The 72,089-nt window shown below is 41.7% G+C and overlaps 1 protein-coding gene across 2 annotated transcripts; it reads right to left on the bottom strand.

Annotated features, from left to right (window-relative positions):
* Positions 1-42,947: 42,947 nt before the first annotated feature.
* BPNT2 (3'(2'), 5'-bisphosphate nucleotidase 2) lies at positions 42,948-65,158 on the bottom strand. Of its 2 annotated transcripts, XM_038391462.2 has the most exons (5): positions 64,510-65,158; positions 51,650-51,809; positions 51,287-51,382; positions 48,082-48,243; positions 42,948-46,469 (listed from the first exon to the last, which is right to left on the bottom strand). In XM_038391462.2, the coding sequence occupies exons 1-5, from the start codon at positions 64,903-64,905 to the stop codon at positions 46,192-46,194; spliced, it is 1,092 nt and encodes a 363-aa protein (XP_038247390.1). In that variant the 5' UTR covers positions 64,906-65,158; the 3' UTR covers positions 42,948-46,191. The 2 variants fall into 2 exon arrangements, with proteins under 2 accessions (XP_038247390.1, XP_043363766.1); XM_043507831.1 differs by lacking the exon at positions 48,082-48,243 and having other exon boundaries at positions 64,510-65,103.
* Between the last annotated feature and the right edge of the window lie 6,931 nt (positions 65,159-72,089).

Here is a 72,089-nt window from a genome sequence, read left to right as displayed (position 1 = left end):
AACCCATTGTTTCATGTTCTCTGTGTGTGTATATAAATCTCCCCTCTGTTTTTTCCACCAAATGCATCCGATGAAGTGAGCTGTAGCTCACGAAAGCTTATGCTCTAATAAATTTGTTAGTCTCTAAGGTGCCACAAGTACTCCTTTTCTTTTTAATAAAAGAAAGGGCTGCGGGGGCTGATGGTAAAAAGGTGCCTTAAGAAGCCTCCAGTACTACCACAGATTTGTTATATGCCTCCGTGGCATTCCAGCTGGAGCATTCTGCCTACCTATCATTACACCATTAAAATGGGACCCACCTTGCAGGGTCCTAGAGCCTGGGCTCCAGCCCAAGCCCAGAAGTTTACACTGCAATTAAACAGCCCTGCAGCCCGAGACCCACAACCTCGAGTCAGCTGGCATGGGCCAGCCACAGGCATCTAATTTCAGTCAGACATACCCTGAGAGACCTTACATCAGTGGCATAATTTAAAACTGCTCCCCGTAGCTTTAACTTGCACTGGGGCTGGGTGTCTGAGAATTAGGGAGCCACAACTGACTCCCCCTCCATCAAGCCCTGAAACTTTTTGGTTGAAGTTGGACATTGTGTGAAGTTGTTAATGAGGTAAGGAGGTCAGGAACTTCTCCAGCTATGCTAGCTACTAAAATGAAATGCCAGCATCAAACTAGTGAAACACAAAACGGTTGTAGGCTATTTGTATGTGTACTTGACCACCAAAATAGGTCCAGTGTTGGATCATATTAAAGAAGTTCTATATTAAGATCACAAATGAGTTTGATTCCCCATAGTTTAAATTCCAGGGTATTACTAATTAAAAGGTCTCTTGGTTTTTGGTACTGTTTCTCTCCCTCTATTTGTGAAACTTGCAAGCTGCTAATTGTGTTAGTACATACTAAGACAGAGTCTGTTCTCAAAGCAATTCTTTGTAACAACAACTACTCACACGGAGAGAGACTCAAAGCAATACTCTGTAACAACAGAAGCAGCACCAAGAGACTCCCCACCCTTTTGTTGTATTCATCTCCCTTTGTTAACAATTGTGATTAAAATAGAGATAGAGGATGTATGTGGATGGATGCTTGGTGTGGATAATAACTGAATGATCAGGGAGGTGCCAGCCTAAGAATTCAGTATCCATTGGGTAAAGAAGGTGTCAAGTGGAAATAACCGGAGGGCCTCCAGAGGGCAGACTGGAATCCACCCAACAGCCTCAAGAATGGGAGAACCAAAGAACAAGATAATATCTGGCAGCACGGAGCCTTCAGGAATGTGCCATCTGCTGATTGATTCAGCAACAGCATGATGAAGCAATTCCCATAGACTGGCATAGGAAGAAATTCCTATAAAAATGGACTCTAGAAAGTGAGAACTTTGGGGTCTGATTCTGCAAACCAACTTCCAGGAGTATCAGATGAGCATCTGACAAGGCCCTGCTCCCTCCTCATGTCCAGGCCACCTGGCCAGTGGCTTGGCATGAGCAACTCTGAGGCTGGTAACTATGATAACAACCTTGCAGAATCTCTGTGTGTGTGTGTGTGTGTGTGTGAATAAATATGAAATTGAATGGGATGTTATAGCTGTAACTAACTGCTTACTATGATTCTTTTTATATTCACAATAAATGTGGCATTTTGCCTTTTCCTCTTTAATAAGATCCTGCTGGTTTTTATTTTATTGGTATAACACCAGTACCTGTACTATATAACAACCGCCCACCAAACAGCCCCCAGCAGACCAGTAAGAACATTTCAACTTTGGGTCCATGTTCTGCTCTTGGATTGCACATGCAGTGAGCACAGCCAAGAGAAATAATTGGGCTCACTATGTTTGACAGAATTGTATATTACAGTGTATACATCGCTCACCTCTGATTTTTCAAGAGTGGTTAGATACAAGAACGGGAGAAATAAAGACCTATTAATAAAACTTGAAAAGGTCTCATATGTGGCAAGCATATCCTTTATTATTTATTTGTATTACTGTAGCACCCAGGAGCCCTAGCCTTGGGGACCCCATTGTGCTAGGTTCTGTACAAACACAGAACAAAAAGACAGACTGTAAGCTCCTTGGGGCAGCGTATAAGTATAAGACAAAAAGCGGATTCAGACAGATAAACAGTACAGCACAAGGAAACAATGAGACAATATTGCTCTGCCTGAGAGGCTGTGTTCTCAGCACACCAGCAGCCTGAGCTTTGTCAAGTTTTTTATAGGCATCATGGAAAAGGAGAGCTTTCAGGAGAGTTTTGAAGGAGGATAATAAAGTAGCTTTGAGAAGGTTTATGGGGAGCTTCTGCCAAGTGTGAGGGGTAGCATGGGAAAAACCCCACAACGGTTCTTATTTGAAAATTTAATAAGTGGGCAATGGAGGCTGGCATCATGGGCCAATCACAGGTGGACTTTGCCATCTCAATAATGAATGAGAGATGATAAAGAGAATGGGAATAGACTGTGAAGAGCCTTGAAAATGAAGACAAGCAGCTTATATCTGATGCAAAGGGAAGGAGAGCAAGTGAAGGAATGCAGAGACATGGACAGAGAAAAGGATTTGTAGTGATTGAGACACAAGATGATGAGCCTCGACGAGCATTTTAGCTGTGTGGATGGAAAAGAAAGGCCATATTTTAGAGATGTTATACAGAAACAATTACAAGATTTAGAAATAGCCTAGGGATCTAGAGAGAGGTCTGAGTTGAAGATGATGCCCAGGTTATGGACTTAAGTGACGAGCAGGATGCTGGTGTTGTCTGCAGTGCTCAAGAAAGGAGGTAGCAGGGAAGGAAAGGAGAAGATTAAGAGTTCTGTTTTAGCCATGTGTAGCTTGAATTGACAGATAGACAGTCATGAGTAGATGTCAGAGAGACAAGCTGAGATTTTAGTTTGGACAGAAAAAGACAGGTCTGGAGTAGAGAAGTAGATCTGTGATGGTAGTTGATTTTGTGTTTCTGGATGAGATTACCCAGAATTAAGATATAGACCAGACATCACCAAACTTTTTTGTCCACATCCCCGCTTACCTGGTCCGCCTACCTCCCACCCCTCCAGGAACCAGGGCTTGGACCAGGGCCAGGGTTGCAGTCGGGAGCCCAGGTCAAGAGTGGGGCCGGTGCTACAGCTGGGGCCTTGGCCAGGAGCGGGCCCGCAGTCAGGGCCGGGAGCTGATAGTTGGATCATAGAATCATAGAAGATATGTGTTGGAAGAGACCTTCTGAGGTCATCTACTCCAACCCCCTGCTCAAAGCAGGACTAACACTAACTAAATCATCCCAGCCAGGGCTTTGTCAAGCTGGGCCTTAAAAACCTCTAAGGATGGAGATTCCACCACCTCCCTAGGGAACCCATACCAGTGCTTCACCAGCCTCCTAGTGAAATAGTGTTTCCTAATATCCAACCTAGACCTCCTCTGTTGCAACTTGAGACCATTGCTCCTTGTTCTGTCATCTGCCACCACTGAGAACTGCGGAGCTCCATCCTCTTTGGAACCCCCATTCAGGTAGTTGAAGGCTGCTATCAAATCCCCCCACCCCTCAATCTTCTCTTCTGCAGACTAAATCAGCCCAGTTCCCTCAGCCTCTCCTCATTAATCATATGCCCCAACCCCCTAATCATTTTCATTGCCCTCCGCTGGACTCTCTCCAATTCGTCCACATCCTTTCTGTAGTGGAGGGCCCAAAACTGGACGCAATACTCCAGATGTGGCCTCACCAGTGTTGAATATGCTGTTAGCCTTCTTGGCAACAGGGGCACACTGTTGACTCATATCCAGCTTCTTATCCACTGTAACCCCTAGATCCTTTTCTGCAGAACTACTGCTTAGCCAGTCGGTCCCCAGCCTGTAGCAGTGCATGGGATTCTTCTGTCCTAAGTGCAGAACTCTGGACTTGTCCTTGTTGAACTTCATCAGATTTCTTTTGACCCAATCCTCCAATTTGTCTAGGTCACTCTGGACCCTATTCCTACCCTCCAGCATATCAACTTCTTCCCCCTATTTATGCAATCCATCCCATCATCTAGATCATTAATGAAGATGTTAAACACAACCGGCCCCAGGACTGTTCCCTGGGGCACTCCACTTGATACCAGCTGCCACCTATATATTACGCCACTGATCACTACCCGTTTAGCCCGACGATCTAGCCAGCTTTCTATCCACCTTAAAGTCCATTCATCCAGCCCACACTTTTTTAACTTGCTGGCAAGAATACCGTGGGAGACTGTAGCAAAAGCTTTGCTAAAGTCAAGGTATATCACATCCACCACTTTCCCCGTATCCACTGAGCCAGTTTTCTCATCATAGAAAGCAATCACGCTGGTCAGGCATGACTTGCCCTTGGTGAATCCATGTTGACTGTTCTTGATCACTTTCCTCTCCTCCCAAATGCTATCTGAGATACACTGCCAAATCCTGCATGTCTTACTTACAGAGAAGTCCTATTGACTTCAGTGAGACTTTTATGTATTGTGACGGGGCAAAGCCAGATGGCTATGGAAGAGTAGTGGGAGATAGATATATTAGCTCCAGATTAAACAAATCCCTGGTACCAGGATAAGTAAAATGGCAGCTGCTACAGGTCAATTAAGACACCTGGGGCCAATTAAGAACTTTCCAGAAGGCAGGGAGAAGGCTATGTTGATTGGGACACCAGAAGTCAATCAGGGGCTGGCTGAAACTAGTTAAAAGTCTCCCAGTTAGTCAGGTGGGTGTGTATGTCAGGAGCTATGGGAGGAAGTTGTGCTGTTGGAGAGGCTGAGTAGTACACACCATATCAGGCACAAGGAAGGAGGCCCTGAGGTAAGGGTGAAGTGGAGCTTGAGGAAGTGAGGGCTGCTGTTGGGGAAGTAGCCCAGGGAATTGTACATGTCATGTTTCTAAAAGGTCAGCTTCCATAGCTGATACTATTAGGGTCCCTGAGCTGGAGCCCAGAGTAGAGGGTGGGCCTGGGCTCCCCGCCCCACCTTTGCCCCCTGTTTAATCACTGAGACTGGGAGACAACAGAGACTGTGCAAGGAAGGATAACTTCTCCTCATCTCCCTCACTGGCTTATGATGAAAATGGCTCAGTAGACTGTGACCCTTGTCTCTAGAGAAAGAAGGGTTACGTGGAGGGTCACAGTGAGCCTCTGAGGCTAGCGAAATCTGCCAGGAAACATGGGACCAATGGAGGCAAGGACAGAGCTTTGTCACAATATGTAAAACAAGCAGGATTAGGCCCAGAGTATGTTTTATGAGGTATGCTGAATCCAGGCACTGTTTTTTCAAATATATATATTAACACTGAGGAAGACCAAAGGACAATTGAGAAATGAAATAATATTATGCTGCCTCACATATGGCATTTGTTGAAAATGGAAGTGTCCTGCTTTATTTCTCGTCATTTATTTTTACAATACATGTCATACATTTTTCAGGAGAAGTGAGTGGGTATGCGGATAAATGCCTGCTCAGAGTGCATCTGAGACATAAGGATTGATTTTGAACTGCAATTCAAGTACCCTTTGAAGCTACTGACTATAGAACACAATATAAGTAGTAATATAATGGAATTGTTGCTTCTGAGTTCTCTAAATATATGGCATCTCCCCTTCTCAAATCAAAAGGAAGAGCAAAACTCAATGCACTTTTCTTATTTGTTCACTGGTACTTTCAAAATTACAGCAAACTTCATGTCATTCTAGTACTGTCTTGAATTAAACTTGTATCTCACATTTCTGTAACAGAGAAATAAAGAAGGGTAAAGTCCACAAAGAGTTTTGAATCTGGAGGCTGAGCTGAAAAGCCTCTATTCATCAACAGTCACCAGCTCTATGTCAACCTCTTGCCCATTTCTTTGAAAAAGTGCCCCATATGTTCTCTCAGAAATGAATAATCATTAAGGCTAAAATTTTGTCATGGATATTTTTCGTAAAAGTCATGGACAGGTCATGGGCAAAAAAGAAAAATTCACGGAAGCCATGACCTGTCATAACTTTTATTAAAAATATCCAGGACAAAATGTGGATTTGTGGGTCCCCACACCACCCGAAGTGGGGCAGCTGCACAGGGGCTAGGAGCAGCCTGCAGCAGCTGAGTTCTGTTGGGTACCCCTGCTGCCTGCAGCTCAGGGGGTACCCACACTGCCCATGGGGGCTGGGAGCTATGGGATACCCCTGCTGCCGGCATTCCAGAGGCCACAGTGGCTGAGAGCTAGGGATTCTGAGCCTGGACTTACATTGCCGTATAGACATAGCCTCTGACACATTTCCTGGGCACCTGCTCTAGCCCCCCCAGGATCAGTCTGATATTCAAGATACCAGTTATTTAAACAGACCCCTTTTCCCAGAACTCTACCCCAGAATTCCACCTACCTCATGATGCCAAAGTTTTTCATAATATGATTTAACAGTATCAGCCAGATTTCATAAACTGTACAGACATAGCCCCAGTTCATCACAATGGTCTTCTCCATTGGAGATTTGCACACCCAACTTTTCCTTCGACACTCCAAAAACATTGTGTTTTGATTTTACACATAGTGAATATACTCTATTTGAAAATTCAATAAAAGGAAGCCAGATAGCTAGATATGTTCATTTTGTTTTCCTTGTTGAGTATTCATTTCTCCTTTAATATGGTAGTAACAAGTAGTAGCAGAGAGCCGTGCTTTATTTTCTAATTCCCAACTAATAAGAGCTTTGCTGCTATTAATAAATGTGTTAGTAAAGATCTATGTTCTCCAAAGTCCATACAAAAATATTCTTAAAACCTCTTGGAAATAACTGTACTAATAATCTAAATAGAAAAGTAATTACTTTGTTTTTACTAAGACTATGTCTACACTTAAAATGCTACAGCAGCAGCACTTAAACGTAGACACTCATGCATCTCCCATTGCTGAAGTAAATCTACCTTCATGAGAGGTAGTAATTAGGTCAGCAGCAGGATTTTTCCATTGACCTAGGGCTGTCTATACAGGGACTTAAGTCAGCTTAAGTATGTCACTCAGGAGGATGGTTTTTCACACTCCTGAGTAATGTAGCTGGGTCAACCTAATTTTCCAATGTAGACCCAGCCCTAAGTAAAATCCCATGTCATTACCAGTAATGAAATTGTGCTAGGGTTTTAAGAAGCATGTCAAGCTATCTTTGCAAACATAGGCAAGACTCTTGCTGGCCTCTGTCTGAAGGAGCCTGGGAGAGAGAAAATGCAAAGGCTGTATCTATTTATCTCTGGGCTTTCTAAGGCTTGCTCTATGTTTAAAGTTTTACCATCTCAACAACTTTGGTAAGGGGTGTGTGGTTTTTTGTTTTACATAATTATGCTTGTGAAAGCCCTAGTGTATACTCAGTATAAGGGGTTTTATGCTCGCATAACTTATTTCACTACCTGAACCAGGATAAGCTATGCTGGTATAAGCACTCATATGGTTTAACTGTTTCTACAGTAGCAGAGTTTTGCTGGCATAGTTTGAATAACAAAACTTTTAAGTGAGGACTAGGTCTAAGGCACCTCTAAAGATAGGATCCTATCTAAGCACCGTCCCTTCTACTAATCTTCTGGCCATAATAAATCCTTGCACTCATGCCACAGATATTATCCAACACAAAAGGGGTAGAGAGAATGCAGGGCCATCCCTACCTTCTTCCTCTCCAACATACCGGCTGGAAGAGAAGAGGAGCATTTTCTGTAGTTGCAGTGGGAAGATGAGGTATGTCTCCTCTGCATAACTGGGATCCCTATGATCCATTGTGCCTCCTGGAGCCTCCCACTGGGTCAGTGCAGCTCTCCAACAGGGGCCTGTGCCTAACAAACGCAAGCGAGCCCTTCATGGACGATATCGATTACTTCAGTCAAAATGGAAGAATACCGAGGAAAGATTTGATCCAGTCTACTTCAAAAATCTAGCCTCTTTACTCTCTCCCTCATTTGCACTGTTGTTGGTGCTAAAACCACCATTTGCAACATCCTTTATCTCTCTGCCTTATCAACTATTTCCCAGTCTTATCTAAATACATTTCCTCCCACATGCCAGTCTGAATTTCTTTCCCTTTGCTATTATTTGGATTAGCTTTGTAACCGTATCTAACTAGCTTTCATGAAAGATATTATAGAATATAAAGTGGATTAATACAAAAAATGTGTATGCAAAAGAAATGAGTGAACAGGAAGGATGAATGTTCAAGGTAATATCTGAATGTGTGAGTACACAGAGACCTAATGCAGGGGTAGACAAAACACAATTTCAAGCAAACATTAAGGTTCATCATGAAATTCTCAAATTTTCCATCTTTCTGTAGATTCACATCTCCCTCCTTCCTAAGATGTTCTCTCATCCACAGCCCATTGCATATAGCCCTCATGGCAACAGGGCGAGAATCTGAATGGTATGTAAATGTCCCAGATTACTAGTAAAACATCTAAGAAATGTAAGGATCAAGAAAAGAAAGCAGATGAAGGACTGAAAATGCTATTGATACTGAAATTTAGTGAGGCTTTTGGATGCTTATTGTTACAGTTTACATATCAGTATTTTTTAAATTGCAGTACTTACTGAAGGTTTTTTTAATGCAGTCTCATGGTCTGTTATTTCATGAAATTGTCATGGCTTTGCATATATCTTTTGTTTTGCTTCCATAAAGGCACTTTTTTCAGAATATTTAAATTAAACAGCATGTATAAAAGACCCCTACATCCAGTTATATCAAAACCAATGAAAACTCCATCCTTGCTCCTTAATCACATTATTTTGGTGAGGTACTGTAGTACAAGTAGTGAAAGATCACTGCAGTGTTTGTGATTCAATGGTGCATTATGGATGGAGGAGCCATTTTTATAGAGAGAAATATTACGAAATCTTCACTTTTTTTGTACAACAATATGTGGGTATGGAATTTCAGCTTAAAACTCTAGATTTTCCCACTTGGTAGATTAGTAGGTCCTTATCACATTTATGTTAAACAGTGGAATTGTGCCAATGACACTTCTGATATATGACAAGTTTCAGAGTAGCAGCTGTGTTAGTCTGTATTCGCAAAAAGAAAAGGAGTACTTGTGGCACCTTAAAGACTAACAAATTTATTAGTACATAAGCTTTCGTGAGCTACAGCTCACTTCACTTTCATAAAAGTTTTTCCACCAAATGCATCCAATGAAGTGAGCTGTAGCTCATGAAAGCTTATGCACTAATAAATTTGTTAGTCTCTAAGGTGCCACAAGTACTCCTTTTCTTTTTACTTCTGATATAGTGTCTATTACAGATGTTCAAAGCAGCTTCCTTGGCACAGACTGTATTTAAGGACAAGGTCAAAAGGAAAGAGAATCAATCAGGAGAAGCAGAAAAAGGTTTTATAAACCAGACTGAGGGAGCAAGTGAGGGAAGTTAGGCAAGGAATGGTTGATGACTCGTGTCCAAACCCTTACTCAGACCAAACTTTCATATATTTCAATGGGAGTTTGGCCCAAGGAGAATCACAGGATCAGACCTTTACATTGGTTTGAGGAAGAAGAAGTCTGAATGGGGAGGTAGTTCACAATCTTAAAAGAAACAAAATGTTATAGTAACTAATTGTTTTTTATAACTAGAGAATGCTGCTCTTAATGATATTTGAAAGTAGTTTTCTGTGGCTTAATTACATTTTTTTCCAAGGTAAAATATTTATTGTGGACCGAAAGCCATTAGTGGTAGCATCATTTTCTAGAGAGGGCAGGACTCTAGTTCCATCTTTGGGTCCTGTAATTACAGAGGTTAAAGGCAGACGGAACAGCATATTGTTCCCATGGTAACTTTTTTGGCATTGAAGCTTCCAAGCAAAGACAACACTGGCAAATGGCAAATGGCAAAAGAGCAAGATTTCAAATGTCTCTTGGAAACATTTTGCAAACCCTGTTATTGCCCAAAGGAGAATGGAAATAGAAGAGTTCTGACTCATTTTAGCTCCATTTTAAGTCAATATTTTAAAGGGCATAACAGTGGTGTAACTGTATGTCAGATTTCTATAGGTTTGGTAATGTGATTGTGTCTTGCTTACTAAGAGTGATATAGGTTAGTTGTATTTATAAATCATTTGTTTGGGGGTAATTTTATATTTTTAATTTATTTTCAGATTATTTATTTGAAGCTTTATTTCTGGGGACTGAAATTTGCTCTGGGGAATTTTTGTTGGTCATCTATCAGCTTTCATCAGGCAGAGAGAAGACTTTTGAGTTTTTTCCGTATTTTTTTAACCATTCTTTTTTGAGTGTCTTTAATTCCAAAGTTCATAAAAGAGTATGGCTGGATGCCCAAGGATTGGTCATCATCATCTCTCCCCACCGCACTCCCAGACCCGCTTGGGTGACAGCCTCGGTGACCCCATCCCAAGCCCTTCCTTATGTACCCAATGCAGTGGCGCCCTCACCATACAACTCAATGGTCTGTTCAGGGCCAGGAGAATGGATTGAGTGAGCTGGCTGGGAGTGGGGATACATAAGTCTCTCTCCTACTGCATGGACCTTATCCAAAAGAAATAATACAACTCTAAGCATAGTAACTTTTTCCCACATAACTCTCCCTCATGTTCCTGAGGCTCATCATAACCAGAGGGGAGTTCTTTCTAATGGGTCTCCAATGAAGCTGCTCTGCTCTGCTCTACAAGGGATTTGGAGTGCGGAGTCATAGGCTGCATCCCCTTTTGCAAAATAAGATTTTTTAAAAAAGAATTTGAATTATATCTATTGCACCTCTACATAGGCGGCTGCAAGCAGGCTCTGTCCATCTGTTTTCAGGTGAAGTGGACCATTATAAAAAGATGTCACATTCCCACTGTCATGTCATGAACTGAACTGCCCACACTTGTGAAGACCAATAGTTCACAGCTGGTAATTTATTGGGGGGGGCGGGGCACAAAGTCTGTGATGGAAACCCAACCAGCGGGATTCCCGATCTTCTTGTTCTATCAGCGTGTGGTAATGTCTGTGCTTAGGAGGTGGACTGCTCCTCTCTGAGGCACATACACACATTAGACTCTTGTCACTTCACAAAGCTGAACTAGCTAAGCAGATGAATCCAGCTCTTGTCAATTTCATCTGCTCATGTAGCAGGTGGTGCTGTGAGGCAGCAAGAATCTGACAAGCAGATCTCTCAAAAGCCAGGCTTATCTCAGGGAAAACATCCAACTTTTTTTACAAAGCAAATGGAAGGTGTGACAGGGTACTACCCTTGAGCACGCCCTCTTGTAGCACAGCATTGCTCTGCAAGCCCCCTCCCTCCAGCCCCCAGACTCTCTCTGTCTCTCGTGCAGTCCCACTAGGATTTACTCCCAGATCAGAGCACTCAAAATCAAGATACCCCCTATGTGAGGTTTATTTTTTAACTCTTTTTCAGGATACAAACTCTTTAGCTCCTCAAGTCCACCCTTCTACTGGGTGCCCAGGTGCTAATCCAGGCAGACCTCCTCTCCTAAATTCAGGCCTCCCACAGATTCCCCCTGGACAGTAGCTTGGGAGGCTTGCCCTCCTTGTATTCAGGAGCACCACAGCCCTACTTGGAGGTTGTAAATAGTCACTCTGTCCTTGGATCGGGGTCCCCAACTCTCCTCCTGGAGCTGGGCTCTAACTCAGGTCAGCGCAGGTCTCAACCAACCCTTATCCTATTCAGTCTTTTCCCCCTAGACAGGAAGAGGCCTGCAGGTGGCATCCCTCTACTCTGTTCTCTGGGAGTTCTTCTCCCTAGAAGCTCCTTCTTCATCTGAGCTCTGGTAGCCTTTTATCAAACCCAGGTGCTCAGTCTATTAGTTATCAACAATCACCTAGGCAGTTAATTACTATAGGTGGTCCAAGATAGGCTTGTTTTCCCTGAAGAAGCCCATCACAGGTAGGTTGGGCCCTGACTTTACTTAAGGGGCCAGCCACCCTGTGACAGAAGGCCAAAATAGGCACCAGAAGTCACCGCTGGTATTTGCCCAACTGGTTTTGCCCATCATTGAACCAAACTTTGATGCCAGAGTAAGAGGACTTACTATTAACCTCAGATTGTTAAACAACAGTTTCAGAAATAAGCGTCAGACTGAGGAGCTACGGGAATACCACATGAGCAGGTTGAGCATTTCATCGTTTCTGGACACACTAGCACATTTCCAAATGCCTTCTTGACATCTTTGACCAAGCACAAGAAAAGGCATCTATGCAGAATGACTGCATCAACATTGCCTAGCAGAAGCAGTGATGAACAATGCTGAGTCAGAACAGTTACACTATTGCAAATATATATAGTATTAACTAAATTTCGTATGTGCACAACATCATTTTTTTCTAACCCCAAGAGCCATTCTTCTGGCCACTACCAACAACAGAAGCCACCTTTGTGATGTGAGTAATTTGAGAAATAGAGTCAGTATGACAAACACATTAGATCTCAATTACTTTCTTTCCCCCAAATGAGATCCCATAACAAAGTCTTGCACTGGATTTTTACATTCATCTGCCTTAAGCCATAGTTTTCAGTCTCTGATTAGGAACAGATTTCTGATAATACAAAGGAGGCTATTTGCCTCTTTGTAGATAAGGATAATCAAAACAGAAGTAAAAGTATATTGTTTCTTTGACACACAAGTAGAAAGATTTTCCTTCTCTAAATTAGATTTGTTTGTTACAAAGAATTAATTTTTTAAATGCTAAATGCAAACAAGATTAAAAAAACAAATAAGTGAACTCTCTAACTTATGCAGAAATATACTTCTTATTGAACTTGTAGTTATTTAAGGCTACTGCTTCTTTACCTGTTTTAATTTAGGAAATTATTTACAGGACTTCCTATACTGTACTAAGGGTTGATCCTTCTTTGTTATATTTTTATACAAATACTCTATTCAGTCTTCTTTGGAACTGGCTTCTCAGCCATATTTCTCTATGTACCTTAGCCAGATTCTTTTCCTAGGTCTTCCACAACTCTTCCTGGTCTCCTTCAGGATGATGACATTTTTGATCTGCCTGTTTGCTTGGGTGTGTGATAGCATACCTGAGCTGTGTCCTCAAAACACAGGATGAAGGCAGAGGCTGAGCTTTGAGCTTTGTAATCATTATTTACAGACATTTCATTGTGCAATCCTTTCTCAGTGAGCTCAGGGCCTGGCTACACTAGAGAGTTTACCAGAACTCAGCTGCACCAATTGAGCTGTGCCATTGTAAGCTCTCTCATGTAGCTGCTCTAAGCCAACAGGAAAGAGTTCTTCCATCAGCTTAACTTCTCCAGCCCCTGCGAGTGGCAGTAGCTATGTTGGTTGGAGAAGCTCTCCCACTGACATAGTGCTGTCCACACTGACACTGATTTTGGTGTAACTTATGTTGCTCATGGGAATGATTTATTCACCACCACCCTGAGCATTATTAATTATGCTGACATAAGCTGTAGGGTAGACATAGCCTCAGTCTTGCAAGACACTATGTGCCCGCAGTTCCCACTGATGCCACACTTTCAGCGAGATGTTCAGCACTTCACAGGACTGGAGCGTAAGTCACTGAATTACTAGCTATATGCAAAGATGCATTATGTTTTCCAGAAATAAGATTTTTCAATGTGTGCATTTCAGTGAGGAAGCCTTAATTAATTTAGTTATATCAGAGCAATAACTCGCAAGCCAATGGCCTTGAAGTCTTACCCATCAATACTGAAATTAGTTTTGTATTTCCTTTTCCCATGATATTAAACTAATTACTATAAGAAGGGTATACTTATCAGAAACATTTCCACTGACTCAGGAATTACCTGAATGGCTAAACCTACCTTAAGGGGATTTAGCCATAGTTCAATTTCCTCTCTTGCACAACGTTTGAGTTCATAGGAAGGGACAGAGGATTTTTTTGTGATTCATAACGTATGCTTCAGACAAAAATATTTCATGTATTAACCTGCAGCTATACAACAAGATCCTCATTCCCTTTCTATTTCATTCTTACACACTATGACTCACTTGGTAGAATTTACTCTTAAACAAGTTGACTAGTAAGTGGATCTTATGCTGATAATGGAGGGATTTCTTTTACCTTCCCTCCTAACCAACAAGCTAGCCCTCAGGAGAAATTTTGAAAAGCACTAAGACATCTAAGTCACTAAGTCCCATTTTCAAAAGTTAGGTTCCTGTGAAAGAGTGTGACTCATCCTGCTGGTCATCTTGCAGATCAGCTCCACAAGTCGGGACGCTGACTCCCGGTGGTGTCTTGCCCACCAACATTTCTGTTCCTGAACCCATTGTGATGGGTTCCCCCTGGGGTGTCACTTGGAACTGAGGTACCACTGAGCCCTCTGTCCCACCAGCCTGGGCTCCCTCTCACACTGCTGCTGCTATGACAAGTTGCAGACCCGCTCCTGGTCTTACAGTTCCACCAGCATATACACAGGTAGGGATACATGTAGCTGCAGTTACATGCATGCTCTCTGACTAGCCACTGCATGTGAACCAACAGTAGAAAGGCTAAAGCCAAGGTAACTTTCAGCTCCCCTGGCATGCATACCCTCTGGAGCATAAACCCAAAATTATACCATCTTGTGCTGCACTCCTCAATGTGAATATGCAACAGCCCCTCTGAGCTAAGATTCCCACACACTTCACTCCAAAATCACAGGTTTAGATTAAAACATAAAATAAATGTATTAACTACACAAGATAGATTTTAAGTGATTAGAAGTGATAGCAGACAGATCAAAGCAGATTACCTAGCAAATAAACAAAAACACAAACTAAGCTTAATATACTAGATAGACTGGATATGAATTAGCAGATTATCACCCTAATTGATGGAATAAGTGGGCTGCAGATTCTCAAGGCACAAGCTACACTTGCTTTGCAGTTTGGAATCCCCAGGTCTTTCATACGCAGGCTAGAAATCCTGTTAGCCTGGGTCCAGCACTTCCCCCAGTTCAGTCTTTGTTCCTCAGGTGTTTTCAAGAGTCTTCTTGTGTGGGGAGTGAAGAACAACAAATGATGTCCCTGCCTTATACAGCTTTAGCATACGGCGGGAACCCTTTCTTTCAAAACTTGGTTCCCAGACTGTTTGTGGAAAAATACTGACATCCCAAGATGGAGTCCAGCGTCATGTGGCCTGGTCACATGTCCTTGTAGAGTCATAGCAGCCATTACTTACAGGCTGTCTGGAGTGTTCTTAGGAAGGCTCACCAGGTGGAAGATAAGCTTCTCCTAAAATCTATTGTTTTCCCTAATGGCTCATTGCCCTAAATACACCTTCCCAACCAGCTATCTACACTGAAAGAATCTTGTCTAGTGGGTGTTACCCAGATGTAACTACATTTGAAGTACAGATACATCGTCAATATTTATAACTTCAGATAAAAAAAGATACATGGATACAAATAGAATAATCATATTCAGCAAATCATAACTTTTCCAATGACACCTTACATGACGCATCTTGCATAAAATACATCATAATTATGCTATAACCATATCATAATATCACTATGAAGAATATGGGGTACAGTGTCACACTGATGTCATTCCAAGGATCATGGTGTTCTCTTTGGGACACAGCCCTCCAGCAGTGCTATACTCTGTGATCCCCCCTTCCGGGGGACAGTACCACAGTCCAACAGTCTAGCCACTTCCTCAGTGGCTTGGCAGTCTGCCAGGAGCTAATTCTCACTCTCCTGATCCTGCCCAGCAATGCTCTGACCAAGGTGCTAGCTTTCTTCCTCCTGCAAGGCAGCCAGTTCTCCCTCCTCAAGCTCCAGGGAGCAACTGAACCTGCTCTTCCCTGCAGCTCCTCTTATATGGGCCTGCCCAGCCCCAACTGACTGCTCCTCGCATCCCATCTCCTATTGGCTGCTCTCTGTGCAGCTCCCTAGGGATCCATTAACTCCTTACAGGCCAGTGTGGGGCAGATGCCCCATCACAATGCCTAAGTCTCATTAAGAGTCAAAGATTTTAGTCTATTTAGTAGGTAGGTAAGGAGGCAGGTAGTGATTGCATGTGGGCACGAGAAGCAAGGCAAGGTTTAAAACATTACCACCATCTAGATAAATGGTCCCGAACCATCGTGGTCTCTGAGGCAGCAGTATTGTGCTTGGGAAGGTCAATTAGGAGCCCAACATGGAAAGCACAACCATCCAGCATATGTGCAGCATCCTCTACAGCACCACAGCTGCACAGTGGGCTGTCCTAGGTGCCCCAGGCATGGCTGGTCTTGACACAGTGAACCATGCCAAACCTGAAACTATTCAGATGGCTCCAGAAGTGGCATGGGAACAGAAAGCCATGTAGGCTGTTCATCCACCTGATGTTGATGTGGGAGTTCCTGGTAGTAACAGAAGCTATCTTCCATTCTGTCTGACACAATATGCTTATGAAGTTATTAGCTGGATGGTGTATATCTGGTGGGTTGTGTGCTACACTTAACTTCCTGAAGAGTGTCCATGCTTTCCTGCTAGATCTTGGCTCTCTAAGAGGTGCTTGGTTCTTTCTGAATCATCAGAGTTTTTGTAAAGAGGTCTGCACAGTCTTCATCTAGAGATGGTATATAGGTTTTTTGGCAACCACATCAGATGGACTTGGAGGTGGCCTTAAAAATTGGTTTGGTAAACCTTGAATATGCTTGATCTAGTGAGATGTTATGAAGGCTACAGACGGTATATTGGTCAATGAGCTTAATGTAATTGCCTCAGTCTGCCTTTCTATAGTTCCAGTGTAGCCTGTAGCTAGTGGTCACAACAGGTATGGTAATCCCTATTTGCATGTGGATAGTGTGATGCTTGCTATGGGGGAAATTTTCAAGGACCCTGCAGATGGCTGATAGAGGGTGGTCTCCAGCAGAAGTGACCCAACTGGGGTCAGGGGAGTACCCCTGGTTCCAACAGGCATAGTGAGAATTTTCTGGTTGCTTAGGTTCATGAATAAGGTATGCTTTTATAAAGAGGGAAGCAAAGTCTGCAAGGTTAATCCCACTTTGATCAGATTCTCTATAGCCCCAGGAAGTATGATAGGTATTTAAGTCTCTGGTATAGATGGCAAGATGCTGGAGTGATGGTAGAGCAGGAGCAGGCCATATTTGATTAAGAGTCTTGAAGACATTAGCCATTCTAAGCTGGCTGATCCCTCTGATATTACAGTAGCCACATGTAGATGGTAGAATCTCCACATCAGCTAAGTTAGATCTTACATAAGTGGCTCAGCCACATTTTTCAGTCAGGCTGTACTTTGAGGTAGAAACCACAGATTTTGAACCAACAGGCAATAAGGGCACTAACATTGTTTTTTCTGAAGGCAATTGACATCCACATGTCAGGAGGCAATGTTTCAAGAACAGAGGGCTATAGCAACTTGAGGGAAGGACCAACGTTTTTAAAATTTCCTTTTCCTTTTCTAGGTCCACAGTAATTGGGATTCAATAGATTTGGTTTGCAGGTTGCATCTTTGATTTCCCCCAATGGCTAATCACAGGGTACACAATGAGAACATAGCTTCATTATACCCCATTTAGGCCTATAATTGAAATTTATATAAGAAAAGTTACTGTGATTTGAAATTTCATATACTGACTGTACAGAAATAGCATTTTAAGAAGGTTTGAATGGGTTACCTGGTGTACTGGGCTACATTCTACAGTCCTTAAACTGAGCAAAAAATGTTACCTCAGGGCTGCAGGATTTGGCCCATTGTTATTAAAATAGTTTTTATAACCATTTTTAATGCAAAAATCAAACCCAAGATCCTTGATGATGTTATGTGGGCTTTTCAACAGTTGTTCAGATGACTTTCAGTGACAATTCAAATTCTTCCTTATCATCTTAGTGTGTCAGATTTTAGAAAGGATGTAATCAAGGACTGTATGAATGATGAGAGATCAATCACTCTCCAGCTGAGCAGACAACTGCATCAGTAAAGAAATGTTTCCCATCTGAAGGAGAAAACTGAAATTGTACAGATGGGAAGGGAGAAAAAGATTAATCCTAATGCAACCCATCTGTCCCAGAATATATCCCTGGACATATGGAAAGGGAGATGGGAGGCAGGGATAATCAATCACTTATGTAGTACCCTCCATGTGCCTATCAAGGATGCTCAGTGGGTCTGACTATTTACTCATTGGGAGTGGATAGAAGGGCTGAATGTTTTTCCTCCTCAAACCCTGGTAAATATGCAGACAAGGTAACAGAGCCCCAAGCAGAATCACATATGGCATGGAACCCCCCGTAGAGATGGGTTCTGGAGGCAGCTGCTTGTGTAAGAACTGAACGAAGCCACACTGTCAAGGAACTGGAGGGGGCAACAGGAAGTCAGAGAGGCAGTGTAGAGGGACAGGATATCCATACATATGAGACTGGCCTGTGGTCCTGAAATTCAAGAGACCTGCAGGATACCTACTAGTTATGGGAGCCCTATAGGCATATTCAAGAACTGAATGGAGAAAGTCACAAAGTTTTTCCTACCTCGTGAATCTTGTGCTGAAACATCTGGTACAGGCAACTGTCAGAGACAGGATTCTAGATGGACCACTGTTCTGATCCACTTTGACAATTCTATGTTCTTCTCTGTGTGGAGGGTAGGGAGGAGAGTGGGGCAAAGTGGCCTTGGACACTAGGCTTACAAGCTTGGAGTTGTGAAGGTGTGCTTCTGTGGCCACCATTAAAATGTAAATAGTCACCATTTGAAAGTAATTAGTATCCTCCACTATTAAAATGTGGGATAAGATTCCCTGAGTGTCCCATACCTGTAGCATGGTGGTATGTGTCTAGAAAATCTCTCCTTTTTTTGTTCAGTATTTAACCTTGCTAAAATAAGATCTGGATTACACAAACACATTGTTTTCTGTTTTTGAAGTTTACCACCACAGCCTCATAAGGCTGCGAAGATCCACAACACAGAGGCCCCCCTTTGTCACAGCCAAGGAGAGCTTGAAACCAAGAACTGAGATTCCAAAACAAAACACAGGCATGTTATAATGCGAGGAGATTCCAGTGCCTAAATACATGTAGTCCCTTTTGCTAATTACTAAACACTCAAATTAATGATGTTCATTTTTATTCTGATTTTTCAATCTGAAAAAAATCACAATCAAGGCACAGTTCTTATTTCTTGGGCTGCCTGAATTCTGTTCAATTTGCCATGGATTAGGAAAAGGCAACACGATAACTTGTGCCTTGTCCCAGAGCAGCAACACTTTTCTGTAAGAGCCATGATAGATGGCAAATTACAAAGCCAATTTATTAAAAGTCTTTTGCTGCCTCTTGCTGATCCCATAAGTAGAGAGCTCCACCTCCTAATGGGGAGATATCAGATCAGCGGGTAATATTACTCACCATGGCACAAGGTTAAAGAATGATGCTCTACTTCCCCTCTGTGGTGAAGTTTGATAATTCACCATGTATGAAGCAATATAGCAAGGAATAGAGAACAAGAGGAGAGATTTTTAAAAATGATCACTAATGTCAGCTTTTCTAAGGGGAAAAAAGGTGAAATTAACCAAAGGAATCAGGAACAATATTTCATGTTATCATTTACTTCTGCATGTTCTCCTGTCTTCTAGTGTGTAAGCTGTTTCTTTCAATCAATCAGTCACTCTGTATTAACACATTAAGGCAGCAAAATCCTAGTGTTGAACTTCTCTTTAAAACTTTTGTTAACTCTAATACTACTGACACAGAAAAGCTATTCAGTATTAAGATTGCCTGACTCTGGTTTAGTTCTGTATCTAAATATGAAAATAAACTAAAAAAAAAAGGGCAGATCCATGGAAATATTCTCTAATTACTTTGTGGTAATAGACATTAGTGATCCTACACATTTATGCATATTTTCCTATAAAATTGATAGATCCTAAGGGTCACAAATCCAAATATATTAAGGGATAGAAATACACAGTTAATGCACCCAAACAAGCTTAACTCCTCCCAGTAGTAAAGCCATGAGGAAGAGAAAAGAACACCTAGTGTGTCTTTAGTTTGGGATTACAGATTTATGCACTAACCAGAACTGTTGGGTTATTTGATTATATCACTACAGGTTGGAGTCAAGATTATTACGGGATTTAGTGATGCCATGCCTTAACATGTTTTGGATTTAATGTTAAGATTAATTCTGAATTTCCTGGGTTGGTAATTTTTTTAATATAATTTCCCTGTAATGTATTTCACCCTAAATCACTGATATGTATTTTCAACCTCTAGTTTTTGTGGGGGAAAATATACTTGCTCAGAACTTGAATGCTAATTGCTATAGTTTACAATATACTATCTCAATAGTATTAACAATTTTCAAATAATCAAGAAAAAGCATTGTTTTAAAAGGAGCTGCAGTAATTACTGAAATGAAAGCAACAGGACCGCCCAATTCACACCTTTACTGTAGTGATTTAGGGAAAGGATTTGTCACTCTAAAAACCAGTTTTTAGTATTTTACTCCAGTACATATGGATCTTCCCATCTGATATTTTTCCATTTATCACTAGCTCTAGGTACATTACATACAATAAAAAAAATTGTATCAACCCACAACGTTCCTTTTTAGATTAGTCCCAAATGTTCCATTTTTAACTTTTAATCTATATAAGTTAGAGACAGTTGCAAGCATGAAAGAACTGTTTGACTTACTGAGCAGTTTTTCTTCGCATCTCTAAGGAATAAGAATCCAAGCAACAGTGGAAAATGATCCATCCAACAGCTGCTTTTGGAACATTTCTACATAATGTTTTAAACACTTGTCATGACAATGTTCCATTTGATCAAGCAAATACAGGTGTCAGGCAGCTGTGGAATCAGTCGATGTAACCATAGGCCTTGACAGGCATAACAAAATGTAAATACCCTCAGAACACCAGACTTGGTCAACCTACTATTTGCATTTTAAATTTGTGATATAAGAACCAGCCTAATAGTTAGCTAATAAAGAATTGCTCCTGGAATTGTGAAATAAATAAAATAAAAATCAGGTTTTACAATGCATGGTGGGACATGAAGTTCTGAAATTATGATAATATAGCAAAGTCTTTGGGGATACTTTGATGAGATTAATCAGCATAGAGTGATTTCTAAAAATACCATTCTTTCACTGACTTTTAGACTAAATGTTAGTTGTTTTAGAAGTTTTGTGACCTGTGTGGACTTCTGCAAGTTCCTTTGTGAACTGACCATCTATACAGATCATGGAAGGCACTTCAGGTACTGGTAGGATGTGGTAGAATTAAAAAGAAGCACTTGAAATTATCTGGGATGGGGGGGGGAGTCTGAGGACTTGACCACATCAGGAATATTAAAAAGTTAAAAGTGTAAAATATTCAGAGATAGCTGTCACTATATTGCTCACTGAAATGAATGTAGGTACTTTTATGGTCCCCTGTCACCAGAGTATCTGAACACTTCATAAACACTGGATTTAGCCTCACAATACACTAGGGAAGTACTATTATTTTGAATCTTACAGTTTGAAAATTATGGCACTGAGAGATTAAGTGACTTGCAAAGTCACACAAGTAATATGTCGTGGCACTCCGTACCTCAAAGTAGCACCCTTGAACTCCCACATTCACCATTGTCATATAATTATGCTATGTTTTGTACAAAGTATGCCTTATGAGGCATCATTTTAAAAGTCTTGATCTGTTGAACGTTGATATCCTGTTGGATTGTATATGCTCTCATTATATGTGAAGTTATAAAGTATTGAAATACATTGTGTGCTTGAGAACACCCACAACTACTGGTGACTAAGACTTAACTCAACAAGCTACAGCCTTGGTTCAAGGTTGAATTCTTACCAATCGCTTTCTTCTTTCCAGCTGGGGTTGACTTTCAGTCAGGACCTTCCACAGAAGTACAAGGTGCTGATTTCCCTTGTCTTCCTAGGTGAAAGATCTTTGCCAAAGCAGGTTTTTCCAATTATATTCAGCTCCCAGAGACTTCAACCCCCTTGGTTGTAGTCTCATCCTTCTCAGCTTCCAAGAGCTCTGGTCCCTTGTGCCTGTCTAGTGATGGATGCCATGATGGCTTCTTCTTTCTCCGTATATCTTCCCAAACTCATTGTTTTGTCCCCAGATGCAGGATGACCTCATATTCTTCCCTTCCTATGGGCTTCACATTCCCCTTCTGATTCATATGTAAATAGGCCTTACATTGTTTTTGATCACACTTGCTTAATTTTATTGTAGATAGCTACTTTTCCTCCTGTCTGAGAGAACCTGCTACTCCCTTTGTTTGCTCACAGATTTGAAAGCATAATACCAATGAATATTCATAATTCCTCATATAGTGTTAATACATACATTTTACAATTGTTAATAACCAGTGTGCCATTCAATTTCATAACAGACCTTACTGATACTTTTATAATGCAGTAATATTGTATACAATCAGTTGATTCAATTACTTATCAGTTGAGGTTCAGACACCCCTTTTTTGGCTTTGTTTAGCTTTTATGTAAATATACCTTTATTGTCTCTGCCTGACAACCAGACTGGACAGTTAAGCAAATACACATTCCATGGTATAGGACAGACAGGGCTTATGCATTGCTTGCCAAACACATTCTAAGAACATAATTTTAGCACATATTATAACTCTCTGTACACACCTCATACATACATCATGCAAGAATATTAACGACCAGTGAGTTTTAAAGTTTTCCAATAATATCTTACATGCTGCCTTTTGGGCATGTATCATGACAACAGTGTGTTAAGTGTAATGATTGTCAGTCCTGACAAGATCTGCTGACACACAGTAGTGAATCACCAATGAGCCACTGTGTCACAGCCATACAACGTTTAATTCAGTGACACTGTTCTCCTGTTTTTAGACTTGGGCCTGAATAGTTATGCGCATATCACTGATATCATATAGTCTCACTTCTACAGCCATGCCTTTCAAACAGGAACACTGCTATCTCCAGGGAGGAACAGATCTATTTTGAAATAGCCCCAATTTGCCTCGCCATTTTCCTTTCACGTTCTGTAGGGAGGGTGGCTATGTGTTTACCCTGTTAGCCTTTGCTTAGCTGTAACTCATGAAAGTACATCAAGGTTAACTAGAGATTGTAAATTCTGCCCTCTTCAGCTCTATATGAAGTGAGTGACCCACTGTAAGGCCTGATTTTAGATGTGCTGCTCCTATTAACTTCATAGGGCCTATTAGGCCCTATCTAAATAATTACACACAGACACAAAACATTAAAAAATTTTTATCAAGATTGTGAGATCAAGTACTCAAAAGTTAGGAAATTATATGCATTATGATATAGTCTCTAATTAAATAATCACATACTGTTTTGTGCAGAGGACCCCAGTCTCTTTCAGCACAGAGAATGGATACTGCTCACTTAATGAACAGCTATTCAATATTTTGGGTTTCTCCTTGTTGTTCTATGTTTGGCCCCATGCCTTATTTACTGCATGCCATGAAAAACCTGCTCTGAAGATAGAATTATTAGATTTCCTCATGGGCTTTTCTGAGGCATTCATCACTACAGTATCTGAATACTTCACTGATGTTTTAAATGATTTGTCCAGCATCACACAGGAGCTCTGTAGTGGAAGCAGTGATAGAATCCAGCTCTCTCGGCTGTATTCAATTGCCTGAACCACAAGACCACCCTGTATCTTCCTACAATCCCCTGCCTTATACACTACAGACCTTCCAACAGCTGAAATAAATAAGGCCAGGGTCCTATAGACAGCAGTCTCTATCACTGTGCAACCCTGATTCACCCCCCAAAGCAGGTCCATCCTGTAGTACACTGAATGAGGCAGGGGGCCTGTGGAAAAAATATTATGTGATCACATAATTAGAGATTGCATCATAATGCATATGCCCAATGGAGTAAGTTAAGGTTGCACAGATAATCTTAATTCTGGCATTTTCCTAAATTTGAGTGCTTGACTTTGCAACATAGGAAATTACGCACACAAAAACTAGGTTGTTGGGTTTTTTAAAAAATTCTATCATGTGGCATCATGTTGATCCCCACATGGGTCATCAGCAGGACTGGAACATTTACATCCACTTCACAGACCTCTGCCACTTGAGCTAACAGACTGCCACTCTGGACTATATTACTCCATGAGGATTAGCCCTAGAAAGGGATGACACTTTAACAGTGGGTTTCATGGATATTTTCTGATGAAGACGAGACTAAGGAATCTTGGGATCCATTCCAAGCTCTGGAGGGGCTCTAATGGGCATAGTCTTCTGCCCACATTTCCCCCCACCCCTTGCCCAAAGATTAATCTCTCTGCCCCATTTTTGTCCCAGTCCTGTTTCATCCCCACCCTGGCTCCTTGTCCGCATCCCATTCTCCACACATACCCAGTCACATTCTCCATTCGTGAGGCTTCTTGTCCCAGACCTTTTTGCCCAACCAGTTCCAGCTCCCCCCTCTGGATCCTTATCTAATCCTTCTCTCTCCCTCCCTGACCAATGCCTTCACCTATGTTCCCCGTCCCAGTCTCTGCCCCCTTGGCTCCTTTGTCCAATTTCTTGTGCTTCTCCTCTCCCCCACACAGTGGACTCTTGCCCCAGTTTTTGTCCAGCCAGTCCCAGTTCTCCTCCCACGCCCTGGTTGATTGTCAGATCTGTCTCCTCTCCCCCAAAACTCTTTCTCAGCCTCCACCCTGGCTTCAAGTCCCAGTCTCATTACCCATAGTCCCAGTTTCTCCACCCATCCCAACTCCCAATCAGTTTCCATCTTCCTCTGCCACCAGCCTCTAGTCCCAGTCACCTCCCATCCACAGATCCTTTTCCCAGTCCTCCCCACAGGTTTGGCTCTTGTCCCTCCACATTCAGTTCAGGTATCTTTCCCATCCGGGCTGCCTGTGCTCAGCAGCATAGTCATTGAGAGCTCAGAAAAGAATCTCCCTGCTCTCAGTTCAGGTATCTAGACCTATGCCTGTCATGGCCCACAGCAATCCAGAGCTACAATTGCAAGGAAAATCCTGCTCAGCCCCAGGCTGGAGTAAGCCTAATGTGAATAGAATCTTGGGGAATTTATCTCCCAAAATCTAAGACTCTACTGAACATGTGTGAACTGCATTTTTTTTCAAAACTAGAAACTTGACCAAACTTGGTTGGATTTTCATGGGGATGACACAAAGGCCACCCCCTGCCAAATTTCAAGTCCCTGTTCCTAAGCATGGGGACACTAAAGTTTTTAAATGAAAAGGTCTACATAATTTTAACATGGGCACAACAATGTATTTTCCCATTATCTTCATTCTCAGAAACAGCTGAACCATTTTGGATGAAAGATTCAAAAGAAAAAAAAAACATCCTGAGGCAGACAGATAACGTGGAAAGTTTCATCCCGAACAATGAAAGTTTGGCTAAGTTCTAAATAATTGAAAACAGGGTCTTATAATGGGAAGCGTTGGGCAAATTTAATCATAGATGGTGCTACCAGCTCTGCCCTTGATAATCCAGTCTGAATTATGAAGATGTAGCTCCCTGTGTGTGTGTGTGTTTGTTTTTGTTTTTAAATTGCTATATAGTTGTGCTTTACAATCTATGCCCTTATGGTGACAAAGGTAATCTTTCAAATATGAACCAAAGGTCAATCAATGCAGTGCAGTCTGCGTCTGCAGACATCCCAAACAATCACTCTGAGCGTCAGCTGCCCCATCCATCTCAGTGAAGCAATTATCAGAATTTAAATGTCAACATTAACTATTTCACTGTGGGAAGAAGCACAAGCCAAAAATGCTGAGGTAGGCCATACCCTCAGCACAGGAAGGAGAGGACAGTCTACTTTCTAATACCACCAAGGAAACCCTGTATTCCAGAAGTACTTCTACAGAGTGTGCAGAGCTGATTTCCCATTGCTACCTGCCTAGAAGAGCATACTCTCTGCAAGTCAATCCCTAATGTGCAGGCTGGGAGGAGCGGTCCAGTGGCAGGAAGAAGCAGTTGGCCACAAAACAAAACATAAAAACCCGAACTCCCTTCCCCAACCCCCTGTTATCCTTAGACTCCCACATCTCTACAGTACAGGTAGATGGGAACAACTGATTTAGGCCACACAAGTTCACCCAGACTACTCACAGTAGAAACCAAACCCAATCTTTTTCCAGTTTGTCCTCACCTGATACTATTTTCTGCCTAGCTGGACACATTAAACATTATCACCAACAGATCTGAAATGCAAGTAAGTGGCCCTTGAAAGATAGATCACCTAACAAATCAAAAGTAAAACCCATTTTATGCCACACAACAAGGTAGAGCTCAAGCACAGGTTTTGTCTCAAATTCTACTTGAATTACTATATAGAAAGATGGATTCAGGAGTCTGGTCTATGTCCTTGCTTCTGTGTACAATGTTTAGAGTGCTGAAGACTCACTATCCTGAAATAACCATTAACATGTAGAGTTTTAAATGTCTAATCATCTATTGAATGTTTATCGAAAATTAAAATTCTGCATGTTGATAAATAATATATCAAAGTTTTCTAATGTTACAAATTACTGTTGCAAAGAACACAAAACCACACCCCTTGAGGAACAAGGAAAGAACAGAGAGGAGGCCATGATATCATTTTTCGTAGAATTCTCAGCTTAAGTTTTCAAAAGCATATTGTTGGGTGCCCAACTTGAAGAACTGAAGATTTTCAGAGGTGCTGAGCACCTGCAGCTCTCCTTGCAGTCAAATTGAGTAGAGAAGATTTTAACCCTTATGAACAGCCCTCCATTCTAACAATTACGTAGCTATTACTATTTAGAATTAAATTTGCACTATTTGCTAGCAGCCTCAGGAGAGCATTCAAGAAATGAATGAACATACTTTGAAACTAAACACTACTCTTTCCTAGAGGTGACTCCTACATGCCAGGTTTGAGCTGCATAGGAATTTAAGGGGCTGATCTTTGAAACCCTTATTCACATTAGATGTCCCGTTTATTCCAATAGGGCCATTCATGAATAAGGACAGTTCAGACACAGAGGAGTTGGCATGTCCTCTAACTTTGTAAATGTCTTTGAAACATTAAAAGTGCTCAATATTTCTCAAGTAAGCCCTTTGTGCTTCTTTAATGATATATTTATAATAGGATAAAATATTTGAGCCCCAAAGAATTAAAAATTAGATTCTCTTTACTGCAGAAGCTAATATCTAAATAATTCAAAGCACTTTCAAACACAGTTACAGATCTTTCATTTACAATATGGTAATGAGATTTTTTTTGGGGGGGAGGGGGGTTTAATTCAGCCAAGTGGCTAGGCTGATCTACGTTCATTTTAAAATAGAACTATTTATAAGATCTCAGTAACAGTAATTTCCTCTCAAGACTCAATATGTCATATTCTTACAAATCCTCTGTGCCTCACAACTAATTGAGGATAACAGTAATTTTAGTAGACTCTAGCTTTTCTATTTCAGCAAATATTGATAAAATGATTTGAATCCTAAACACTTTCATTCAAACTCAGATCAAATATTTCAGAGTTAATACCCGTGCCTGCAGACTCTTAACCTTCTAGATATGTAATTAGAGATGGATCCCAAGCCACAACATTCAGATCCCCATTCTAAAAGACAGGCATGCACGTGCAAACACACACACTTTTTTCCCTTGAACAGGAATTGATTGGAAACTAGATCCCCCAATTCATGAAGTTAAATGTGAAGTTTCAATTCTACTGTCCAAAACCCATTTTGCTCGTTCAAGTGACTCAGCAGACATGTGCTAAGGAAAAACACATTAACTCTTAACCATGAAAATCATAAAGAACCTAAGATAGCATAAAGAAAAGGAGTACTTGTGGCACCTTAGAGACTAACAAATTTATTAGAGCATAAGCTTTCGTGAGCTACAGCTCACTTCATCGGATGCATTTGGTGGAAAAAACAGAGGAGAGATTTATATACACACACACAGAGAACATGAAACAACGTTTCTAATAAATTTGTTAGTCTCTAAGGTGCCACAAGTACTCCTTTTCTTTTTGCGAATACAGACTAACACGGCTGCTACTCTGAAACCTAAGATAGCATAGTCATAGTCATAATACCACCTTCGTTGAGGGGTGTGTGTGTGTGTGTGTGTGTGTGAAGTTTTCCAAAGGATTTAATTAGTATTAATGCAATTTCACTTGATAAAAGTATTATATACAAAAATGGAAATCTAAGTGTTGTTATCCAACAAGAGGATTTTTCTTTGATGATCCTAATCAGCATTTTAAACTAAGAAGTTATCCCTCTAGGTTCTATGATAGATACATAACAAGACTTCAGTTAATCTTCATTATCTTAATAAATGCATATGTAAAATGAGCCTGAGGCTAACATGGGATTGCTAATGTTAACTGATCAAAGTGCTGTTATTTATACATGGAGGTTGGAGTGAACAAAAGACTATATCTTCTTTACTTTATTTTTTAAAATAGCACTGGCAACTTCTTTAAAATTCTCACTTGTCTTTTAAAACTGCTTGTTATAAAATGATCATGCTCCTAAAACGTGGGTATTCCTTAAGTTTGATTAAGTAACTGATTGATAAGTGTGATACTGCCTGTATGAAGTATAATACTATATGTATGCATGCACCTTCACTAACAGAATTAACCTCAAAAATGTCAAAGGTCTAAAATTAGCATAATTTTTTAGATTTACATTTAAACACAAAAAAGTCTCCCTCTATTCCGCTTGCTTCCTGTGTTCCCCTTAGACCTGGCAATCCTTCTCTCCACACACCCCCAGATATCTCAACATTGCTGGTTGGACATTATGGGATTGATTCTGTATGCCCTGCAGTCCATGAAATTGGTGTCTAACTTCAATAGATGGAGGATGAACCTGAATGATACAGGTTTTTTAAGTATACAATACTGAGCAATACATGGACTAGAAAATAAATTTGGCTCATATTGATTTCAGACATAGAAATATTTTATATTAGTAGTAAATGAGATCACAGAAGGTAAAGTGAGATGTAAGATTGTCTTTATCAGGATATTTAACTAAAACCCCCAAAACCATTAGGTTGGGAAGAAGGGTACCTTCGGCAGGAAAAGCGTGTATGGAGGAGACGGAAACAGGGAGAGGAGGAGCCCAGATGTAAGGTAGCTGGCTACACCATCAGAGGACAATGGCAAATGATAGAAAGTAGGTCCATCCAGTTGCTCACAACCCTCCTGATTCAAGAGTTTCAAAACAAATTTGCTTCAAATTTTCTTTGTCTCTCTTTGGGAGGAAGGGAGTTCAATTCTGAGTCTTGAAGGAGGGCCCTAAATGACTTACCAAGAGTTGCTGGTGTTAGTTTCTTTCCTCAGTGAAGAATCTAAGCTTGTTTGCAGAGAAAGAGGAGAGGGGTTGCCAGTGGTACAAGTAGAATTCATTTCTTACTGGTATGCTGCACTCATGGGAGGGACACAAAGTGGAGGGACACCAGCTAAAGGGAGCATGTGACCTCCCCACGTGACTCCTCCCCATCAGCCACCAGCCTGGAGCTCCCATGCTCTCCCCATCCCATGCTCTCCCTGTCCTCTCCCCATGATCCACATCCATCCCACATTACCGGTGGCAAAAGGAGCAGAACGTGGGGCCACTGGGCAGCCCCATGCCAGCAGCTCCTCGAGGGCGGCTGTATCGCCCTTAGCCCCACTCCCAGCCCTTCCAAGAAGCTGCATCTCCTGAGTCCTGCCTGGGGTCTGTACAGCAGCCCCACCAGACCATAGGGCTGGGGGGGGGGAAGGGGCGGGAGGCTGGAAGTGGTACAGGTGCTCTGGAGAAGCTGCCAGCATGGGGCCGCCCAGCAACCCCACATTCTGCTCCTTTCGCCGCTGCGGTTCCGGAGAGCCCTGCGGTTCAGCAGATAGGATATCAATTTCTATCCATGGATATTGGCATCTGTGAATAGAAATCTGTATCCGCACAGGGCTATGAATGCTTTTGGAAGTGACTCTGGATGTTCAGTTGATCAAAGTCTCAGCTAATTTCAGATGCTCAGCAAAATCCAATGAAGCAAAGTAGGGACCAAGGAATCAAAACTTCTCCTTTTCCATGAGTCATGTATAGTTTCATGAATTTAAACTTTTATTTGTATCTTTAGCCTATATGAAAAAAAATTAAATCTTTTCCCTTCCAAAGAATTTTAATTATATCTCTCATCCAAAACATTTCAGGAACATGAAGAACACTCAGGTAAACAGGTTTCATTTGACCACGTATAGCAATAGATGCATATATTCACTTCTCAGCATCGAACCATAAAAATCAGATTCTGCCACTTTCACACTTACCCCATGAGTAGCTCCAAAGAGATACGTCTCACTACTCCTGGAGTGTAGTATTATTCAACAAGAGAAAGGATGGCAGAACCTCGCTCACAGTGAGGTCTGGCTGTATTTTGTATCACATAGAGAGTGTCATGACTGTTGACCATAGTCTCCTACTTGAGATGTTTTCTCTGTTAGAACAGCTGGGAGAGCCAATTCTGGAGTTGAGGGCTGTTCACATTAAATGCACACCACCATTGCCCAGAGGTTTGAATCTTGGATCTGTTAGCTCAAGCATTTCAGTTACATTAACTGCCATGGCAATCTCACTGCTTGAGGGACATTTCTCAGGAACCTAGGACCCAAATTATTTAGTGATTTATAGTTCAAAACCAACACTTTGAATTGCACCTGGAAGCAAATACGGAGGCAGAGAAATTTTCAGAGTAGAGATCTAGTATGCTGTATACGGTTAACTCTGTCAAGCAGGTGAGCAGCTGCATTCTTCCTACTGTAATTTCCAAGTGGTCTTTGAATGTAGGCCCATACAGTACACATTACAGTAATGAAGTCTAAAAGTGACAAAGGCATGAATCATAGTGGTAAGATCCAGCTCTAAGTGGATCCTGCTCCTCCTGTGTCTTTCTGGTACAGAGTACCAGCTATAAATATCTTACTGGTACAGTGTACTGGACCGGACTGCCGTACTTGCACCACTGGGGGTGGCATTATTTTGGATAAATGAGTACCATCATGTTGTGGTGCAGGCAGGCAGGAGAAAGATACACATGGTTCAATCACTAATAACCTTGAAGTGATCATTACTTTCAGGTTCAGGGAGATTGCTGTATGAGCCATTTAGGTGCCTTCCACTGCATGTACCGCCATTGATTTGCAGAGACCTATAATCCCCTCTCTTTTTCCCTTTGATTACTTCTCTGTCCAATCCCATGAAGAGAGGATTGACTCTATCAGGCTAGGGTCCTGGCTCCTTTGAGACCATCACTTCTTTCAAATAAACGTATACCACAAAGAAAGCTAGGTCAGCTGGGACATTAAGCTGAGAATACCTAGCTATAAACACCTGAAGGCCAGTGAGTATTCTGGGAAGAGACCTATCAAATATAGTACATGCTATTCCTTCCTGATCCAGGTCTGATCAAACGAGAGTCTGTGGAGTTTTAAAGCACAATGCAGTCTCTCTTTTCTCAGGTGTTTGGCTTAAGGAGTGGTTTCTTTGTAGGGGGATATCCTTATTCTTTTACCATGTAAGCATATACACTGGGGAAAACCATACTGCAACATAAAAAGTCAGCCCAGTGTAAGTGAAACTTCTTGGAAAGAAAATACAGTAATTAGTTTTCCATATGTTATAAACAGGATAATATAGTAAATGGAAAATGTAATGACAGAGCTGATAGCTACCAATAAAAAGAAAAAATAAAACAATCCCCTCCCACCTCCAAAAAATATTTCCTCCATGTGGGGACTGAACAACATTACCTGACACAAAATCAGATGATCTAGGGCTCAGTCCTGCTCCCACTGAGGTCTGTGATTTTGGTAGCATGAGAGACTGGTTATACCACTTACAGTATAACTACTGGTGCCTGTGCAGGGGAGATGGGCATTCTGCTAGGGGTGCTCAGATAGTATGGTGATGAGAGATAGGTATGTATCCAGCATGGGTGCCAGGTTTGTATAATTTTTGGTGGTGCCCAGAACGGGTCCAACGGGTCCACACAGGAGAAGGGCCATGTCTCCGGGAAGGGGTACCTGGACAGAGGTAAGGGGGATGAGGCTGGGGGTGGGCGCGGTGCTGGCAGAAGAGCCCCGGCTGGCAGCCGGGACCCCGGGCTCAGGGCTGGGACCCTGGGAACAAGGCCAGCAGCAAAGCCCCAGGCGGCAGCCAGGACCCTAAGTGCAGGGCCGGCAGCGGAGCTCCAAACATTAGTGGGGCCCTCGTTCCTGAGGATTGGTGGAGCACAGGCACCATGGGCCCATATAACTGTCTGCCTATGGTATCCAGCTAGATAAATTTGACATCCGTACTCTTGTTTAGTGCATCTGGTGCAAGAGCAGGCAGTAAGGGACTGATTTTCAGGTAGTGTAATTTAGCACCATTTACTTCAGTAGAGCTATGCTAGTTTACACCAGCTGAGAATCAGGCTGTAGAATTCTAATGCCAGGGTCAGGGTACTCCCATTGATTAACATGGCTGAGACTTCTAGTTTCAAGTCCTGCTGAAGCCAGTGTTTTTCTAATCTAAAAAGAAAAGGACAAAAGTTTTCTAGGATCTAACAGATGAAATCTTTAAACAAACTTTAGATCAGGGTCTCAAACTCCATTTACTTTAGGGCCAGTGCCAGTCCTCAAATCCTCCCAGCAGGCCAATAATTTCACTCATGCCGCCCAGAACCCACCCCCCAAAACTCCACCCCCCATCTGCCTAAGGCTCTGGGAGGGAGTTTGGGTGGGGAAGGCGGTCTGGGGTGCAGGTTCTGGGTTGGAGCTTGGGTGCTGAGTGCAGGCTCTGTGCTGGGGCAGGGGGTTGGGGGGCAGGAGGAGGGGGTGTGGTTGCAGGCTCTGGGACTAAGGAGGGAGCAGGAGGGGGTGTGTGGGAAGGGGTGGGAGTTCAGGCTCTGGGAGGGAGTTTGGGGCGGGAGGAGGTATGTGGGGATGGGAGGGGATGTGTGGGAAAGGGGTGGGGATAAAAGCTCTGGGAGGAGGTCGGGGGTGTGGCGTTTAACTGGGGCTCCAAGGCAGGGCAGGCTGGGGGGTCTCCATGCACTGCTGCCGCCAGGCACTGTCCCTGCAGCTTCCCATTGGCCGCAGGGGCGCTCGTGGTGGGGGCAGTGTGCAGAGACACAGCCCCGCCACAGGGAGGGGCCGGCAGCCACATGGAGAGAGCATGCAGGAAGCTGCTCAGCTCTGCTGTGCTGCCGGTGATGGTTGGGGCCCTGGGCCATTTTAAATCACCCAGGGGACATGCCGGGGAGAGCGCCCAGGGGTGGCAGGTGGGGCCAAGAGACAGACCTGGCCCCAAAATTGCTGGAGCCCCACGGGCCACATTGGGGAGGTTCTCGGGTTGCAGATGGCCTTCAGGCCAGGACTTTGAGACCCCTGTTTAAATAAAATGATAGTTCCACTGCCTCTTTTTAATATAGAACCATAAAAATACAGGGCTGAAAGGAACCTCAAGAAGTCATATAGTTTTGCCTCTTGCACTAAGGCAGGACCCATCCCTGATAGGTGTTTGTCTAAAAACTTCTAAGGAAAGAGATTTCACTACCTCCCTTGGAAGCCTATTCCAGTGCTTAACTGTTAGAAAGTTTTTTCCAATATCTACTCTAAATCTCTTTTTCTGCAGATTAAGCCTGTTACTTCTTGTCCTTCAGTGGACATGGAGGGGCTCGTTCACCTGCACATCTCCCAATGTGATATATGCCCTCGTGTGCCAGCAATGCCCCTCTGCCATGTACATTGGCCAAACCGGACAGTCTCTATGCAAAAGAATAAATGGACACAAATCAATCATCAGGAATCATAACATTCAAAAACCAGTAGGAGAACACTTCAATCTCCCTGGTCACTCAATAATAGACCTCAAAGTGGCAATTCTGTAACAAAAAAACTTCAAAAACAGATTCCAACATGAAACTGAAGAACTGGAATTAATTTGCAAACTGAACACCATCAGACTGAGCCTGAATAAAGACTAGGAGTGGTTGGGTCATTATAAAACCTAAACATAATTTCCCCAATACTAATTTCTCCCTAGTGTTACTCACACTTTCTTGTCAACTGTCTGAATTGGGCCACACTCATTATCACTTCAAAAGTGATTTTTCCTCCCTTGGTATCCTGCTGTCAATTGAATTGTCTCGTTAGACTAATCTCACACTTGGCAAGGCAATTCACATTTTTTCATGTATTTATACCTGCTCCTGTGTTTTCCACTCTATGCATCTGATGAAGTGAGTTCTAGCCCACGAACGCTTATGTGCAAATAAATGTGTTCATCTCTAAGGTGCCACAAGGACTCCTTGTTGTTATCATCTTTATAACAGCCCTTAATTGAATACAGTTATCTGGTCCCCCATCAGTCTTCTTATCTCAAGATTAAACATGCCCAGTTTTTTAAATCTTTCTTTATAAGTCAAGTTTGCCAAACCCTTTATCATTTTTGTTACTCTCTTCTGGACTCTCTCCAATTTGTTGACATTTTCCAAAAGTGTGGGCATCCAGGATTGAACACAGAACTCCAGCTAAGGACTCACCCTTGCCAAGTAGAGTTGGGACAATTGCCTCCTACATCTTACATACGACACTCCTGTCAATATGCTCTAGAATGATATTAGCATTATAAGCAACTGCATCACATTCCTGACTCATTCAATTTGTGATCCACTATCACCCCCAGATCCTTTTCTGCAGCACTACCACCTGGGCTAGTTACTCCCCATTTTGAAGCTGTGCAGTGGATTTTTCTTTCCTAAGAGTAGTATTTTGCACTTGCCTTTATTGAATTCCATCTTGTTGATTTCAGATCAATTCTCTAATTTGGCATGGTCATTTGGAATTCTAATCCTATCCTCCAAAGTGCTAGCAGCTACTCCCAGCTTGGTGGTATCCACAAATTTTATAAACATACTGTCCACTCCATTTTCCAAATCATTAATGAAAATAATTGTACAGGACCCAGAACAGGTCCTTGTAGGACCCCACTGGGTACACCCTGCAGATTTGATAGGGAACCACTGATAACTATGATTTGAATACAGTCCTTCAACTAGTTGTGCACCCACCTTTTAGTAAATTCATCTAGACCCCATTTCTCCAGTTTGCTTAAGAGAATGTTATGCGGGACTGTGTCAAAAGCCTTACTAAAGTCAAGATGACCACATCTACTGGTTCCCTCCTTATCCAGTAGGCCAGGAACTCTGTCAAAGAAGGAAATTGGGCTGGTTTGGTACGATTTGTTCTTGACAAATCCATGCTGGCTCTTCCCTATAACCCTACTATCCTCTAGGCCAGTGATACTCAGACAGGGCTCAAGAGCCGCAAGTGGTTCTTTAATATGTCTCCTCCGACTCTTCGCAGCATACGATATTAAAGCAATCTCAGAGATTAACCAATCAGGATACTTTTACTATGTTATTAACCAATTGTAGTCGATAAAATACTTGGTCAGTCATTTTTCTGAGAGAAAATATATCCATATCTCTAAAGTAAATTAAACAATGAATTCATACTACTATGGTTCTTTTGGATACTGTTGATTGCTAATTTAGCTCCTGAACCACTGAGGAGTAAGTATCACTGCTCTATGTGCTTACAAGTTGTTTAATAATTTGTGCTAGTGTCTTTTCTGGTACTGAAGTTAGGCTGACTGATCTAAATTCCTTGGGTTCTCTTTGTTCCCCTTTTTAAAGATAGGTACTATGTTTGTCCTCTTTCAGTCCTCTGGGATCTCACCCATCCTTCAGGGATTCTCAAATGTAATTGCTAGTGGTTCTGAGATTGTTTCAGCTAGTTCCATAAGTACCCAAGGATGAATTTCATCAGGCCTTGCTGGCTTGAATACATCTAAGTTATCTATATATTCTTTAACCTGTTCTTTTCCTACTTTGACTTGTGTTTCTTCGCCCCTGCTACCAATAATGGTGTTAACTATCTGGTCACAGTTAATCTTTGTAGTGAAGGCTGAAGAGAGAGAAGCATTAAATACCTCAGTCTTCTTGGGGATGTCTACATAGCATTTTGGAATAAGTACCAGCGAGCCTCCCAGCTCAGGATGGCAGATTTGGGGTAGTAGGACTTCTGCTAGCGCTCTACTGTTTAGACAATGATTTGAAGTTGAGGCTTGGGCTCGAGCTCAGGCTCTGAAGCCCACTTCCCCCCAATACTTCAGAATCTGATCTCTAGCATGAGCGCTGCCCATACTGCTATTTGTAGAATGCTAGCAAGAATCCTACTAGGCCAAGTCTGTTAACCCTGGCTGGGAGGCTTGCCCCAAAATGCTGTGTAGACATACTCTTGCTGGTTATTGGCTCTTCTTCCATGCTAAGTGGAGGGCCTATGCTTTCCTTTATCTTTCTCTTGCTCCTCATTTATTTATAGAGCCTCCTGTTACAGTAACTCCTCACTTAACATCATCCTGGTTAACATTGCTTCCTTGTTATGTTGCTGATCAATTCGGGAACATGCTTGTTTAAAGTTGCACAATGCTCCCTTATAATGTTGTTTGGCAGCCGCCTGCTTTGTCCACTGCTTGCAGGAAGAGCAGCCCGGTGCAGTTAGCTGGTGGGGGCTTGGAACCAGGGTGGACCGGCAGCCCCCCTTTTAACTCCCCGCTCCCCTAAGTTCCATGTGCAGCAGCCACCCAGCAGGCTATCCATTGCCAGGCAGTTCAGCTGCCCCTCCCCCTACTGCCGTGTGCTGCTCCTGCCTTGGAGCTGCTTCCGGGAGCCTTCTGCTTGCCATGGGGGGAGGGGAAGGAAAGAGGGGTGCTAATGTCAGGGTGTCCCCCAAGCCTCACTCCTTTATCTCATCTCTACAAAGCAGGGTGGAGACACGACAGGGCTCAGGACAGAGGGAGCTTGCTGGCAGCAGCTGCTGTCTCAACTTGCTGATCTACTTAAAAAGGCAGTGTACTTAGAGTGGGGTCAGAGTATGTAGAGGGACAATGTGCATCTCTCTCTCTCTCTCTCACACACACACACACACACACACACACTCTCTCTCTCTCTCTCCCTCTGCCACGCTGCTTCCCCTCCCTCCCCTGTGGAATGTGAGGCTACATTAACAACGTGTTAACCATTGAGGGCTCAGCCAAGCGCTAGTTCATTATCTAGCAGTAAGGTGTTCCTTGGGAAATATCCCACCCTCTGACTTCACCATCTCAATCAAGCTTCACAATCATCATTGCTGTGTACAGTATTAAATTGTTTGTTTAAAGTGTGTGTGTGTGGTGTGTAGTCTTTTGTCTGGTGAAAAATTTTTCCCTAATTTAGATTAATTCTTATGCGGAAATTGGATTCGCTTGAAGCAGCATTTTTCAGGAACGTAACTACAACATTAAGGGAGGAGCCTGTATTTCCTTTCACATCCCTTGCTAGGTATGACTCATTTTGTGCCTTAGTCTTTCTGATTTAGTACCTACATACTTATGCTAATCTTTTGTACTCATCCTTAACGATGGTGCATAATTTTACTTTGCATAGGGATAGTTTGCTGTTGCACCTTTAATATCGTCTCTTTGAGAAACTGCCAGCCATCCTGAATATTGATTAACTGTGGAGCTGCTGCATTTATTTCACTTTGCCTAAACTAGGGCAGACTTGAGCAAGTTTTCAGTATGTGCCCTCCAAGTCAGTTGTTTTGCCTTCGCCTCACAAAGAAGAAATCACATCCAGATGTAATTGTCCTTATAGAGTAAACAGCTAGTCCCATAGACATAATCACTCAACTCTGAGAACACTCAAAGTAAATCAAGCCCAGGCAGTTAAATCACTCTCTAACATCTATGCAACTCCCAGCCCATCTGCTCCAAAACTTACATACAAGTCATGTTAAAAGGGAACTACACAAACAAAAGCCATTATTAACTGTGTTTCAAAGTACAAACCATCTGCAGTTTGAGAATCATATGTAGTGATCAAACCAGGCAAGGGAAAATAAAGGTGATATTTGCCCAATACTGAACTTCATGAAAAAGAATAGGTTTCAGAGTAGCAGCTGTGTTAGTCTGTATTCGCAAAAAGAAATGGAGTACTGGTGGCACCTTAGAGACTAACAAATTTATTAGAGCATAAGCTTTCGTGAGCTACAGCTCACTTCATCGGATGAAGTGAGCTGTAGCTCACGAAAGCTTATGCTCTAATAAATTTGTTAGTCTCTAAGGTGCCACCAGTACTCCTTTTCTTTTTATGAAAAAGAATGTAATTCCTCTGCTATAATCAAGGGCTAAAAGTTCAGGTGTGTGAGAGAGGGATAGAGAAAGCCACGCATCTGCTGGGTAGAAAGCAGTAGGGTTAGAGTGTGTTGGTTTTTTTGTTTTGTTTTGTTTTGTTTTTTTTTTTTTTTTGCATCAAGCAGAAGTAAATTTGAGCAGGTGTTAGACCCTACTTATTCTCATGGTTTACTGATGCAAAAACAATCCAATTTAAGTGACCTTTGCATAAATGTAGATCTTGGTATGAACAAGACGTGGGTTTGTTTTTTTTAAATTACTGTAGCCTTTGGAGGAGACCCTGCAGTGATGTACACGTATGCTTAGTTTGTAAGTCAATAAGACTACTGCCATGTTTAAAGTTAAGCATGTGTGTAAATCTTTGCAGAACTTTAGTTAACTTTCTATTTGTGTTCATTGTATTGATGGAAAAATATAGCCCCCTACTGGCCTGAGTGATGTTTCCAGGTTCTTATACATATAAATTTACTTCTAGATAACTAAAACTTCTTTTCAGCTAGGAATTGTCATTATGGGAAAGTTTTACCAGGTATAAAGGTATAGTTATACTGGTATAGCCTCCCCCCATGGACATTCTCGTTCTGGAATAAGAGGGGCTTCTGTATTTAGTGTCTATCATTTGGTAAGAGGTTTAAGCTAGATTTGAGGAAAACACAACACGCACTCGTATCTGAATAAGAGTCCACAGAGCTGTTTATACAAGTAGTTTTACTGGTATAAACTATTTAAATGTACCCCTTAAATAATATTAAAATAAGCCTTTCCTGTGTAGACTGGGTCTTAGCTTTGCCTTCTCCATTCCTGCATGAGTAATTTTGATGCTGACAAACTTCTTCAGAGATTTCTGAAATTTTGCAACATAAACGGAATAAACTGTGCAGTCAAGGAAGCTAAAACAGTTTGCTACCTTACTCTTGAAAGGTAATCCATGTTAGTTTTGTTACGCCCAAGGTTCTTTTGGTGGGGGGAGAGTAGGAGGGAAACTACCTTACATGAGTTCTTTGTACTATAGTGGCAAAGGTAATAATTAACCAAACCAGAGGGGGAGGAAGAAAGAAGATACAGATGAGGGGAATCACTTGATATTACCTAAAATACCTGGCAGTAAAATAATTTGGTGGTAGTTCTCTAACTTTTAATAATCTTACATTTAGGAAGACTTTCCCTTTTTGTTTTACAATTGCTTTTACTAGCAATTTATTTTCCCCTCACTACAAAGCACTTAAAATATTTTTTAAAAAAACCTTGCACCCCTTAAAAAAACCCACCAGCCTTGGTGAATCTCTTCTCTACTATCTCAGAGTATGATGGCTTTTAATAGTCCTATGACAACCACTTCCGAGGATCATTTGTGGTTGGTGTCATTTCACTTACGACTCACAAAGCATGGTACAAGTTTAGACAAAAGATTACTCTGACCCAGTTTTTCACTCCTTCCCAAGGCCCATTAATTTTTAAAAAGTCAGTTACATATCCATTAACTTTTTACAATTAATATATTACTCGGGGTTTGCATTTTCCTTTATTGTGCAGCACTGTCAATGTTCTTTTGTCTTTCACAAGTCTTAGGTCAGGTCTACATTAGACTTTTGCCAGCATAGCACTGTCACTCAGGGCTGTGACAAGGTGTAACCACGGACTGACAGCTATACCAGCAGAAGCCACTAGTGAAGATACAGTTATACCAGCAAAACTGCACTTTTACCAGTACTGCTTGTTTTACTCATGGGGGTGGTTTTCCTGTAGTAGTACAAAAGGCAGCTCTGCCAACATATCCGCGTTCACAGTAGGAGCACTTTGCTGCTATACTACGCCAGTATTCCTACACTGGTAAAGCAATCCTAGCGTAGACATAGCCTTACGTATAATATACAGTAGAGAACAATTTCATCTTTTCACACAGGGTGCATAAAAACAGTCATCTCTACAGCAATAGTTCCCAAATTGGTTCACGAGAACTGGCTGATTACAAGTTGCTGGAAACAAAGAGAACCAGCACCAAATCACATTAAATAAACTACAAAATACTTTCCTAATGCTACTCTATTGTGGGTGTTGCTATAAGCATGTTATTACACTCCCCACCCAGGGACAGTTTTCAAACTGGGAGTTTTACGCAAACAGGAATGGAACAGAGAAGTGGTTTGTTCAACTGCCACAGGGAAGCAGCCATCCCCCACTCTGACAGATTAGAGACACCCTGCTCCTCTACAGTGTTCTTGCCTAAGAGGTGCTAAAATAAATGCAAATCTGCATTGTATACCACTACTCAGTTTGTCGTCGAGTATTCTGCTGTGTTACTGAATCACTTTGAGTAGGTGACTAGAAACTATTTCTCCCCTCCCCCAATTAATATTGTAAAATGTGGAGAGATGTGTAAAAGCAACATATATTGGAAACTGGTTGGAGATGCCAAGTATCCAGTTGCACACTTTTGGTAAAACAGTGCTTGGTCTAGAAGCAGTCACCATAAATAAGGGGATAACCCCTATTCCTCATCTTCCTACTTATAAATAGGGTAAGAAGAGTGCCTAATACAGCACTTCCTTTGCCCATACTCTTCTTATCCTTCTACTAGCAACTATTTTTCACAGCAGAAATATCCACTAGGTAATCCTCCTCACACCACCACCATTTTAAAATTCCCAAGCCTCACATTCTAATACAATTAGCAACACCAGGATATGCATTAGGCGGCCATTGGCACTGTAACAACTGGTTACTTAACAGGCCTTCAAACTCCCAGGTAGTGGGGGTGCTCCAACATATTAACAGACACCCTTTTGTGACTTATTGCGATGAGATGTTATGGTATCTTTTGATTTATTACAATTCTTTTGGTTCATGCCATTATTACAAGTTTTCATCCATGAAGTATAGAGCACTGTTAAAGCAAAGGTAAGTATGTAAGATTTAACAAGATGTAAAAGAAATATGAAAACAATATCATAATGAAACTGTGTAAATGAGAAATTACTTCAAGCTTGAATAGACTTTCACTCTATTAGTAAATCCAACTGTGTTAGAGAATGCAATCCATGGAGTCTATTGCCTACTGGCTGGTATGAAATGCTACCTTTCAAAGGAATTAATCTTCCCCTCTGCTGTACTGAGAAGAAAAACTGACTTTAAATGGAAGCTGCTGGTGCTTATACCTCTGAAAAAAACCAAAACAATCAGGCTATGAATGACTTCCCAAGGTCACATGGCCAGAAAGGGGGGCGCGGAAAAAAAAAAAAAGTACAACTCCTAACACCAAAACCATTGCAAAGAGTCTAGTTCCCACCCCCACACACTACATAAGCTTGTTTTCCCATCTCATCTGAAAATAAGACATACGCTTAAAATGAGTGCATCACAGATCCAGTCTCTGGAGAATACAATTTATGTTTTAAAGGACATTTCCAGGCTCCAGTTACAAAAACAAAGTTGTGACACTACTGTGGTAGTACCATATTCAAGACAAACATCTTGTCAAATGGAGCTATAGCAATGGTTCTAAACCTATTTACCATTGTGGGCTGCATATGCAGCTCTGTGTGTTAGATATATTGTGTGGATTCAGCTCACATACTAGCTGTATGGCCCTGAGGATCACATGGGCCGCAGCTGTTTGCTTTGAATGGGCTGCAAGCAGCCCGAGAACCACTGAGCTATAGGATCAGTACTTGAAATTTCTTCCCTATTAACCATCATAAATGAAAACAGGGAACAACAATTTAAAATAAAACCCAATACAGAGCGCTCAGACTTCCCTAAGAAAAATAGCTGTGTGTGCTTCAGTGAGTAAGGTCATTTTACTTACATTGCCCTATTCCACTGTCATGTGTGGAACTCATGTAAGAGCACAATATTGTGGGGCTTCAGTGACAGCAACATCCATCTTCAAGTTTCTAAAGAAATGAATGGCTGGACTCTGTTAGGTTGGAGTGTGTCAGTGTATACACTGATCTCTTAGAACTCTCAAGAATACATCAGCATGAGGAACAAAGTTCACATACAAAAGTTACAGGCAGTAGGGCTTTCCAATCCAGGCTCTGGTGCCAGCTTGCCAGAACCCATGGCAGATGCAAATTCATTTGGGTAGTAACCAAATGCGAGGGATGGGGATATCTATGGCTGAAAGAGCCTGTCCTTCCCAGGAAGGTAAGTAGGATCTGAAAATAACTTGGCAGAAAAGCAAAAAAACCCACCACCCAAATCAATTTAAGTGTCCATTTAAAATGTGAAAAGTGCAAAGCCAACAATGCAGTCCACAAGAGGATTTATCTATAGAATTTCTATTCATTTGATACCAATTAGTTTAAAGCCACAGCAAGATAGTGTCAGTGCAGTTGCAGGGCTCAGTTGACAGGGTACAGTTGGCAGCACAGAATTCAAATTCACTTCTAAAATGACTGGGAGGAAGGAAGGAAGGAAGGAATAGATTGCCTGTTTCTATACTGTTAACGTCATTTTGTTAATGGTGGAACTTTTGCTCTTGTACAATTAGATTAGATACATGAGAACATTATAATATATTATGACCTGATTGATGTTTTTTAAAGTAAGGAAATGGTATCAGAATTGGAATAAGTAACCAAAAGATGAATCTAAGTAACCGTTTCCCCTACTCCACCATTGGTCAGCTTCTCTAAATGGTTTCCCCAACTTGCTTTCAAAATTAAACAAACAAAAAAACCCCACACCTCCCCTGAGCCAATTTATTATAACCATCAAATAGATATTAACATTTATGAAACAGCAGTGGGTTTAAGAACAAACCCTCCGTACATTAGCTTTTATATCATAAAAAAATATGTTAAACCAAAAGCCATTTTGCAAGTACAATATTCAACCCCTTTATTTCCATGTTTGTTTATTCAGAAATATCTGGCATTCAAGGAATGCAAATTAGAACTTTTGGTACAGTGCTACGTAGCATCGACGCCACCTTTTACTGTGAACTATGGTTTGGATGAAAACAAAGTGTATTACAAATCAAGGTACTTTAAAGCCTTAGAACATTGGTTGAAATATCAAGTTAAAATAAAAACCAGTGCCAAAAATAAATGATCCTGGGCTTCCCTTTTAGTAGCTATGATAAAAGTTTTACATTACAAATTTATAGAAGAGGTACTATTGTAGGCCCCAGCTGCACTGTAAATGTTATGTTTCAGCAGCATGCCTAAATATTGTATTGCCATTGTATAATACAGTTTGGTTTATGTGGAAGAGACCAAAGAATTGTAACCAAAGTAAAGACCAGTGCTCTAGTCCTTGTGGAGGACAATGTTACAGTATGATCCTTTACCATGCTGAACACATGATTTAGTCCCTACCACATGGGCAAGACCAAACTGTCCAAGCTGGGCTAATACCATGTTTAGGAACACAGCACAGTCATGGTAAAACGGATAGCAGTTTTATCACAAATAACCCCGATGTGCACTGTTTAAAGTACTTTTAAGTACTAGCTCATCTGTGCAAAAAAGTTACACTTTTCTAATATGAAAAGATCAGAAAGCTTGATGTTAACCAAGGGCCAAATTCTGTCAACTTCAAGGGGATGCCTCTTTGGGCTACATTGTGAGACTCTAGGCACAGCCCTGCATAAGAGGTGGTGTGAAAGCTGCACCAACTCAGGCAGCACTAGGAGGTACTATGGCTCAGGCATGCCTCTGAATCACAATTCCTCCATGGCCTCCTCCTTAGGCCTTGTGGGTATAGCTCAGCTGTAAATTACTATCTCCAATAAGAGCTTGATCCTGCAATATGTTGAATACTCTGGACCTGATGCAACAAAACACCTAAGGATGCAGTAACTGTAAGCAAATAGTCTTACTGACTCAAGGCTAGCCGCTGTGGCCAGCAAGTAGGGGAGTGGAGCCATAGCTTTGCCCATTCCTGGTCACCTGCTGTGGGGAGAGATTAAGCTGGTGAATATCCCCATTTACTCCCTATGTAGGGATGTAAGGGGAGTTTTTATCCCTTCTTACTTCCTTGCATTGGCATGTAGTCTCTCCACAATCTAGCTTTATGTAAGTAGGGTTGGCAGAATGAGCCTCAAAGAAAGTAGTCGTCACATACTTACTTGGAAAAGTTTACATGGTCTTCCAATCCGAACCTTCAAAATAAATCTTTGCCCTAATATTACTTAACACCTTATGCCCTATCTCTATGATGCATTCAGCTTTTACTAATATGCTAACTACGGCTATTTCTAGGATTAAAATTAACCCATTCTTTAATTAATAGTAAAAGAGCTATCTTTTTAATCAGGCCTCCTCAAGTAGTTTTAAAGTAGACAGAAGGAAGAAAAAAAAAACAAAAAAAAACCATTGTGCTCCTGCAAAATAATCTTACTGAAGCCTTGTTAAATCATTGACTTTAGTTCTTAAGTGAAGTTTAATTGCCCAGAATAAATCTGCCCACTGAAAAGGAGCAAATTTGTTTTATTTTGTAAAATAAGGAAGTCATTGATGTATTTAAGCTCTTGATTTAAGAAGAGCTATAAAGTTATTTTGTAGGCAGTGTCACTCTCCTTTTACCGCATGGATGATAATTGGAGTGAAGATTAAAATTTTTACCAGGGGAATATAAATTTTGCATCAATGGTCTATACTTGTATTGAATAAACTTAGAACGGAAAAAAAAAAAAGATCTGCGTTTAAATGAAACTTTTAGCTTTCTTGAGAAGATGAGACACACCCACAGGTACTAAAAAGAAAAGTATATTTTAAACTTGCTTTATTAAATATTGTTCTTCTGCCTCCCTAAGACAACTCCCAGTTAGACAGTTACATTTTCAGAAGAGAAAGACCCACATATTTTAGTGATGCAGCTATTTGTTATCTGACCTCAAAGGGCTAGTGTTTTGTCCCATATGAACTGGGCTAAAACTCGGAAGTAGAATTAATTAAAAAGTGCCCTACATCAAGCTGAGGTACATCAATGCCACAGGTCCCCCAAACCATTCTGGGTTATGGGAAAATGTTGTAATTTAATGCAGAGCTAAATTCCATGGTGAACATGTGGCCACAGACTGTTCAGAATTAGAGTGCTTACAGCAAAGAAGGAAAGAGTACATCTTTTGAAGGGAATTCATACAAGACAACCTTTAAAGAAGCCAGCAAGTTAATTTTGGAATTCTAAAAAACTGCTAGTTTAAATCTATATTGTAAGTTAAACCACCTACTTACTGTTGCCAACAACACTGTCGTATGTGTTATCTAGTAACTTAGTGAACAAAAAGACATTAAAGGAAAGGAGGCTGCGTCTACAGGGACAAACATTGAACTAATCCCACATTAGAGAAAAATCTAGCATGCACCTTTAACATTGCAAATGGAAATCAAGGACAAAAGTTTGTTAAAAACCCATACAAGGAATCACTTATTTTCTTTTAAAAAGATATACAGAAATAATTACACTGATTAATAAACCACCAATATTCATGATTTTCTCCTCATGTGAATTAAACTGGTTTAAGTTTTCAGAAAAAAATATCAGCAAACTAGTTCAGAACACGTCTGATCATTCAAAAATACTGTTCTGTCAGAGGAATTGTTGAAAGCAGACACAAATGTGTATGCAGCTTGTGCTTTTTATCCAAGGGAATATGGAACACATGGTCATAGGCTTCCTACTAGATGGATTACAGGGTTATCAAGTGACTACATAAATCACTCCTTTCTTCTACCTGATTCAAGATGGAGCAGCTACAATACTATAACAATGTGATGTGTTCCAAGAATCCTTATGAAAAATACCACTTAATCTAAGTACCCATTTGGATTTTATTTTAGTTTGCCTATATTCACAAATATATACTGAATATGCACCTTGGAGTATAACTGTATGGAAAAGTCTCAAAAGAAAAGATGGCATGGGACAGTTCAGTCACCTTCCTAATTCTGAATTTGTAACTACCACCAATGAAGAAGCCTGATGCTATATGTAGTCCCCCAGAAAACACTGAGTGGTCTTGGCTCCAAGTGCCTAGTCCCCTAGAAGGCTCTTCTCACGCCTGTTTCCTTAGGCTGAACATTTCGAGGCTGCAGAAATATTTGTGTACTCCTCAGCAGTTATGTTTGTTTATGTGATGCCTTCTCCAGATCTGGGAGTTTGTCAAGCAATGCTTGATGATTCACATTGATACTGGCTAGGAGTCCTCCCTCATTGCCATCTGAGCCAGTATAACTGATTTCTTCACCAGTCAGGGTGGTCATGTGACCACCCAATGCTTTCAGCACGGCATTCCCGGCGCATATATCCCATTTTTTGATGTATGTCACATGAATATATACATCAGCTTTTTCTTGTTTCTTGTCAGGCACATCAAGGAGGGCTAAAACTTTATAGCCTAGAAGATTAGAAAGTTAACACCAGTTAATGAAAACATCAACTTTCCTAATTCATCACAAAATAATGGCATTTATTAGCAATTATAAAAATGATTTTGTTAATTGTGTCATGTTAGTTGAGAATGTAATGGTGCATACAGCAGAAACCTTCACCTTCTGATACACTTCCTGCAAGGTGCTGAAATCAAGATTTTTCCCACTACATGTCACTTGAAACAAACCCATTTTGAACATGATCATTTCCTTTGCACCATCCTCTACTGGTTTGTTAGATACATAGACATCAAGAGATGCATCAACAGAAATCAGACTACGTATGTGTTTAACTAAATGATAGTGTTTTACTCTTGGGCTTGTTTGTTTTGCCACAATTGTATCGCTTATCTCCACTTCTCTCTCAAATGTTAATCTCAAATGTTTTGTTAATTCTAGCTGTCATGCACAACAAACATATTTCCAATTCATAAAAATCTTTGCATGTAATCAGATCTCTTCATTTTATTGATTGACTTAATTCTTTTACAAAGCTCCCTACTCACTCATTTCACAGGTTTCAGAGTAGCAGCCGTGTTAGTCTGTATTCGCAAAAAGAAAAGGAGTACCCGTGGCACCTTAGAGACTAACAAATTTATTAGAGCATAAGCTTTCGTGAGCTACAGCTCACTTCATCGGATGCATTATCATTTCACAGTACAGTTCATCCTCTTCATTCATGCTAAACCTTTCCCCCTTTTTATATGCTGCCAACTGGAATGGAATATCTGCTTTGTCAATTAAACTTTCATCTCTCCTGCTAACCATAACCCAGCTTCTTTAGACTCATTCTCTTACCCATGACTGCTCATCAGATATTAAGTGCATCTTTTCTAAAAAAAAAAAAAAAAACCCCCAAAACCAGATATAGCTGTCCATACAAAGAAATTAGAAGATACCCTTTTGTGAAATTCAGAAATTACCTGCATTTTGTAGGATCCTGAAGTGGGTAATTACTTCACACTTGCGCTTCCCCTTCATATAGGCACACTCCACTTATACCATGAACCAATTTTGCCAAGACATTTAATATAAAAAACCCTCCAACCAATTTGTTTGCTTGTAGTAAGATCACTCCTGGGACTGACTATTAGATTCTTAAATCACTGAACTCCTTTTTCTTAAAATTTTCAGCTTGTACATCTGAAATTATATCATCTTTTTATTGTTTTCTCACACCAGTTAAACAGTGCAACAACTCCTGTTTGTTCATGATTATCAGCCTTTTCTTAACATAGCAGCCAGTTTCACTCCGATCTTTTCTAACATTTGGGATAGAGCAAAAGTCACCCAAAATGCTCCTCTCTCAATGTACTCAGTACTCTTTTCTTGTTTCATGTTGCGCCTAATATTTGGGTACTTACTCCTTTTCCTGCCTACTATAACCAGTGCTTTTAGTCAGTCACTCAGTTCCCATCCCACAATCTGAAATAGGTTCAAATTTGGGTTCTAGGTGCATGAAATACAGTACTTCTGCCGCAAATTCCTCGTTTTTGTCACTTCTCCAGTTTAATAACCATTTCCTTACTAAGTAATCCACAAGCAATAAAATGTCTGGGATGCTTAAAAGTAACAAACCTGCTCCACCTGCTGGGATGATCACAGTTTTATTTCCAAATGTTTGCCGTGCAACCTGCTCTACTTTTCCTGCATGAGAGCGGGACACAATAATTCTTGGAGTTCTCTCACTGTAGGAGGAACGAGCTTTTACATTTGACCCACCATCCACCATTGCCCATGCTACAAAAGAAACATACATTCCATTAGTGGGTTTTGGAGACATCTGCTCTTTTAGAGATACAATTAAAGAGATGCTAACTTAAAAACAAACAAACAAACAAACCCCCAACAACTAGTGCTTCTGCCCAATTCCCTCCGCCATTATTGTTAGAAGAAAAAACACATAAGATTACTAGAATAGAATTCATGGGAAACAAATTTCTTTTTGGAATTTGTGTACTTAGTGCATTTTAAAACACTTTATGTTGTTAAGTTCAACTGTAATCTTTCATAATAAGTAACATTGTAAACCTGGAAAAAATGTGATTGTAAAATTCACAGGGAGATTCGGGGCAGATGTAATGTAGATATTACCTGAAATTCCTTTAGCTCATTCTTCTAAATTGACTATATTTCAAATGGATAGTGAAATTTTACCTTTTATTTCCTTCCCATCAGTCAACAAAATACTGTCATCTTTCAGATCGAGAGAGAAGAATATGAACGTTTATTTTCAGAAAACATTGATTCATTCAGAAGACTGAATTCAGGATGCACAGCCTTCTGCTTCTAGATCACTGGTTCAAAATCACCCCTTGATAGGCTGTGTCCAAAAGCCATTACAATTTGACATTTATTTGGTGTTCTAGCTGGTGATTTCAGCACAGTAGAGAGGTTGACACTATGTGGGCAGAGACTGAACTAACTTGTAATCTTTAAATATGGCTCTCCCTTATTGATTTATATTTATGTGGTAGAGCAGGTTCATGACAAAACAAAGGGTTATAGCATTTCTAGTTTGGAAAGTTACTCAAGATTAGGGGTTGAGAAGGGTAACAGAACCAACTATATTTTTACATTTTAAAAAAAAATCTTATTTGGATGTCATTCCTGAAGATTTCTGATGGGCTATCCTTGCAGATTCCTTTTTTTAAAAAAGAACGAATGTGGCAAATTCCCAGTTATGATGACAGAATTTTTGTTGGAAAGAAAATCAGCTCTTCAATAATAGGTGTGGTAGGTGCTTCCGAAAAAGCCAAGATACATATAAAATGTGAAGATAAAGTGCTAATGATAAACAACTGGAATTAAAGTTAGCATTTAAATTATGTAATACTTAGGTGGGGAAAAAAAAAATCACAACACTGAATATTCTAATAGGTAGAAAACCTAGTTCATTTGAACGGGCTTAGATGTGAGAGTAAGAGCTATTACATAACTGCTCTGGACTCGAGGTCAGTATGGCCTAAGGGAAAAGGAAAACATGATATCAGCCTCTGTTTTAACTATCCACGAATATAACACACATTTCCTTCAAATATACTCAACACTGGATTTGTTGTTTAAGCCTTTCAGAAGTTACTGGCAATACCCTGTCCTTGAATGTGTATGTTTAAACTTGCATCCATCCTCATCAGTGCTTCAACAGATTCAGGAGATTCTGCATGAGTGCGCTACTTGTTTGGAACACACAGATTTCCCCCCCAGAAATTCTTGTGTTTAAAACAACTGTGAAAGATGGATGCATAACCATTATTAACAGCGGTTCCTGCAGACAGACGAACATTATGCAGGGTGCATACCACGGGCTGTGGTGAGGAAGAGCAGTGCTGGCCACTCCACTGCCCACTCAGGTTTGGCCATCATGATGGAGACTGCAGGGCCAAAACTGAGTGAGTGGCATTGCAACTGCTGTGCTTGGGGTGGGGCATCTCTTTGGACTGAACAAGCGCTGCAAGGACTAAACTTTGGGTGAGAAATACCTTACTAGACAGGAAAGTCATGTGTGACTAAGTATAGGCTATTAGATTGTGTCTTATGTTTCTCTTTTACCTGCAAGCTCTGTTAAATAAACTTCAATGTGGTTTTACTACAAACCTGTCTAAGGGCATGGCTATACTGGAAACATCAAAGCGCTGCCGTGGGAGCGCTCCCGCGTCATCGCTTTGAAGTGCGAGTGTGGTCGCACCCGAGAGCGCTCTCCCAGCGCTCCTGGTACTCCACCTCCACGAGAAGATTAGTTCAGAGCACTGGGAGCGCGGTTCTCAGCACTCAGAGCCCGTCTACACCAGTGCTTTAAAGCGCTCAGACTTGCTAACCGCAAGGGGGTGATTTTTCACACCCCTGAACCAGCAAGTTACAGCGCTATAAAATGTAAGTGTAGACAAGCCCTAAACATCCTGTGCTAAGGAGTGTGTTGAACTAAGGTGAAACTAGTGAACTGGGATGCATAGCTTTTCTGAAAGCAGTGAACTGGTGTACGTTGCGGGTGTCCAGAAAATAAGGGACTTGGCACTTGAATGTAACAGAGTGGGATGTGTAAACTGCTAGCCTGCACTGGGTCAGAGCGGGGCTCTGGGCACCAAGAACAGAGCACCTATGTTGCCGGCAGCAGGTGGCTTGGGAGTTTTTTCCCTGGGTGGGCATAGACAGGGTTCCCTCCTGCTGTGAGCTGGTGGTAGTGATTCACCACAGTCATCTCAGGTAACCCCAAAAAACATCAGGACACTGGACCTGGACAGGCCGGTTCGGAAGGCACAGACTGACGGTTGAGGTGCTGAGGCCATAGCGGGTCTTATAGGAAAAATTTCCGTGGGTACCCCTAGTCATTAAGGTCCTGATTTTGCTACCCTTACTCATGATAAAAAAATAATTTGCCCATGGGAGCAGTTGTATGGACTTCAATGAGACTGCTTGTGTGAGCAAGGGGCTACTCAGTACAAGGGTGATAGAACAGAGGCCTATATATGCAGTGTTATTTTCTTTAGAGACTGTTCTCAATGTTTCAATGAAAGGGCTTCATCAACAACTCTATTTTTGGTTTATGTTTCTTTCATGCACCATTTTTCTGCCCCACAAAGACCACCTTTTCCTGTGTTTTGTGGGTGACCCAATCTTAAGGGCTCTGGACATTACCACAATATAAATAAGTAATGACACATTTGTTTTCCTGTATTAAGTACTATTGTATCCATTTATAACTACAGATTCTCCCTCAAATGTAAAACTTTAACTGTACATCAGTGAAAATGGCAGAAAAAGAATGAGACACTCCTACTGATACCTGTATATGCTGAGAAGGGCTTGTGTATTACTCCTACTACTGGTTCACCATTCACAGCCACACACACCATAGTAGTGACATACTGTCGAAGATCCTCTAAAGGGTGAGGATGAGGGGGAAGGGGCCAAGAAATGAGACAAATTAATTAGCTCAACATCATATAGGTTAAAAGCACACACAAAAAAAAAAAAATCCACACACCACACCAAGATATCTACCTGCAAAATCACAACAGCTCTAATAAGCAACAACTCTTGTATAAAATTTATCTTGAAAATACATTACATTTTTGTCTCCTATCTCAAGGGGAAAGAATGAGAATTAAATATTTGGCTCAGTTTAAAAAATAAAAAAAGCAGTTACCTGTATATTCATGTGTAGCGTCTAATGGATCAATCCACACTGTCACACTTTCTGCTGGGACCTTTTTAGGCTGTATTTTTTCCTTTATGTCTTCAGGAATACTGCGATCCCAGAAAACTGTCTCCTTATCAGGTGCATCAACGTGTTCTTCAGTATTTATCTATGTTAAAAATGATACAAACAGACATTAACCCAGAGTGTTGTACCAGGATGATAAAATATTTGTGCACATAATGGTAATTAACAGCCTTCCCCTTCTCCTTGAGGAATTTCATTTCTAATTCCATGTGGGTGGGGGGGAGGGGGAAATCACAAAACATTTAATGAGTTTGGAAACCAAATCATACCTCTGAACCTTCAGATCTGCCCATGTGCAAAACAGAATACATGACAAGTGACCCAACCGTAGAACTCCTGTATTTTGCTACAAGCTATCCATATTTCCAGATCATGGTGTTTAACTATAAAACCTTGTTATTAAGAATATTATTGTCGCTGTATGAATTAAACAAACCACTTTTTTTTTCTTTTTAAAAGTAAACTGCAGCCACAAAATTCCATCATGAGCAGTCACAAGGACCTCCCCACAAGGGTCACAGCAGGGTTGGAATTCCACACCTTCAGCTCCACAGCAAAAGACTTCACCACTTAAGGATAACTGGAGTAAGTTATCCTATAGATGGACCAATCACTAGATGAAGAATCGACGCATACACTTTACCTGGGGATTACATAAATATTTGCTGGACAACTAAAGAACATAGAGCAGGAATCCTGGCTCTGGGAAGGAAGTGCTGTCTAGTAATTTGAGCAGTGGTTGAGATGTGCTACCCAGACTACCCGGAACACTATTACTGAAAAATTGCTTACTTTCTCATTTTTACCATATAATTATAAAATAAACCAATTGGAATATAAATATTGTACTTACATTTCAATGAATAATAATATATAGAGCAGTATAAACAAGTCATTGTATAACATTTTAGTTTGTACCAACTTTGCTAGTGCTTTTTATGTAGCCTGTTGTAAAACTAGGCCAATATTTAGAAGAGTTGATGTACCCCCAGAAGACCTCTGCGTACCCACAGGGGTACACGTACCCCTGGTTGAGAACCAGTGCTCTAGTCTATCTAACATGGAATAGCCCTAATTACCATTTAAATACCTTTCAGTATGTCTCTAAAGGTTGAATTTGGGTCATGTAGCCTGCTAGTTGCTTAATCCTTTTTGGCCCAGTGTCACAACCAACATAAGATTTCAGCAAGCCAGTAACAAATGTGTGCTTCCAAAATACTATACTAGTTATTGTGAAGCCACAGACAGTCCCCTTCAGGCTCTCTAACCCTCATACACCACCCAGACAAACCAGACTTACGTGACAAATGATTTATTAAAAAGTCATCAATCACATATATTAGGTTCTTCCAATTCCAAAGAATCAGAAACACCTCAAATCAAAATGTACTTCAGATCATCTTACCCAAAAATCACACTGGTAGCCAATCCTTTAGCGACTAAAAATGAAAGGTTAATTAATATATAAAAAAAGGAAGGGAGTTATTGAGAGGTTAAATGGAATCTTATACATTACAGTTGATTTCAGAGTTTGTACATCAGGATAATAGCATGATGTTACATCTGTTAGCTTGCAATAAGTCTCTCTGGATCGTCATAAATATTGGAGGTCATCAGTCCTTTGTTCAAAGCTTCCCTTTGCTAGAAACCATAGTCCAGAGATGTGGAGCAGGAACGAAGACCAAGAATGATGTCACAGTCTGCAATTTCTCTCTCTTAGGTGCATTGAAAGTTACTGGCACAAACATGGAGTCCTGGGTCACATGTCCTTTGCTGTTTTATGAGGCATTCATTGCCTACATGCTCCTGAAGAAACCTTGGGAAGGGTCCCTGGAAGAGCTGATTGCCCTTAATGGGCCATCAACCAGGCTGGTTAGCCTTGATGTAAATCTGTTTTGCAGGTGTCACCCAGAAACACAACAGGTGTGAGATACAAACACATAGCAAATATTCATAACTTCAGATACACCAATACATGGATTTAAACAGGATAATAATACACAGCAGATTATAACTTGTCCATTGATACCTTCAAGGCATACTTTGTATAAGATTTATCACACCTGTGCAATGGTCGTGATATTTTATTGTACACATGGTCATCTTTCTTTCTATACCAGGAGTCTCAAACTCAAATGACCACGAGGGTACATTGGCCTGAGGGCCGTATCACTGATTTCCTCCACCCCCACTCCATCTCTTCCCTGCCCCCATTCCAACCACTTACCCAAAAACCCCACTCCAACTCCGCCCCCTCCTTGCCCCCAGGAGGTGCAGGGGGGTGGAGGGTGCAGCAGGGGGCTCAGGGCAGGAGGTTGGGGTGCAGGAGGGGTGCGGCAGGGGGTGTGGCTGCAGGAAGGGTTGGGGGGGTGGGCTCTAGCCCAGCGCGCACTAGGGGCAGGGAAGGCTCCCTGCCTGCCTGCCCTGCCCGCACGCCATTCCGGGAAGCAGCTGGAACCTGGGGGGGTGGGGAGGAGGGCACAGGGGTCTGTGTGTTGCCCTGGCCACGCCTCCAGGCACTGCCCCCTGCAGCTCCCATTGGCAAGGTGGCCAATGGCAAGCTCCCCTGTGCTCCTCCCCCAGGTCCCGGCCGCTTCCCGGAGTGGTGCGGGGGCAGGGCTGGAGCCGCTTTAGATAAACGCTGGGGGGGCACGGGGAGCTAGTGGCCCGCAGAAAATAACCCCGCGGGCTGCGTGTTTGAGACCCCTGTTTTATACAGTGTCACATAAGGACATGTAATTTGTAAAAGATGCACCTCCATAAAAAAGATGCTATCAGTCATCATTGCACTGTAGAATTTTATTGGACACCCTCACCCATAATGGATTCTTGCCCACTTCACAGATCATCACACAAACTTGTGGGTATAACTAATGAATAAAGAAGAAACGGGTCTTAAAAAAAAAAGCCCCACACGATTTAAGACAGTGAACTGTGGGAGAGAGTTATGATACAACTGGACACAGAGTCAACAAGCATTTGGTCCAATAAAAGATATTACCTCCCACCTTGTCTCTCCAATATCCTGGGAGCAAAATATCTACAACAAGGTTGTAAACACCGCTGCAATAGACTGTCTAACCATGAACGCTGAAGATTCTGGCTCTCTATGAAGAATTAACATCGGCTTTAGTTGGATAAGCCTTTAAAGTTTTCATTCCAATATTTGTTTGTGTGTCTCTGCAGCATTAAAGATTCTCTTTAATGGTGGTGACAAAAACAACAAACTTCATATTAATTTCTACATCTTGGCAGCTACAAATTCTTTCCTCCTCTTGATTAGGGTTAGAGATGTTGGCTAAATAAGGGGGTCTGCAAATCATGTTAGTCTGAAAGAGGGTCACCAACTCTGAAAGTCTGGGAAACCCTGGGCTAATAAAGGAAAAACTTTCTAGTACCTTTTGTTAATGTGACATTTACTTTCCACAAATGTGCTCTTAATAGGCCTTCAAAGATTAAACACTGACCAAAAGAATCACTTACAATTCATTAAAATTAAAGAGATAAACTGGATTAAAGCACTAGTTGTATAACAATCTTTGGCTATGCCAGATGGCATGCCACCAGCTTTTAAATTTACTTCTAATTTGCAATAATTTATTAAGGCACATCCTGAAAAATAGCTTTATATACTGATAAACTGGTAGAAAAGATTTCTCCCCAAACCTACCAAAACTCTTCTATGTCAAAGGAAAATTACAGAGTTCTTTGGTACAGCTTGACCCAAGTTCCAATCCCCAAAAAGCCACCACTTGCTCATCTACAGATTGTATTTTTTTTTTTGATTTCTAAACTTCTGCCAAAAGCTATACAAATGTATAGCCTAGCCCATTTTAAAAACTTTGCCTAGAGACCTGCTTTAGGTCTCAAACTGTTATGACCCCAAATGCCTTAATGACAGAACTTCTGTTTTAGCAAAAACCGTCTAATCAATGGAACCACCTCTGTTTAGGTAACTTTCATGCTGTTGATCTGCATATACAAGGTCATGTCCGTAGTTTGGGTGCCCTCAAAACTATTTTCATGGGAAAAAAAATTAGATAGAATCTTGTACATGCAAATTATTTAGCTGAGTAGGAGCAGAATTATGGCCATTGCAAATTTGTTCTTTAATGCTAGTAATAAAGTTAATCAATGTGCAATACATAGAGCTTCATTAAATTGGCTTTTATAACAAAAAACAAAAACTGACTTTTGTAACATGAAACTTCAGTAACATTCCTGATTGAGTTTGAAGGAAGTCATTCCTCACAAAAAATGGCCTTCTGCTATACAAATTTCTCGCTTCCCTGCAGCTTTCTAAATACATCTAAAAGTGGCAAATAGGCTACTCTTTAATGACTATCAATTATTTTCTTATATGAAAAAGGCAACTTAATTGCAACCTAGAAATTCAGAACTACTTTAAAATGAATTTGTGGTTTATCTGAAACTCATGAAGTATGAAGGCAATTTATTCTAGGAAAGTACAAGAAGAAAAGTCAACCAAAACATCTGGGCCCGAAAAAGCTGTACAACTGGGGACTTCCCAGGCCTTAGGCACTTGGTTCTTTACACTGAGGACATTCTCTTTCATAATTGGTTGGCAAAACAGAAAGCTGGGATTGAGAGACAAGTCATAAACATACTTAAAAAAAAAAATCCATATTGATGAATCCAGTAATCTGAACAAACCAACCACAGTCCAGCCTGCATAAAGCATTACAGGAACCTCACACTGGTTCATTTTCCTGTGCTGGGCTATTCCTTAACAACAGTTCATTAAGTCTTTTTTACCTCACCCACCCTCCTCCCAAACGTGCTTGGAATACTAGCCAGTTGTCCATGAAAAGGTGCATTAAATAAGACATTTTCCAGTTTGGGAAGCAAAACTACAGCTATATCCTATGAAGTCTCTCAATTATACTGAAAATTGAAGATATAAAAAAAATTTATAATGAAGCATGTGAATAGTCAAATCCTTTTGGCATCTTTTAAACTATAAAAATGTAACTGCAGCTAACGGAAAATGCAGTATTTCTAAGGAAGAAATTGTTTCCTTGTTCAAACACAATGAGCTCATCATACAATGCTAAACTTTGGGGGAAAAAAAAGATAAATTGATTGAAAGTGATAAAATTTAGTTTCACAATATGGAATTCCATAAACAACCTGATTTTAGGAATTAAAGTAGGATATTTTTAAAAAATCCTAAAAGTTATCTGTATATGAAGTGTAAATATGTCCAGCTGTAAAGTAAGCACTCCCAAATACAAATCCCACTATTATTTCATTAAAACTGTGGATTAACTCATTCAAATACTGTCTGCTTTTAATTTAAAGGTAGCCTTTACCAATTAGGCACATGTGCAGAAATCAGACTTAACACTTTCATTCCAATTCACACTTTACAGGAACTGCAGAGGATTTAAGATTTTATGGTCAACAGTTTCAAAAGCCCCTGTTGAAACAAAACCAACAAGAATGCCAACTTTGTCCACTAACAGAAAATCAACCAACAAGATCAGTGGACTAACCACCTAAAGCTAGACTGAATGCTCTCAAAACAGTCAGAAGATTCTCTATTATGCTAGAATTGCTTTGCCACAAGAAGTTGCTTTGTCACTGTGTGTGTGTACACACACACGCACCCGGAGAAAGAAGCAACTAGAGACAGGAACAAAAAAACAAAAACAAACAAACAGCATGGCTCATAAAGCCTCCGAGTTGAGGGAATCCTGGTACTTTATGCTCCAACTGAGATTACTGATGTTTTCTTCCAGATTACCAGCCACAGGGGGACATAAATGCAAGACCCAGTTCAGAGCTCCCTGAAGCGCACACTCTCATTGCCAAGGTTCCTTAAAACTCAGAGAGAATGGCACATTTATCCCCTCAGTCACAACACAGATCTGCTCTCCTGGCAGTAGCTAATCCACTCCCATATATGATGAAGTAGATAAACTCTTGCAGTGATAAGAAACTGTTTCTAAGCAAAGACATGACCTTGCCTCAGTCATGTTTAATCTCAGTTTGTTTCTAATTAATATAAACCTTATTTCCCCCAACTTTTCTTCACAGGTACCTCAGGAGTGTAACAGTCTTTGTTGCTGGTTTCACCTGAACTCTTTCTTGTTCTAAATTTCCTGCAGGTCAGTGTCCTATGTAAAAGAGTAATAGCTGCTGTTCACATTTTAGTGAACAAGTGTCCGCATCACAAAAAAATCACCACTCTAGCTGGCCACTTCTTTGCATGTTTCAGCAGACAGGATTGGATGGGCATAGAGAGTTAATCATCTTTCTTAAAGGCATCCCAATCAGATCAGATTTGAGGCACATGGGCTAAACAGCATACAGAAGCTTGCACTGTTCTGTGCTGTTCCTCATTTATGGACAGAGGAATTCAGTCTCAAAGGTCTCTGTGATGGAAATTTAAAATAAAAATACCAACTGAAAGTTTTAAATACATTTGAAAACATAATCACAGAACACATTGAACCAGGATGTTATGGGCCTGAATTAAAGCTCACTGAAGAAAATACATTAAATGGGAAATTCACTTCAGTGCAGAGGGCCTGCATAAATCCCAAGACAATATCTGTCAGTGGAATTTTGGGTTTACATCTTAGCTCACTGTTCTACTTAGATACTTGCTGGAGATGGTCTCCTTTTTTGGCAATATCACAAAAGTATTGCAACAACATAACTGCCCAAATCAAGGACAGAGTTCTTCCCACAGAGAGTTGTACTCATCTTGTTCTGCACAGTGCAGTGACAGTTCACAGGATGACAAAGGAATGCCTGTCAGGGTTTTAATAGCATTTAGCTCTTTGAAACTTCTTCCTTAGTACTTATATTTTCATTGCCAAACTGGTATTAAAAGCATGATTTACTGTCTCAGACTAAACTAAAATTACATCTTACAATCACTTTTCAGGATACTTGCTGCCACACGTAGCAGGTTTGGATATGACAAGTATAAAAATGAAAAGGTTTCACAGTTTGTGTGTGGCAAACAGTGCTTTGTGACACGGAACTTCAGAAAAAAGGAATTGGGCAATACAGATGCAATTTACAAGAAACAGTTCCTTATTTCTATGGATTGAAATCAAGTTAAAGTTTAGATTCAATAGCACTAGTTACAAGCTTGCAATTAGGCATGTGCTTAAGAATCTTGCTTGACTGGGACCATCTTTCTGAGCTTTTCTTGCCTTCATTCTGTCTAGGTCACAAGGAAAAACAGGATGAAATCAAACTCATTTTCTAGTTAACGTTTGGCTGAACAACCAAAAAACCCAACATACAACTGTCAGAATTCTACAATGATTTGCATTCCCTTTCACATGAGGCCCATGACTGCTACAGCTAAGGTTTGAGGTATACTGGAGGAATTTATGCCAGTGAATACACTGAAAAAGGCAGAGGTCCTGTGGAAAAATATCTGGTTGCTAATTATATGATCACATACTATCACAATGCATAAACACAAAGAGGCAGAATTAAAGTTGTACTGGCAACTGTTATTCTGGCATTTTCTAACTTTTGAGTGTGCAACTTTACAACCTAAATAACCCTCTTCTAATGCAGTGTTTGTATGTCATCATATATTTAATGCTTTAAGACAGTAAGCCCTTTGTGACATACCATGCCTTCATGTCTGAATAGCAACCAGGCTGTGGGAGCACCCGTCCCGAGAAGCATCTAAAGGCCCCATTGTAATACAAATATTAAAGAATAACCCTCAGTAAAAGGTGATCATGCTTATTGTAGCATATAGTAAAAATTACAAGATACTCCTTGCTCCTATTTATCTTTGCTGTAAGAAGTCCTAGTGTAAACGGTGTGAATTTAGCCAGCTGACATCAAATAGAATAACTTGTATAAACAGTGCATTTTTCCCCCATTCTGCACATAATGGAGACTCACTGCACATTTTTTTTCTAAGAGAAAAAAAAAAACAAAGGTACAACATTTTCTATGGATTTCCCTCCCCTGCAGATTTCAAGTGCTTTTATTTATAAATCATAGGTGTCAGAAATCCAAGACTCTTTCCATGTTTATTTCAAATCCCATAACAAGGAAGTCTAACTCTTCCTTTTCTATGGATAATGAGGTCTTAACAAGAAACTCTGCTTCAAGTACTGACTGTTTGCATGCTTTTCTTTTTCGTAATGTTAAGTAGCGTAATGCAGAGTAGACAGTACCACTGGGAATACAGTGGCTCATTTGTTCATATGTCTGCTTTGATCAAATGACAAACACTATTTCCTACTATCTAATTAAGCTATTTTTAAATACTGGAAAATTACAATAATGCTGAAAATGTAATAAAGTTTCTGTTCTTTAAATAAACTGTGACTGACGTTATGCCCACTCTTAATCTGCACCACTGTAGTGCTTCATTGTACTCATTCACTACAGCAATGGGAGGGGTTCTCCCATTGCTGAAGTTAAGCAACCTCCCCAAGAGGTCGTACCTAGGTTGATAGAAGATTTCTTCTGTCAACCTAGTACTGTCTACATTGGAGATTAGGTTGGTATAGATACATCTCTCATGGGTGTGGACTTTTCACCCCCTCTGAGAGATGTAGCTTTGCCAGTGTAAGTTTTCAGTGTACACCAAACCTGATTAAGCCCCTGTTCCTGCAAAGAAAAGCATTCCTGGACCCATGTAGGGAATCACTGACTTTAACAGAGCTTCACATAGGGGTTGGCCCAAATGCTTCTCTTTGCAGGACTGAAGCTTTAGAGAACTAAAACCAAAATAGCATATACTTGACTTATGCCTGGTAGTGAATGCGTTATTTTTTAAAAAAATGTTTCTTACAAACATTATCTTTGAGTTTTGTTTTCATAAGATTTAACCAACAGCAATTAATCTGAACATTTTAGTTACACTTGATCACAATCCATCCTATTAATAATGCTGAGAATTACTATTTCAGGTTAATGAAGGAAGTGTAAATCCACATAAAATAAAGATAGGTTTTTCATGGTTAACTGAACAAGTGAACCATCACTATCCATATAAAGAATCCAAACAAGAGAGTTACTTGTTAGCTACGATGCATCTGATGAAGTGAGCTGTAGCTCATGAAAGCTTATGCTCAAATAAATTTGTTAGTCTCTAAGGTGCCACAAGTACTCCTTTTCTTTTTGCGAATACAGACTAACACGGCTGCTACTCTAAAACCTTTCCTTTTCTTTCCGTTAGCTACGGAAGAGAAAAATTTGATGCAGAGAATCATTATCCACATAGTCAAATCTCCTGCCTTCTGGAAAGAACCGTTTCCAGTAGAAATATCAAAAATGGCATTTTCACATTTTCTTTTAGACTACCTATAAAAAACAGATCTCAAAAATTATTTGCATTAAAGGTGCATCATTTTGGTATATCAGTATTTCTTGCCTCACTGCAAAATTTGGTCCTTTGCTAACTGACAAGGAGATATCCCAGCAAGGGATGCCACAAACACAGGCACTTGCATAATGTTACTCATGCAAGAAGTTATTTGCTGCATAAGTGTTTGCACAGCTGTAGTGTGTCTATCTATTTCTTTGCCACTGTAGCAGTTTAAGTGTTGACATACCCTCAGTCAGTTTCTTTAAAGAACAGAAACCTTCATTACCTTTTCAGTATTACTGTAATTTTCCAGGGGGAGCAACTTTCAAGGTCTCTAGAAAAATATTACTTCTAACTTATTTTGAGCATATTAAATTTACAAACAAATTGGTTTCACCAGTCAGAGTTGGTTGCATTAGAAAGTGAGGTTTATTATGGAAATTTAGATTGCTACTACCCTCTGAGCTAAAGGTAATCAATGCTTCCATAATAAAAGACTTGTTTTTAAACAAAAATAAAAAACAGGTTGTCACAGGAGACTATTACAATTCTTTGTCAACCACGTGGACAAGGGTGATTCAGATGATATAGTGTTCTTGGACTTTCAGAAAGCTGTTGGTAAGGTCCCACCCCAAGGCTCTTAAGCAAAGTACGCTTTCATGGGATAAGAGGGAAGAGGGATCAGTAACTGACTAAAAGATAGGAAACAAAGGTAGGAATAAATAGTCAGTTTTCATAGTGGAGAGAATTAAATAGTGGGGTCCCCCAAGGATCTGTATTGGGACCAGTGCTGGTAAACATATTCATAAATGATCTGGAAAAGGGTAAACAGTGAGGTGGCGAAGTCTGCGGACAATACAAAATTACTCAATATATTTATGTCCAAAGCTGACTGCAAAGAGTTACAAAGGGATCTCACTAAACTGGGTGACTGGGCAACAATGTAATGCACATTGAAAAATATAATCCCAACTATACATACAAAATAATGGGGTCTAAAATAGCTGTTACCACTCAAGAATGTTCTTGGAGTCATTGTGGATAGAGCTCTAAAAACATCTGCTCATGTTGCAGCAGCAGTCAGAAAAGCAAACAGAATGTTTGTCATAGATAATAAAACAGAAAATATCATAATGCTACTATATACATCTACGACATGCCCTCACCTGGAATACTGCATGCAGTTCCGGTTGCCCCACCTCAAAAAAGATATCTTGTCATTGGAAAAGTACAGTACAGGGAAGGACAACAAAAATGATTTAATAGACTGGGACTGTTCAGCTTAGAAAAGAGATTACTAAAGGTGTCGATACTATAAATGTCTACAAAATCATGACAAATGTGGAGAAACTGAATAAGGAAGTGTTATTTACCCCGTCACATAACACATGAACCAAGGGTCACCCAATGAAATTAATAGTCAGCAGGTTTAAAGCAAACAAAAGGAAGTACTTCTTCACACAACAGTCAACCTCTCCAACCAAAAGGCCAAAAGTATAACTGGACTCTAGAGAGAATTAGATAAATTCATAGGTGATGAATAGCAGCCATTGATGGACCTAAGATGGTCAGGGATGTAACCCATTGATCTGGGCGTCCCTAAACCTCTGACTGCCAGAAGCTGGAACTGAAGGACAGGTGATGGATCACTCAATAATTGCCCTGTTCCATTCATTCATTCTAAAGCATATGGCACTGTCCACTGTCAGAAGACTAGCTACTGGGCTAGATGGACCGTTGCTTCAGCTATTCTAACGTTCTTAAGGTTGTTTAGATTTCTAATCTTGTCCTCCGAAGTGCTTACAACCACTCTCAGCTTGGTGTTGTAAGCAAATTTTATAAGCATGCACTCCACTCCATTATCTAAGTCATTAAATGAAAATATTGATTAATACTGGACCAAGAACAAACCTCTAAAGGATGCCACTAAATACATCCTTCCAGTTTGACAGACAACCATGGATAACTACTCTGACAGTACAGCTTTTCAGCCACTAGTGCACCACTATATAGTAATTTCATCTAGACCACATTTCCTGCTTTGCTTATGAGAACGTCATGTTAAACGGTGTCAAAAGCCTTACTAAAATCAAAATCTATCAGGTCTGCAGTTGCCCCCCTATCCTCCACTAGGTCATAACCCTGTCAAAGTATTAGTTGGTTTGGGATGATTTGTTCTTGACATATCCACATTGGCTATTTCTTATCACTCTATGACATCACATGTAAGGTAGTATGTAGGACTATCTTACACTAGTTATCACGTCAAAATATGTAAGAAAACTTATTTCCCAACTCCACCCCTAATCCCTGCAATTCAGATGTGAAATATACCTCTTTTCATTCAACCTACTGAGAGACAAAAGCCTTTATAGCACTTTGGGGCAGAATGTATAAAAACTGGACGTTTCATATTAACATGCCTACTGTTTGCAGAACAACTATATTTATATAAAACATGGGTTCTCAATCTGGGGATCACAACAAGGTGTCCTGCCCTTCTTATACTGTATTACTAAGGTCTTCTCTACACCAGAAAGTTGTGCTGCTTTAACTGCACTGAAGTAGTTCAAGCAACGTAAACCTGTAGTGTGGATGCAATTATACCACTATAAAGATACCTCATAATAGTACAGCTAATCCCACATAGGAAAGGGAATAAACTATACTTGTACAAGACACCTTTTTAACAGTATAACTGCATCCATAATATGGGCTGTGCCTAGAGGCCTGCTTGGAATGGCACTCTATCCCCCTCTTTTCAGAGTAGCAGCCGTGTTAGTCTGTATTCGCAAAAAGAAAAAGGAGTACTTGTGGCACCTTAGAGACTAACAAATTTATTTGAGCATAAGCTTTCGTGAGCTACATGAAAGCTTATGCTCAAATAAATTTGTTAGTCCCTAAGGTGCCACAAGTATCCATCCCCCTCTTGTGACTAGAGATTGATGAACCTGTTGCATCTCTCTTGGCCAATGTGTCTTCTAGCTCATGCAGTTGAGGCTCATGCATTAAGCTCCAGAGGTCCTTCCCAGGTTTTATGCAGATGACAACCGGGATCGGCATTACACTAAGACAACCATTACTGTAAAACATAAAATCACACCCCTAACTGAAAGAGTTATACTGGTACAAAACTTGGGTGCAGCTCAGACCTTAGCCTAAGAGGATGCTGGCAAGGAAAAGGTTGAGGATCACTGACAAAGTATTTCAGGGGCCACCCAGTTTAACCAAACAGAAAGTTGCCATTACAGGATACTGAACTACCGGTTCAAGTGATTTATGATTAGGGATAGGCATGTTGGATAAGGAGGAGGTGCCAGGGAAGAGAGTCCCCTAAACGGGGGAGGGGGCGGGGGGGTTGCTGTTCAGCTATGCGGAAGGGGCTCGAGAGACACGTGGCTCACTCTGTTAAGAGAAGGGGGCCCCGACCAGGGGCTCGGGGGGCGGGCGTGGGACCCACCTGCACGCTGGGGAAGGTGTTCTTGAGCAGGTAGAACATCTTGCGGTTGGACAGCACGTCCCCGCGGGTCATCTTCTCCTCGGCCCCCTCGCGGGTCTTGCCCTTCGCCTTCTCGTTGAGGACGTTGCTTTCCCGGACGCGCTTCACCTCCTCACCCCCCTTGACGGCGGCCAGCACGGACACGGCCAGCAGCTCCCGCAGGTCCACGGCGCCCGCGGGCAAGGGGCCCGGAGGCAGGTCGGGGCCGCCCCCGGCCCGCTCCGCGGGGTCGCCCAGCACGAAGAGGGCGAGGCGGCCGGCCAGGAAGCCGGAGTAGAGGTGGTAGAGGACGCCGAGGCCCAGCAGACAGAACACGGCCACCCCCAGCGGGGAGAGGCGGATGCCCATGGGGGCCATGGCCGGGGGCGGCGGGGCGGGCGCGCAGCCGGCTCTCGGGGGCCGAAGGCGGGCGCTCACCCCGCACCCAGCCCGGCAGCGGCCCGCGGGCAGCGCCCGCCCGCATGGAACCACAGGGAGCCCGGCGGCGGGAGCGTCTCTCGCGGCTCAGCAGGCTCCCGGCGAGCAGAGGTGAAGAGCAGCGGAGCGTGCGTATCCGGGTTAGGCTGGGGCGGGGCTCCCACTGAGCATGCCCGGAGCATGGGGGGGGGGGGGCGGATTGGGTGAATCTGGGGCTGCGGGCTGTGAGAAGGGAGGGCCTAAAAATAGGGGTGAGGGGCTTAAAGCCGCAGTGAAGTCCAGCGTGCAGGGGGTTCAGTGCTTCAAATCCTGAGTCAGGCCCACGAAGAGAATCGTGTCTGGTTGGGTTTCTAGAAATATAAATGTTGGGGTTCTTTTATTTGCCTTTGAGCCTTTAGGGTACAACCAGGCCATGTTTTCAGACTTCTGGTAGTATGATTCTTATTAAAGGGAAGCAGAGCTCAGGTAATTACTAGCAGGGGTTTTAATAAGAGCATCAGATGTCACCAGCAGTTGCTGAGAGTTGGCGGCAGTGCCTGTAAACAGCCGCCCTCTGGTGCTTCACTCTTTGTCCACCCCCTCATCTGCCCTCGTGAAACACGTCAGACCTGGGTTGAAAAGAATTTTTGGCCAGTGGCACCAGTGTCAAGGAAGCCACCCATCAGATCCGAACAACAGTTCCCTTCTGAATGCTGAGTGGAGATGTGAAAGTGGAGCAGAGTGGTTGGCGTGGTCGCTTTTGCACCGTATGTGTGTATGTGCCTATGAGTAGTGGATGTAAATACATGTGGCTATGGCCTACAGTAAGCGATAGTCAGTTTACTAACACTAGCCAAAACTTTTAGGCCCCACTACTTTAAAATGATGCATGTGGACCCATTGGACTGATCACGCTGTAAACGTTTGGCTAATTTAATCTGACTATTCCTTGTTGATGATTCATATCCATATATATATATATATATATCTCAATAAGGAATGATAAGTATATATATATGAATTTGTGATGAAGACATACAGTTATTTTAAAAAAAATTTGAAGCAGATATGTAAGAAAAAAGCTAAAAATTAAGGATTCTTCATATATATACTCTTCACAAATTCATGAAGAATTTTGTTTGTTTTTTAAGTTTCAGCAAAAACAGCTATGCTTTTTCCAAACCTGAAGTTTGGCAAAACTAGGTATTTTTTCAAAACTAGGTACTCAGTGCAGTTAAAACTAGGTGTATATATATCTGCACTGAGCATGCTCCCTGGTCTCCACTGACCTTCATCGACACTGAGGCCTAGTCTACACATCAGGATAAAAAATACACACCCCTTAAAGACATAGCTATACTGACCTCACCCCTGGTGTAGACAGCACTAGGTTGATGGAAGAATTCTTCCATCAATTTAGCTACCACCCCTTGGGGAGAAGATTACCTATGCTCAGGGGTGGCTCTACCGATTTTGCCACCCCAAGCAGTCGCCGCTGAATTGCTGCCACCGCTAGAGAGGCGGAGCTACTGCCGAATTGCCTCCGTGGGACACGGATTGCTGCCCCATTCTCAATGCCGCCCCAAGCACCTGCTTGGAAAGCTGGTGTCTGGAGCCAGCCCTGCCTGTGCTGAAGGGAGAACCCCTCCTGTCAGTGTATGTAGTATCTACACTGAAGCATTATAGTAGTGCAGCGATTTAAGTGTAGATATAGCCTAGTGTATCTCTACACTACGAAATTAGGTCAATTTTATAGAAGTCAATTTTAGAAATCGATTTTATACAGTCGATTGCATATGTCCACACTAAGCGCATTAAGTCGGCAGAGTGTGTCCTCACTACCGTGGCTAGCATTGACTTACGGAGCGGTGCACTGTGGTTAGCTATCCCACAGTTCCCGCAGTCTCCGCCACCCATTGGACTTCTGGGTCGAGCTCCCAATACCTGATGCAGTTAAAACATTGTCGTGGGTGATTTTGGGTACGTGTTGTCAGTTGCCCCTCCCTCCGTGAAAGCAACAGCAGACAATCATTTCACACCTTTTTTCCTTGCAGACTCCATACCACAGCAAGCAGGGAGCCTGCTCATCTAAGCTCACCATCACCGTTGCTATTGTGTCCTGGGTGCTGCTGTCAGCAGATGGTGCAGTACGACTGCTAACCGTCATCATCCACCGCTTCCACTGCAACTCTGCCCTCCTGCTCTTGTAAATAAGCTCAGTCTCAATAGCAAATTTCTCCATGTTGTCGTCATCCATCGTTTCCGCTGCAACTCTGCTCTTCTGGTGCCATAAATTCACCTCGCAGGTCCTCTCGTCGTTCTATATAAATATCTATTCTCGTGGCATCCATCATCATCCACCGCTTCCATTGCAACTCTGCTCTCCTGCAGACGCCATACCATGGCAAGTGTTGAGCCCGCTCAGCTCACCGCTGCTGTTGTGAGCATTGTAAACACTTCACACATTATCCTGGAGTATATGCAGAACCGGGCTAAGAGGAGGATTTTGATGAGGACATGGACACAGACGTTCCTGAAAGCACGGGCTGTGGCAATTGGGACATCATGGTGGCAGTGGGGCTGGTTGATACAGTGAAACGCCGATTCTGGGCCTGGCAAACAAGTACAGACTGGTGGGACTGCATAGTGTTGCAGGTATGAGATGATTCACAGTGGCTGTGAAACTTTCACATGCATAAGGCCACTTTCCTGGAACTCTGTGAGTTGCTTTCCCCCACCCTGAAGCACAGGAATACCAAGACAGTTGAGAAGCGAGTGGCGATAGCCCTGTGGAAGCTTGCTACGCCTGACTGCTACCGGTCAGTTGGGAATCAATCTGGAATGGGCAAGTCTACTATGGGGTCTGCTGTGATTCAAGTAGCCAATGCAATCATTGACGTTCTGTTATCAAGGGTAGTGACTCTGGGAAATGTGCAGGTCATAGCGGATGGCTGCAATGGGTTTCCCTAACTGTGGTGGGGCGATAGATGGAATGCATATCCCTATCTTGGCACCGGACCACCTTGCCAACCAGTACATAAACCACAAGGGGTACTTTTCAATGATGCTGCAAGCACTGGTGGATCACAAGGAACGTTTCACCAACATCAACGTGGGATGGTCAGGAAAGGTGCATGACACTCGCATCTTTAGGAACTCTGGGCTGTTTGAGCAGCTGCAAGAAGGCACTTACTTCCCAGACCAGAAAATTACCATTGGGGATGTTGAAATGCCAATAGTTATCCTTGGGGACCCAGCCTACCCCTGGCTTCCATGGCTCATGAAACCATATACAGGCAGCCTGGACAATAGTAAGGAGCAGTTCAACTATAGGCTGAGCAAGTGCAGAATGGTGGTAGAATGTACCTTTGGATGTTTAAAAGCTTGCTGGCGCTGTTTGCTGACTAGGTCAGACCTCAGCGCAACCAGCATTCCCATTGTTATTGCTGCTTGCTGTGTGCTCCATAATATCTGTGAGAGTAAGGGGGAGATGTTTATGGCGGGGTGGGAGGTTGAGGCAAATTACCTGGTGTCCGATTTTGAGCAGCCAGACACCAGAGCGATTAGAAGAGCACATTAAGGCGTGCTGCGCATCAGAGAGGCTTTGAAAACCAGTTTCATGACTGGCCAGGCTTCGGTGTGACAGTTGTGTGTATTTCTCCTTGATGCAAACTCGCCCCCTTTGTTGATTTTAATTCTCTGTAAGCCAACCACCCTCCCCACTTTGAAATAAAGTAACTGTTGTTTTGAAACCATGCATTCTTTCTTTATTAATTAAAAAAAAGGTAGATAACTGACAAGGTAGCCCAGGTGGGGGAGGAGGGAAGGACAAGGTCACATTGCTTGTAGCCACACTACAAATCAAACTGTTTGAATGACAGCACAACAGCTTGGGCCATCCTCTGGAATGGAGTGGCTGGGTGCCTAGAGCGTCCCCCACCCCACGTTCTTGGGCATCTGGGTGAGGAGGATATGGAACTTGGGCAGGAGATCAGGCGGTTGTACAATGGATGCAGCGGGGATCTGTGCTCTTGCTGGCTTTCCTGCAGCTGCACCAGATACTTCATCATGTCTGTTTGCTCCCCCATTAGCCTTAGCATTGCCTCCTGCCTCCGCTCTGCTCTTCGCACTCACTTAATGCTTTCCTAGCCTCTAACACTGAATGCCTTCAAGCATTCCGCTGTGCCCTATCTGTGCGGGAGGACTGCACGAGCTCGGAAAACATGTCATCGTGAGTGCCTTTTTTTTTTCTGCCTTCTAATCTGCAATAATCTCAGGGACAGAGTGATAGGGGGAGCCTAGAAACATTTGCACCTTGGGGGAGATAAAAAGGGAGAGTAAAATGTAAGATGATATATTTCTGAGAACAAAAGGGAGACTCTTTCACAGTGAAGTAAGGAGTTCACAGCAGACAGCACATGTGCTTTAGGTACAAGGTCACATTTTGCCTTTTATATTGAGCACCTGCCCATATGGTGACACATCACACATGGCTGGGCAACAAAATTCGGTTTCCGTGCAGCCATGGTAAGGCAAAAGGTATGCGGGGTTGGCTTCTTACGCATAACATGTGGGAATGGTTTCAAACTGCAGCATCATCCTTTCCCATAGCAAGCAATGGATTGATATAGCAACATTTAGAAGGAGGGGCTGTGGTTTTCAGGTGGATGTGCAGCATACACCTCCCCCACCCCATCGCATGGCTATTCTCCAGGATGATCACTTTTAGCCAAGCGCAAACAACCCAGCATGAACGGGGTCCTTTTACTATTCCCTTACAAAAATTCCTCTATTTCAACCAAGTGATCATGAATGATAGCACTCTCCTGAGGCTAACACAGAAAGGTATAGACTGAATGTTGCTTGAATGTGACCAGAACCCAGGACTATTCGCTGCCATGCTTTGTGCTGCAATGATTCCAGAATACTTTCAGAGTACCTCCAGGAGAGCTTCATGGAGATGTTCCTGGAGGATTCCTGCTCCATCCCCAGACACGTTAACAGACTTTTCCAGTAGCTATACTGGCCGCAAATACATCCCAATTCTTCAGGGCAAATCAAACATTAAATGCTATTGCTTTTAAACCCTGCACTGTAGTTACAAATGTGCACTCACCAGAGCTGCCTTCTCCGGTTTCAGGGTCGGGGATCCCGCCTTCGGATGGTATTGGCTCCAGGGTGATGAAAAAGTCCTGGCTGCCGGGGAGAATGGATTCACCGCTTCTCTGCTGCGCATTCTCCTCCTCCTCCTCTTCCTCATCCACAAAATCCTCCTCCCTGTTGCATGAAACTCCCCCCTTGCAGGTGTCCACAGACAGTGGTGGGGTAGTGGTAGGCATGCAGCTGATCAATGAAGCAGTATGTATGGGGCTCTGACCCGGAGCGACCTTTTGCCTCCTTTGTCTTTTGGTAGGCTTGCCTCAGCTCCTTAACTTTTACGCGGCACTGCTGTGTGTCCCTGTTGTAGCCTCTTTTCAAGATGTCCTGTGAGATTTTGGCAAATATATTTGCATTTCTTCTTTTTGATCGGAGTTCTGCCTGCACAGATGCTTCTCCCCATACAGCAATCAGATCCAGTGTCTCCCTTTCGGTCCATGCTGGAGCTTGTTTGCAATTCTGGGGGGACTGCATGGTCACCTGTCCTGCTGAGTTCGCCACGCTGACCAAACAGGAAATGAAATTCAGAAGTTCCCGGGGCTTTTCCTGTGTACCTGGCTAGTGCATCGGAGTTCAAAGTGCTGTCCAGGTCACAGTGGAGCACTCTAGGATAGCTCCTGGAAGCCAGTACCATTGATTTCCGTCAGCACTACCCCAAATTCGACCCAGCAAGGTCGATTTTAGTGCTACTCCCCTTGCTGTGGAGGAGTACAAAAGTCGATTTTAAGAGCCCTTTAAGTTGACGGAATGGGGTTGGTTATGTGGACGCATTCATTTTAAAATCGACCTAACGCGGCTAAATTTGACATAACCCCTTAGTATAGACCAGGCCTAAGAATACTCTCTGGTGATTCATCATAGCTTGAACTGCAGATAGGACAAGGTTTCAGCAGCTGCCCCTTAAGCCTAGGACCTAAGGCAATGTTCCAAAACTTTTGAAAGCCTTTTTAGTAAAATGAAACTAATAGCTCCTCATTTCAACCAGGCCAATATTTCTCAGACACTGTCTCTTCAATAACTCCATGAATTTTAATGGGTTAAAATCAATAGCATTTTATTTTCATTTCTTTTAGTCATCAATCAAAACTGTTGAATTAAAACAAAGAATACTTAGCATATTACTGCTATCAAGTATATTTTAACTCAAAGGTCTGTGCTGTGGATGTACAGGTTCTGAGCTTAGACTCTGCTAGTGATCTATACAGAGGGTCATTGTGATTCCTCATGATGGACTTTCTGTCTTTGCATTTTTATTTATTTTTTAAGGTTGCAAAGTCAAGCACTCAAAAGCTAGGAAATGATATAATTACATTTGCCTGTGCAAACTTAATTTGGCCCCTTGTGCATAGGCATTCTGTTATAGTTTTTATTTGTGTCATCAGATATTTTTTTTTTTCCCCAGGAGTCCTGCCTCATTTAGTGTACAGGATGGACAGAAGGATATAAGAAGAAAATGGATTGTGTTTAAAGCAACAGATTGGGACTCAAGAGACCTGAATACTATTCTTGTCTCTGTAACAGACTTCCTTTAATATTAGGCAAGACTAGCTTAACTAGGGCTTGCGTTCTGGGGGGTTATTAATTTCATTTTTCAGTGTTTATTTTTAGCAATTTTTGAGTTTTATGTAGTGTGACAGGGTCAGGCCAGATGGCTATAGGAAAGTAATCCTACTGGGATCTGGGAAGTGCTAAAGGATCCCCCCCCAGCCTAAGAGGGGGATCCACAGGACCTGGACACCAAATAAATACAGGGAACAACTAATGAAATAACAGGGACAGGAGTGTGGTCAAAGGGTCAAACGAATGGAACCGTATGGGGACACCGAGCAGAGAACACCGGACAGCGCCCACTGCTCCTCAAAGGCGTCAAGGGGGTCAGTGGACACAGCCCAGAGGAACTCTGCCCGGATATGTGAACGGACGGAGGATCAGAAATAGACCCCACAGTCACAGGAGACCCCATCGGCCAACCTCCTCACTCTGGTTTT

This window comes from Dermochelys coriacea, chromosome 2 (genome assembly GCF_009764565.3).
Source record: "Dermochelys coriacea isolate rDerCor1 chromosome 2, rDerCor1.pri.v4, whole genome shotgun sequence".
Lineage (NCBI taxonomy): Eukaryota > Metazoa > Chordata > Testudines > Dermochelyidae > Dermochelys > Dermochelys coriacea.
The sequence above is the reverse complement of the archived record's forward strand: the minus strand, read 5'-3'. Positions and strand labels throughout refer to the sequence as shown.

Coding starts and splice junctions, on each gene's coding strand:
- BPNT2 (XM_038391462.2), bottom strand. CDS start 64,905: ATGGCCCCCATGGGCATCCGCCTCTCCCCGCTGGGGGTGGCCGTGTTC. Junction 48,244..51,286: donor GCCCTTCTCAGCATATACAG/GTATCAGTAGGA, acceptor TTTCTTTTGTAG/CATGGGCAATGGTGGATGGT. Junction 46,470..48,081: donor CATCCCAGCAGGTGGAGCAG/GTTTGTTACTTT, acceptor CTAATCTTCTAG/GCTATAAAGTTTTAGCCCTC.